This window comes from Electrophorus electricus, chromosome 7 (assembly GCF_013358815.1).
Source record: "Electrophorus electricus isolate fEleEle1 chromosome 7, fEleEle1.pri, whole genome shotgun sequence".
In the NCBI taxonomy this organism is placed as follows: domain Eukaryota; kingdom Metazoa; phylum Chordata; class Actinopteri; order Gymnotiformes; family Gymnotidae; genus Electrophorus; species Electrophorus electricus.
Genome location: NC_049541.1, coordinates 6362816 through 6433767, shown reverse-complemented (window position 1 = coordinate 6433767; position 70952 = coordinate 6362816). Strand labels below are relative to the sequence as shown.

General features: G+C 39.7%; 7 protein-coding genes across 10 annotated transcripts in view; 3 read left to right on the top strand and 4 right to left on the bottom strand.

The window, feature by feature from the left end:
- The window catches only part of fgf12a (fibroblast growth factor 12a), a 21108-nt gene extending 15184 nt beyond the window's left edge, over nt 1-5924 (bottom strand). The window contains exon 1 of one of the 2 annotated variants that reach the window (XM_027031935.2): nt 5753-5924. In XM_027031935.2, the coding sequence (XP_026887736.1) occupies nt 5753-5843 (91 nt within the window). In that variant the 5' untranslated portion in view covers nt 5844-5924. Of the gene's footprint in view, nt 1-204; nt 651-5752 lie in introns of those variants that run through there. The other variant, XM_027031927.2, reaches the window with a different exon arrangement.
- A 17157-nt stretch (nt 5925-23081) lies between these two features.
- Nucleotides 23082-29912, bottom strand: mb21d2 (Mab-21 domain containing 2). 3 transcript variants are annotated; one of them, XM_027031893.2, is made up of 3 exons: nt 28966-29564; nt 28605-28792; nt 23082-25834 (listed from the first exon to the last, which is right to left on the bottom strand). In XM_027031893.2, exon 3 carries the CDS (start codon nt 25830-25832, stop codon nt 24564-24566), a length of 1269 nt encoding a protein of 422 aa, XP_026887694.2. In that variant the 5' UTR covers nt 25833-25834; nt 28605-28792; nt 28966-29564; the 3' UTR covers nt 23082-24563. The 3 variants fall into 3 exon arrangements, with proteins under 3 accessions (XP_026887694.2, XP_026887685.2, XP_035383750.1); XM_027031884.2 differs by lacking the exon at nt 28605-28792 and having other exon boundaries at nt 29470-29912; XM_035527857.1 differs by having other exon boundaries at nt 28605-29564.
- An 8740-nt stretch (nt 29913-38652) lies between these two features.
- On the bottom strand, nt 38653-41309 carry crfb16 (cytokine receptor family member B16). The gene is made up of 6 exons (XM_027030161.2): nt 41203-41309; nt 40045-40232; nt 39863-39915; nt 39295-39442; nt 39055-39206; nt 38653-38839 (listed from the first exon to the last, which is right to left on the bottom strand). Exons 1-6 carry the CDS (start codon nt 41274-41276, stop codon nt 38675-38677), a joined length of 780 nt encoding a protein of 259 aa, XP_026885962.2. The 5' UTR covers nt 41277-41309; the 3' UTR covers nt 38653-38674.
- A 3360-nt stretch (nt 41310-44669) lies between these two features.
- On the top strand, nt 44670-46920 carry cldn15la (claudin 15-like a). Its single transcript, XM_027031947.2, has 5 exons — nt 44670-44886; nt 45549-45713; nt 45949-46030; nt 46324-46437; nt 46754-46920. The coding sequence occupies exons 1-5, from the start codon at nt 44670-44672 to the stop codon at nt 46830-46832; spliced, it is 657 nt and encodes a 218-aa protein (XP_026887748.2). The 3' UTR covers nt 46833-46920.
- Nucleotides 46921-49013: 2093 nt separating this feature from the next.
- saga (S-antigen; retina and pineal gland (arrestin) a) lies at nt 49014-53418 on the top strand. Its single transcript, XM_027031915.2, has 15 exons — nt 49014-49061; nt 49253-49313; nt 49427-49471; nt 49727-49926; nt 50762-50821; nt 51037-51104; nt 51201-51336; nt 51574-51658; nt 51789-51861; nt 51960-52097; nt 52596-52676; nt 52783-52797; nt 52895-52947; nt 53066-53075; nt 53239-53418. Exons 1-15 carry the CDS (start codon nt 49014-49016, stop codon nt 53336-53338), a joined length of 1173 nt encoding a protein of 390 aa, XP_026887716.2. The 3' UTR covers nt 53339-53418.
- Nucleotides 53419-55819: 2401 nt separating this feature from the next.
- Nucleotides 55820-57932, bottom strand: LOC113590130 (collagen alpha-1(X) chain-like). Its single transcript, XM_027030127.2, has 5 exons — nt 57909-57932; nt 57213-57552; nt 57023-57103; nt 56790-56870; nt 55820-56706 (listed from the first exon to the last, which is right to left on the bottom strand). The coding sequence occupies exons 1-5, from the start codon at nt 57930-57932 to the stop codon at nt 55820-55822; spliced, it is 1413 nt and encodes a 470-aa protein (XP_026885928.2).
- A 2845-nt stretch (nt 57933-60777) lies between these two features.
- LOC118241693 (vitamin K-dependent protein C-like) lies at nt 60778-65454 on the top strand. The gene is made up of 8 exons (XM_035528112.1): nt 60778-60850; nt 62241-62398; nt 62487-62511; nt 62617-62727; nt 63434-63574; nt 63725-63846; nt 64106-64223; nt 64904-65454. The coding sequence occupies exons 1-8, from the start codon at nt 60778-60780 to the stop codon at nt 65452-65454; spliced, it is 1299 nt and encodes a 432-aa protein (XP_035384005.1).
- Nucleotides 65455-70952: the final 5498 nt, after the last annotated feature.

The following is a 70952-nucleotide window of genomic DNA, read 5'->3' as shown; positions in this document are numbered from 1 at the left end:
ATCCAGTAAAGCATGGCAATAACTGCATCCTCTTTTAAAACAATACCCAGACGGTCAGTTTCGGGCAAAATAATACATTACGCATAAGCTATTTTTCCAGTTTCAACATTTGCAAACGTTTCCTGTGGACGATTTAGAAAATAAATAAGTGTTTAACAAAATGAGTTAAATAGTAGATAAAACGTACTATCAGAGCATGCGTACCACAATCGTAATCAGGTCCAGGTATTCCAGGTGAATGGTACCCTTTCAGATGAAGACAGCCCGCGTAATTCCGTTTCAGGATGAGACCTTCATCATCCGAACATCTTGCTCTTCACATATAAACCTGTTACGCGTTTTAAGATGGTCTCCTTTGATGTCCGACTGCAACGCTTCACAACTTTGTGAATTAGATTCTACAGAAACGAGAGCCGCTGGGGAACCCCGCTGCCCGTGCGAGCACTATGGGTATCTGTGCGACGCGCCCATGACTCCACTATATCCTCTGTGCGCTCTCTGACAATAACATATTGGACGAGCGCAGCAGCATGGCACTTCTGCGCTGGCCGAAGTCCCCGAACAACGAATAGTAGAAACAGTGTCGTTTAAGGATTATGCCTCCGGTTGCCACAGTTTTAACATAATTTACTCGCATAGTAAGGATGCCGATGTAATTGTTTCTCCGAGCTCATGCTGCCTCTTTCCCAGACAGACAAGCTGTGACTGGGTTTTACGACGCTAAGTCTCCCTACGCAATCATACGTGATTGAGTTTTGGATGAGGAATTCGCGGGGGCAGGAGAAAAGGATACACACACACACACACACACACACACACACACACACACACACACACACACAACACAACACATAAAACACACAGCCAGAGAGAGAGAGAGAGAGAGAGAGAGAAAGGTGGGGGGCTACAAGGGACGTAGAGCCTGACTGTCTGACGAATTGTCTTTAGTTCTAGTCCATCAGTGACATATGAGGCAGGCTAACACAAAATAACCATTAATAATACCATGACTGGATGTTCAAAAATGACCTAATTATATTAAAGTAAGAACATGTAACAAGCCTTGGACACAGCACTACGTCCACGGGATATGTCCACATTCAATCATTCAAATGCCTATCATCCAGCAAAAAGGAAAGAATTATTTTTTCTTTGAACTGATTAGTTGATTCATAAATATTGCATAAAATCATGCCAGCATTCAATCGATTTAATATAATACTGCCATAAGAAAACCTTGTTATACTATATGAGTCAGTTTTTTACATACAATTCTAAAATGATTGCTACCGGTCACAATAAGGGTATATTTCAGCATGAGTGAGTTATATAGGCCCTCTTGTAGATACACAGATTTTAAGATTTCTTCTCCTATGAAGTTTCATTTTCAGAGAGGAAAGATAAATAGATACCACATATCAGTGTCATGATCTCTTTTTTACACTATGTACCAGACCACTTAAATTCATACATTTGAAAATGCAGTAGTCTAGTGCAGACTCTTGAACAACAACACAGTGAAATCTGCTGTATAGTTTGCCATTATGAGAATCATGCCAACATTATTGCACTCTTAAAGTACCCAGTTCAGGTTAGAACAATCCCTTCAACATGTTTGAGAAGATTCTCATGATCTCACCATAAATGGTTCCCAAGCGGGGGCAAGTTTGAGATGCCCACAATGGCTGTAACTGGAGGCTGTTGCCATGGTTATTCCAGGCTTTGTCCATTCAGTGCTACCCAAAATTTCAGCAAACTTTACCATTCTCTTAGTGCATCAACATCCAGTGAATTCACAGTTGCAAAGAGTTCCACTTCTGTTCACAATGCAGTCACAGGAACCATCTTTGTGGTTTATCACTGACAACAAAATTACATTGCTTTTGTCATGAAACTTAGTACATGCACTTTGATGTATAGTTATTACATTGCTGTACTGATACAATAGGCTCAACTGCCAGGTGACTTCATTGCCTTCTTCCCCATTGAACCAGAATCAGTCGTCCCTTTTTAGGGAGGTTATATTTAAAAATAAGCCTTCATAGATGCAAAAGATGAGTGAGATGGGTGCTTTCGACATGTTTGAGCACATTTTTATAGTAGTGATAAAGAAATGCATTGTCAGAAAAACACTGCATTACTGATGAATTAACTGAAAAAAAAATGAAATGCCAGTACAATAATATAGTATCATTGTACATTAGTTGCTCAGCAGATACAAAATGCATTTTATCTATGGAACCTGGGTTTCCATATCTTGTAGAAATTGGTGAGTGAACTGAGGGGGTGTTCATGTGTTCATGCTCTCATACAGGGAACACGCAAGCCTTAAAACACCACAGACCCAGTAGGGGCAAACCACGTGGCCTGGATATGAACAGTCTCTGGGCTCTGTGTTCTGGAGCTGCATTAATACAGCTCTAGGAGAGAGTGCACTCCGAATTTAATACAAGGATCTACATATATCCTCGCATTCACAATCTTCCTCCCCTCTTGACTCCTTGCATCAATACAGTCTGTGCATGACGTCATCTAGGCCTCAGCAAGGCAGGAGACAACAAACATGATGACCTGGTACCAGGGAGAAAGTTTATTTCACTAACGTATTGAGAGAGCATTTCCAAATTAAAGGGAGAATGGCTACTTACGCCACCTTAATAAATTGTTTATTGTATTATATGATAAAAAGAATGTAAGATTTAAACATGTGTCAGGTGGGATATTTTGGGCATTTTCTGCCAAAAACAAGCAGGAGGAGTGTGACATTGTTGGCTCACTATAATTTCAGTTTAATCAATGGCTGGTGAAACTATTTAATAGCATTTAAAATATTTTAAGCAGGTCAAACTAATTACAGACATTTTAACCTGTAACAACTAGAGAACATACTGACATACTGCATATCTTCACATTCTTTTATGGATTTGGCAAGGGATCACCATCTTTATGAATTCACACTCAGAAAATGTGACTTTTGCTACTTCACACTATGATACTGAAAGAACAAAGATGACACTATACTTAAGTGATATCAAAATTTGGCTTGGAATGTTTTGTATTGATAATATAGGTGGAAATGATGAGACATAAGTATATGTGTACGTATATGTAATGCTATTATTTGAATTAAGGGACTACATTTAATTCAAAACCCTTCGATATAGTGGCAATGGAAACAGATCTTTATCATGTGATATAAAATGTAGGGCAAGGATCATGAAGAGGCTTCATGAAGAGGCTTCAAGAAGACCCATTTTTGGGCTAGACTGACATCTAGTGTTCAGATGAATGTACAACACCATACATCTTTCTTATGCGTACAATTAGGGTTAAAGATAATCCACTGAATAATAACTCTCTCTGTTCTGGAGAGCTGAGGCAACAGTTTTTGTGCACTCATCTTATCACAAAGAATTATGAATTCTCAATGGGCTAAAGACTGATCAGAAATAGAGTGCATTGAATAGTCTGCAGAAGGCTGCCAGAATTAGGTATTTGAACACTAGATGGAAGGAACTATTTGAACACTAAATGGAATGTGGTTCACGAGGTCACGTCACATATTTATGCCATGTAAGGACAATGGGTCATACAGAAAGTATCAAACCTTTTTATTTGCTTATCCTCTATGTTGTACTATGCCAGGATTTTTTGAACGGTCTATGCATAGTTCATTTATTTCTGAACTCTCCAAAGACACATTAAAAGGAGAAGTGACATCTTATTATGTGAGCGAGATCCTTGCATGGTGTCCCCTGAACATGCTCTTGAGAACTCTCCTGTCCTGGTTTAAAAACCCAGTTTAGTCTATGGGACTTATTCAGTCAAACCACTGTGCATACTACTAAAGGATTATGCCCAAAACATTTCATCAGCACTTCTCCTGATAATAAAACAGGCCCAGAGAAAAAAACAAAAAAAACAAAACAGTAGCCTGAATGATTTTATACTAAATGTATATAATGTATATGCAGCAGCACAATTTACCTTAAGTTTTATTCTAGGTTGCATTTTAGCCACAGTTAGTAAAATACTGCCTGAATTCCCCCAAACAATGTTCTTTATTTATTTATTTTATTTTTTTGAGTCATTCTGATCTCTTTTGTTCCTTTTTGGATTGCTTCAGTGTGGGAGGAACATCAGAGACAATGTACTATAGACTGCACCACAAAGGCAGTACAGACAAAAAGGGTGGCACAATCTGTCATCTGCATAACATCCACACATCACCCACGGAGACTGATTGACTTACACAACCATGGCCAATGCAAACTCATTATGCAGCTTTACAATGATCCTGTTCAATCCAGCAAACTGGATAATGGATCTGAATGCAAACGTTCCAGCTGGCAACAAATTAAATTTTGCTTGTAAATAAAACTGAAACATGAAAACAATCAGTGACTTGACAGGTTGTACAGAAGAACCATGCTTAACAAAATATAGTAATAAAAATGGCTTTAATCTAAATTTACAAAATAATGTTATCAATTCACTTAGGAAGCACAATACAGCATAGAAACAGACAATTAGGCCAGAGCTCAACTAAGAGAGCTCAACTAAGAGTTTAGATGTTTCCATCTAAACTACAAAACTGTCTCTGACACCACTGCAGTGAACTGGGCCCTGAACTAAATGCACAATTATTCACCTGTTAAAAAAATAATGGATAAACAACAAGGTGTTAGCTCTGCAGTAGCATGCCAAGCCCACTGAAGTCAAGGAGTAAACAGGGACAACACAACACACACACTGTTGGTGCATGTGTGGAGGACACAAAAAATGTCTCCTGGAAATGTGTGTTCAGTATGACCTTTCTAGTTTGTGCTGTGATTTATCTGCACTTGAGTGCAAATGTTTTGCATTAACTGCTTAAGAGGCAAGTCATTAAAAGAGCCAGCAATTATACACAACACTGATTAGTTTTTAATTTGGTTATGTTACCTTTTTTAAAGCATACCACATTATGTTTTGCTTGTGAAATTGACAAAAGTAAAGCCTTTTGTGTTACTTTTACATCCTTTGGGTGTGTTTATTTATTGCAAGGTTTTTTTTTTTTATGATTGAAAAATAGAAGGTCCAAATAAGGCCAGCCAGTACTAATAATTGTCTGAAATATTGACTGAGAGGGGGCCAGAACACTGAAAGAAGTGACTCCTCGGCAGGGACCCACGCACTAGCGATGCGCAATGAAGTTGCTGTCCAAGGTGCTGAATCACGTGAAGAAGTTGACTGTCCTGGAGGACACCAGAGACCTCCGAGGTCTATTGCGTGAGCCCGTTTTAGAACACCCGCTCACCTTAAAATAATCTCAGGAAGTGTCTGGCGGCTGCAGACTGGCAGGCAGCATTTGCTGCATATGCATCAATAGTTTCCTACATTCTCCCTGCATTCTTCGTTCCTGGTAACAATAAGAAATGTCCTTGAAATGGGGAGAGATTTCTTAACGACTGTTGCTGGCTAAAGCAGACGGTTGTGACTTTGGCCATGACCACGGTGGAAACATGTATTTGATGTGTGATAAGATGGAAGGAGTGGCAATAGTATGAACATTTACAAACAAGTAAGCGAAAAATGCCAGGAGTGCGACTCCCGCGCCGCTGCCGTCACTACGCAGCGATTCGGCGGTGAACACATCGGACAGAGCGAGCGCATAGTACCGCAGACTCGGTAGATGTGCTCACACGCGTCAGCGGCCAATGGGATCGTTTTTACACCTTTCAACGGCGAGCATGCACAGAGTATGTCTCACCGTTGGTGGTTGTGGTCGCCTCCGATCGTTGTCCACAGAGACACTGCAGCATATGCTCTCCTTTCTTCAGGAATAGCCTCAGAATCCTCATTGATTTGGGCTGGTGTGGGTCCTTCCTCAATCCACGCAAACGGACACAGTATCACAACAGAGGGTATCGGTGGCGTAAGCGCCTCGGCAGGTTCGCCGAACATATATACTTACAATATATACAGAACAGTTTCTGGGTTTCAGAGTATTAAAAACAGCGAAGGGACAAGGAGCCGCATGCAAATTGTACTCAAACAAGACATCTTGAGTGCACTGAGTTCCTCTTCTCTTCCTCCGTACCGGTCACTCGCCATAGTACAGTTCCACGAGCAAGCAGCGCAAGGACGTTAGGGTAATTTGCACATTCTGTTGCCCATGCTTCCGTCTTTACTAGCAGACGTAAAATCAGAGCCCCGCTGTGAACGTGCACGCGAAAGTTAAGGCGCAGGGGTAAGTGACAGGACGGCCCCTGATGAGGTAATGCGGGCGATGCATCTTGGCGACACAAGGCGACCAGCACGAAGTGTGAGGCAGCAAAGATGTTTGGATTATAACGCCAATTGTTTCGTATCCATAGGGAACAGAAACAGAGGACGTATACCCTACGTCAGATGCAGCCTACATTTAAAGACAAAGATGTTTAGTGCGTAGACAGTATGACTGAAGTTTTTTGTCTACAACTTAGTACATAGGCTACTTGACCGGTTTAATTTCGACTACATTCAGTGCATAGCCGGCTATTAAACTGCTAATGAACTGAAAAGTTCTGGAACTGAACGATGGGATTAGTTTTAAAATCGATCACGTTTCATGCTATTGTTTATGAAGCGATAACCTATAAACTATGCTACTTACTGTTGTAAAAACGGTCAGTATTGTCTCCTAAACCTTTTTTCTCTTTACCTCTGCTTTATATACAAACCTGATGCTAACGCTTGCCATCGTCAGAAACTGATGTGATGTCACTACTACTTTACAGAGACTAACATTGCAGTCCTGTAAATAGATGTTTTCATAATTAGTGTCGTCGATAGAGGATGCTATAAGCACACGTTTTAAACTCACAGCTTCCGCGAGCTGGATAGAGATGGAGGCTCTCAATAAAGACGTGGCTGTTGAAATATTTGCCATCCGTATGTTACTACAAGAGGCAATAACGTTACCATTAGAAACAGCTGCAACCACATTAGTAGCAACAACATCGACAAGAAAACACCCACTATCTGAACAACAGTCTATGGTAACAACTCCTTGCCACAATGTAAGGAAATAATGCCTTAACAGAATTCATTGACTTGACTCCTGTAATTATGCCATGACTTATTTAAATGCTTGAAGGAAACCAAAAGTATCCGAGTTACAACTCAGAGAGGGCTCATATTGTGTGTTCAAATTAACAAAACATTCAACACCCACTTTAGTAGAAACCCTTGCTAAAGACCTATACTCACTAGACACTGTATGTTATAGGTTTAATTTAAGACTGCAACCCATCTGCAGCCATGAACAGTTTTTCTATTACCCTCTACCCAATTCTTCAGTGGTCAGTTTCACCAAAGGACCAGATATTTTTTGGATGGCAGACCATTCCTAATACAGAAGCAATACTGATAGGGTATTGCCATACTAATGGGTGTTATGTTATGATGAGACTTAGGCACAGTAATATTACTGGAGTGTGTTTTTTCATGTGTCCATGTCACTGCGAGGTTGAGAGTGAATCTGACACAGGAAACAATGATCTGGTAGTCTGGTAGTCATCTGTGATCAGTAGTTAATAGTTGTTACTATTAGTAAATAGTTGCAAAATGGCTAACATAAACTGTACATGGCCACAGGATACCATCTTTAACTGTGTGCTTACAATGTGTTTATAGTAGGTAAATATTTGTAATATTTAGTGACTTCATATCTTAGTCTCAGCTGACAGCATAAACTGTAAAGACATGGCATGAGTTACTTACAGACTAAAGTCTAGTTACAGTTACTCTATTTGATAATGTCCTAGGCATGGCCATTTTTCAAGTCACATTTCCCTTAATTTATTAACACAACAAGCTACTACATGGCTTGATTAAAGGAAGAACATATGTGGAAGCATTAGAAGCATTTCCTAGAATAAAAAGTAAGAAGTCTATAAGAAATTGATTCATGAATTTTCTTTTTCCACTGTACACATACAAAGGCCAGCCCTGCAACAAGAAAGCTCAAGTAAACCCCAACAAGCACTGATTTCTGAGCATGTCTTATCTTCTGACACTGACTTATCAAACTGTTGAGGATAAGAGGAGAGACCAACACATATTACCAAATTAACACCCGTCTTCCAGTTAAGTGCTCTCATTCAGCCTTTGTGATTATTAAAAAAAAACCTGCCATGCTGTCCGATTCAGTATATTTTATCTTTAACTTGGTTGTCTGTGTAAGGTTGAGGAGGCAGAGTAGGATGCGGGGACGAGTTGCATCACACAGACACATACATTTATTAACACACAACCAAGACAATGTAGTTCACAGGCTATCATGGTTAAACATAGACAACACTAACGATTAGACAAGACCTTAAATACACACACAGTGACAACGGAGAACGAGAAACAGGTGTGAGACACGGGGACGGCGTAGCCCTACAAACGAACACCACACACACATACATACATACACACACACACACACACACATACACACACACACAGAGAGGCGTATCCTTCCTAAATCCTCCGTCAGCTATTTGTAAAGTTAGACATTCTAATATAAAATGAAGATGCAGACTTCAGAATTAGTTAAAGAGAATAGCTGGTCCACCTTTTATTGCACGTTAACGTTAACAAGCATTATTGAGGCACACTCTGGAGAATGTCTAACAACCAAACAAAGAACCCACATTTTTATACATTGGTCAAAATTGATTATGTATTCACCCCACCATTTTACATACTAGGGTTTGCATTCGCCCAAACCATACATTACATCCAAACCATACATTAGTCAACATATGCAAACTGCCATTCAACACCCACTCCAGTTGTAACCTGTTACCACCACATTCCAAGAGAAGACTTCTCTTAACCTTGTCCTAATGAAGATTGTTTTTCTGTACCATCCTGAGCCTGTTAAGACTCTTTTATTACTTCAGGCATCTGGGAGGAGTGGTCGTATCGTGAAAGTCTGCCACTGATATGCCGACAGGAAAACATCCATATATGCATGATTTAAAATCATGATGGCAAATACTCATTTGATGAAAGTTATTTTACTATAATTGTTTGACTATATATTGATTTACTATAATTGTTCATCAACAGATGTGCCACACTCACTACAAAAAGTTTACATTTAACAAATCTGTCTATAAAGTATCTGTAAATGTGTAACTCCAATATCTCCTTAATGCTTCCTAAGTAATGCACATCCACAAGAGACAATAATTTGCATATTTACATTGAACACTGGTAATTGAAGTGTACTAACTTTTTTAGAGTATGAAACACACATTCAGCTAATTTCATGTTTGGATGTTTCAGTTTTGATGTTCTTTACTCTATGTTAAATATTCGTGTGCTCTCCATTCACCTGTGTCTGTTTTTGGCTCCTTCTGTTACTTGTGCCATGTGCTTGTTTTCCTTAGTGCTCCTTTCCATCTCCACCCCTTGTCATACACCACAGCTGTATATAATGGGATTTTTTTTCTCATAGATGCCCGCAGAAGCACGACCCATTTACACTGACTGATGTTGTGTGTCTATGGGATTCAGCGGCACTTCAAAAAATGCCTTGTTTTAAATGCAGCAAAGTTAATTCGACAATATGCTTTTAACACATACTTTTGAGCAATGCCTGGATATGTGGCTTCCATTGGAGTCAATGAAATTGTTAAGAAAGATTTTTCTAATTAAAAATATATATATGCTTGGATATATGCATGGATTTTGTGTCACCCAGATGCTGCTGCTGTATTTAATGATTGGTGGAATTCTCAAAAGGGTTGAACCTCTTTTAAACGTAGCAATAAACATGACTAACAGAGTTCTGAAATGACACACTGGCATCAGAGGCATTCAAACTCATTTAGTATATGTTGGCAGGTGAAGTCACTGTGCAATAAGCTTCTGTTCATTTTCTCTACTATTTTTTATATCATTTCTAATTGTACATACTAAAAATGACATTGCAAATACAGTTATTGAGTTGGTTACTTGCTTTCATTTCACTTTCTAAAGGTTGTTTTAAGCTAGGTCATAGAAGGAAAGTCTAGCCAGCAAGCTAGCAGGTGCAAAATGGCAGATGTTGCTCATGTTGTTGAGCTGATTTTGGCCTCTGGTAGTCTTTTTTAGGAAGAGACACTCAGAATTAAACAGCACTACGAGTCAGTGCCCAACATTATTTTAGTTAAAAAGTCAAGAAACAAAACCCAATCATTTCTGCTCTCCTGCTATAACAAATTGAACTGGCTGACTGGAAGTACTTTGACTAAGAATATATTGTTGGCATGTCTCTTTTATGAAACCATCTCAGGGATGTTTTGTTTGGTCAAAAATTGGTTCTGGCAATTTTGCTTACTTTGACAGGGCATACAAAAGATGCAAAAAGCAAGGAACACTTAAGCTCATGTGCATGGTCAAGTTTACTTAGCAAGGCCAGAGTATAAAATGCAAATGATTCTCAATTCCTTCAGGTGGCAAAACACAGTGAAAAGTGAAGAAAAAAAAACAGGGTCCATCTGTGCTGCCTAACTAATGTCACGTCACTGCTTGGCTGTAAAGAACTGGCTTTCAGGGGCCATGATGTGGGCCACGAATCTGGTAACAAGGGGAATTCACTGAAATATTAGTCAAGTATGCTGATATCTTAGTCACTAACTTCCAGTAATCCTTTTTGCATGTTGCATTCCATTTAGAATTATTTCATTTCTGCCATTACAACCACTGTCCTTGATAAAATCAAAGATGAACTTAAAACTGCTTTGCATGGAAAGGAGGTGAGACAACTAACATTTAATGTCATGACATTTCATGTTATTTCATAATTTCATGTCTGAAATGTGTATAGATTCTGCAGGCTAAATTCAGGAGCAATTTAGGATTTGTTGGATTTTTTAAATGTTTTTCATGTCTGTCTTTTATGTTTTAAATCAACATGTGCAGGGCTACAATTACAAAGAAATACTAGTGGCTCACACATATGTCCTCTCTAAATGGACTTCAGGCAAAAGCTACAGAAATTCCCTCAAATGCAATGCTTATGCACTGCTATGCACACAAATGAAACCTGGTGTTATCCCAGGGTGTCATGGGCGTAGAACGTGGCTAATAAAAGAAAGAAAACAAATTGCAAAATTTGCTTAAAAGTTATAACAATTTCTTTAATGCAGGAAGACTGAAATATGACCTCTAATCCTATACTCAGATCATGGCCTTTAGGGCAGCAGAGGAAAACTGTGGGACTTCTTAGCATTTTTTAAAGACCTGGAGTTGGAAAAAGCAACTGAAAAGTTACAACAGCTGATGTCTTTAGCTGCAACAACTGGAGCTACATTAGCAAGCATAGAGAGGGGATTTATTGTCTTGTCACACTAAATGGGATTTGTTTTCTCTCAAGAGCCAGCAAGGTTGATCAAATGGTTTTGGGCCATTGTGCTGTGGCTGTATGACTACACTCATCAGGACTGTTTGAGCACCTTGCTTTACTGGCTGTTGAGAGGAAGTAAATCCCTCTTGATAAGACAGGACAATAAACTACACTGTGTGCACAATTATTAGGCAAGAGAGTATTTTGACCATATCTTTTATATGCATATTTTCCAACTCCAAGCTGTATAAACTTGAATGTTTATTGGATTTAAGCATATTAGGTGATATGTATTTGTATAATGAGGCAGGGTGTGGCCTAAGGTGACCAACACCCTATATCAACGTGTGTATAATTATTTGGTAGCTTCTTTTCCTCATGCAAAATCAATCAAAAAAGTGATTTAACTGATTCTGAAAAGTAAAAATTTGTAAAAATCTTTCAGAGGGATGCAGCACTAAGATATTGGGGCATGATCACAGAACCATCAAACGTTTTGCTGCAAATAGTCAACAGGGTCACAAGAAACATGTTAAGAAGCAAATTAACTGCCAAAGATTTGAGAAGAACCAGACGTGAAGGCACCATGAACTCATTACTCTACAGTGCTGTCATATTTCAGAAGTGCAACCTACCTGGAGTGCCCAGAAGTACAAGGTGTTCAGTACTCAGAGACATGGCCAAGGTAAGGAAGGCTGAAACCCGACCACCACTGAACAAGACACATAAGGTGAAAACAACAACACAGATTTTTAAAAGGTTTTATGGACTGATGAGAAGAGAGTGACTATAGACGGACCAGATGGATGGGCCCATGGCTGGATCAGTAACGGGCACAGAGCTCCACTTCGACTCAGAAGCCAGCAAGGTGGAGGTGGGTACTGCTATGGGCTGGTATTATTCAAGATGAGCTAGTTGGATCTTTCTGGGTTGAAGACGGACTTAAAGTCAACTCCCAAACATATTGCCTGTTTTTAGAAGACACTTTCTTTAAGCAGTTGTGCAGGAAAGCCTGCATCTTTCAAGAAGACCATGATTTTTATGAAGGACAATGCTCCATCGCATGCATTACTCCACTCCGTGACTGGCCAGTAAAGGCCTTACAGATGAAAGAATAATATCATGGCCCCTTTCCTCAGCTGACCTAAACCATATTGAGAACTCGTGAGCCCTTCTTATTTTCCTAAGGAAGACAAAACCTCATTTTTACTTTCTTAAACATTCAGGTCTAATTCAGGTCTAATGATGTAGGCCTAATCTGTGCATCTGAAGAGAACAGAGAACACAAAAATATCTGAAATAATGCCTGTAGTAATGGTCAAATTTTTTTTTACAACTGACCATTTTGCTGGCCTGTGCAAAAACATGGTATTATTATAAAACCAGGAGATAAATGTTCATACTCTGTAGCATTACATGTGATCACATATGAATGTATCATTTGTAGAGATTTCAAATTAGTAATTAGATTTCTGAGGGATTGCAAACACAGAAATGAAGAACAATCAACAGGGTAAATAAGAGGTGTGGGGAGAGGCAGGGAGGCAGGGGTATGAGAAGCAGCAGGGAACAGACAGGCGGAGCAGAGCGATTTGTGAGAGAGATTCTGCAGTGATAGTTGGTTGCCTGAAAGCACAATGATATTGCAGCTTTGAAATTTGGATTTGATATTTAATTGGCATTGGTGTCATGATGCATTCACTGATTTATGTAGTGTGTAAGCAGACATGACTGTAGTTGCGCGGAAAACACCGGTTTCTATCACTAGTTGATTCTGAGGCAGACGGAGCATAATTATAGTTTAATTGGATCATATATGCATCATAAATCCAAAACAAAACAAAAAAAAATCTGTCCTCAAATGTGCATGAGCCCAGAGACTTCTCATAGTGGTGTGTCCCTGTGGAAGAGAGGTGCAAAAGTGACCTTAGATAGGTATAGATAGAGGACATATAGGGCAGGATAGTATGAACACAAAACACTTCATCAGGAGAGGATCATTTCCTGCTATTCAGGCAAAGTTTCCTCTAACCTTCACACTGTCTCATATAACAAGAGTCCCAAGCACATTTATAGGACACATCACCTAAACACCAATGGAGGCTTTCAAAAAGAGAAACATGTTGCCTTATATCTCTGATGCAGAACTTGGAAAGCACTGTGTTGTATAAATAAGCCTATATGCTTATGACGCCCAAAAAGACACATGAAGCCAGGCACCACACACTTTGGAGAATTCATTTGCGGTCCTGAAGCCTGATGTTTTTACCCAGTATTTACTCAGTGGAGTTCAAACTGCGTGTATGCACAGTGAGACATTTGCTGTGTATAATACACTAATACACCAATGGGGTTAGAAGCACTCCAACTTTAAAACCTAATGTCACTTGTAGGAAGGAATACGAGAGGCAAAGAGTAATGATAATGCATGAGAATTCAGGGACTGGAGACATGTTTCGAGAATTCAGTGACAGATGGACAAAAGGTGGTGTAGGGCACATTGCTTTGTGAGAAACTGATGGATAAATAGAAAATGTGTAGGTTACCAGAGCATTTCCTCCAAGACACATGAAACCAGGCATCACAACATGCTGCAACAGAAGGTAGCCCAACACACTCGGAGGAAAACACCAACTGCCCTTACCAGCAAACACAAGTACAGACATTTACGATTGGCTACTGTCATAATGCGAGGGAGTAAAGCCATCTTTCCAAACCAGAGGGCATCGCCAATTTTGCTCCCTTGAACTCACTGCCACGTATGGCTGTGATGTCATTACAGATCAAACCAGAAAATTCACCATGATAGGGCAAATGCTTTTCTATTATACCACTCGGTGGCACTAGAGGTCAAGCCTAATGAAGCTATGGAAATGGTGAGTGCCAAGTGACTGCATACAGTAAAATGTCTGTCTGTCTACTTTTCTGCTGATAAAGAGCACATGATATGTCATGTACATTGTTCTATCATATCAAATGGGAACATAGGATAGCATGACAAGAGCACTGGTCGTGCTTGTGTCCTGTTCAACTTCCCAAACTGCATATCATATTTATTAGGCAGTTGTTTTAACCTATCCTGTGAACCTGAATATTGGCCTCTGAGAATATTGGCCTATATGATAAGCGAAAACAATGGCCAAACCACAGCAAGATTCAAGGATTTTCCAAGAGACAAAACTCTGCATGTGCACATGCTGATGTGTGACTTGCATGTCACCAGTACACTCATGTCGTCCAAAGACACATGAAGCCATATTTCAAACTACAGTGCATACTGCAGCTCTAGACACTCATAGGGGAGCATTAACTGCCCTTGTCAGCAAGTACAAGCCCACAGGCACCCACAATCAGCTACTGTCACAGTGAACAAAAGGGGGCATGGTAATGCTATCCTACCCACCTAGGGAGCAGCACAAATTTTGCTGTTGGCCATCAAAGGCTGTGGCATCATGGGGGCTCAAACCAGCAAATTCACAATGACAGGGGAACACCACTTGGAGGCCCTAAAGGTCAAGCCTAAAGCTAGGTTTATATTTGTTCACTGTCATTTGTGCGAGATCGTGCACACCATTCGCGCAACTGCTTCATTTCTAGTCATGTGTGCTAGCCCCACACATGATGTGGTGCGTGGTCATGTACATCTCAAATTTTGTAACTTGATGCTATGCATGTTCTATAAGGTAAAGGTTGGGTGGTTCTGTAGCATTGTATCTCTCTGGAGTGTTGGCCAAAACATTTAAGAGTTAGGATGCAATTCAACATTTTTATAGAATATCCCATACAGCATATTTGCACACTGGCTCAGGCTTACTTTGAAGGTACATGTGAGTGCACACACAAGAGATGCAAGTGTATATGGATATGTGGATATAAGTATATTTGCTGATCTTGATTATTGTGTATTTGTATGTTTAGTTATGTATTTATGTCTGTATGTGTGGTCTGGAATAGAAACAGAACATACATTCCACCAGTTATTTCCCTCATTAACAGTACTATCCATTTGTATGCAGTAACATGCACTTACAGTGAATCTAGTATTATAAAAGCATATAATTATTACTTGGGTTGCAGAACACAATCACCAAATGGGAATAATGTGGTCATTTCATATGTTCATACATATCAAACTCTATAACAATTACTTCTTACTTGGCCCCAAAACAACACTCACAGTGCTGAATAATACTTGTTGTACATTACAATTGTGGAATTAATCTATACTATTAGTACTGGTAATATTACTATTTAGAGTAATATTAGCCACGGTAAATTCAATGATTAAGACAATGACAATGGAACATTACTGATAACTTTACACTAAACAGAAATTGTCAACTCCCATAAGGGTCGGAGATGCAATTTAAACAATATGAACAAGGAAGAACAGTCACAAATGATATGTGCTTCAATGTCTAACCAGGAATCTACTGTTAGCAATCTCTGACATTGCATGCTTGATGACACGTGCCTTCAGGGATGGTCTTTCCGACATAGCCGCCCCCAAATTTAAGATTACATTTGCTCCATGGAAAGGGCAATCTAAGTAACCTACTGGTCATCCTCATCATTAGAGACCTATCAGGTGTGTGATGGTTCTGGCATACCCTCAATTTTTTATCTGTACCTTCTCACCTGACTATCAGCCCCAGAAAAGACTCTTCCATTACTCTTCCAATCTGCCAATTTGAACGTGGTAATTCTGGGTCAACTATCATCACAGCCTCTCCAACCTTGATATCAGTCACTGAACTTTGCCACTCCCCTTGAGTCTGCATCACAAGCAAGTAATGGTTCAAAAAAAGGAGGCCTGGAATCTGTTGGCTAACACCTGTTTGTTCCTCCATCTCCTCCTACCAATGCACTCAGATTAGGATACACTTCCTGGGGGCAGGGAACCATCTGACCACCCCATCATGAGGCAATTTGGGGTTATAGGCTCTAAATCACACCATCTACACACATACCCAAGCGGCTTCAAATTCAAGATTGCCTTGATATCTATAAGAAACATCCTGAGCACCTACTCCAGAACTGCATCTGAGCCAAGGACAGTATAGGGCGTGGTCTTAAGAGAGTGTATTTCTCACTCCAACACCCATCCAAAGAGTAGCTCTGCTGGGGGCTGAAGTGGAAGTTTGTCTGGTGGCTAGCTAATCTTTGTTGTTGATCAGGACTGGGCTGACTATAGGAACTCTTGAATTCAGTGTCACCCTCGTGGAAGTTAGTGCCTTGTTTGAAGTACAGCTCCGCTGATTGTCCGAAGCATGCTATAAACCTTCAGAGTGCCGTAAGGATTGCTTCACTGTCTATGGATGTCAGCTCTGATGGCGAGGCACCAATTCATCTTATTCTGCCATTCCACTTTTATTAACAATGGTGTGAAGTCTGTGTTGGAGGGAGAGGATCGACCATCTTCTGGCATGCTGGTCTTGACTTACAGCTGCCTCACTCAAAGCATGTTCGCTGGTGCCTCTCGCTCTCTCAGAACCGATACCTTTCATTGGAGTGCTGCAAACACTTTTCCTGGTCCAGGGTGGCACAAGCGCTCATCCTAATTTTGGATGAGCAGCTATGTTATCAGGTGAATGGCTTCCAATTCAATACGGTGCACAATGCCAAACTCGAGGTTCTCAGCCTGACTCAATCGGCCTCCTACTTTCAAGAGCTCACTACCTCTGTCGTACTCTGAGGATAGGCTAAGTATGCAAACCTGCTCTGAAGCTTCCCACGGGAGAAGGGAGGGCTAGTCTGAATGCAGGTGTAGAAGGAAATCTGGTCCATGAGTCCATCAATTAGGCTCTGTTAGGGCCTTAAGATACTCGTATAGAGTGAGCTCTTCAGCTGGGTTTCTTGCTGACTCTACATAGCACCGTGCCCTCTGGTCATTCAGTTCTTGAATCTCCACCACCAAACACCTCAAAGTGAAAGAATGCAGAGTGTAACCCTTGCAAGACCACATTGAAATCCATCCACAAGATAATCTCTCATATGAGTAAGCTTGTTAGACAGAAGCTTTGTAAGATGCTCAACAGTCAGGGCAGCACAGAGCTCCAGTCTCAGTATGGAGAGCTGCTTCTCTGGGGCTATACAAGACCTGGCCAATGGAAAAGCGAGATGTATGTTGCCGCTCCTCTATCCTGAATTTAGGTATGCCACGGCTCCATATGCCATTTCTGAGGCATCACTGAAAATGTGGATATGATGGAGTACCTCAGGACTGTCCACATGTCGAGGTGTTATACTTGCGTGCCAGTACTTGGAATTCTACATATTTCACGTGCTTGGGGCATTGTAAGTGACAGGCTTATGCTTGAAGCCTAACCTCTCAGTTCCACAGTGCCAGCTGAGGTTGAAGGTGGATTCACGTGGATCTGTCTTGTCTTGTAAGAGCTTAGCTAATCTGGCCTCTGGAGGCAGGTGACTGATTACATCAGGATAATTAGATGCCCATTGGCAAATGTTGAATCCTACCATATCAAGCAAATGTTGTGCTTTCTTAACTGGGCTCAAACTCTGGAGGCAGTAGTTGACATAGAAGCTTCTCTCCATAGAATCTCACATTTTGCCCCATTGTGACCAGGGATAAGGCTGCCTCTGAAGAGAAAGAATGGGCAACAGTCACCCTGAAGGCAGAACCTGCCATTCATAAATGACAGGGGCATCATCTCTCCTCATATTGCACCAGATAAACCTCAGGAGGGACTTGTCCTTTGGTAGAAATCAAACCTGGTGGAACATCCCTCTACTATCGCTGGTTGTAGTTACTTTTGCAGTGGTTTTGTGTTGGCACCAGAAAACTCCAACTTCTCTATTTCAGCACTGTATACAGCTGCCTTGTCTAGAGCTGTAGCCAGGCATCGTTCTAGGCATTGTGGTAGCAAGGGATGTACATTCTCAGGGACTAGCAAATGGAGGTCCCTTATGTGATTATGCTTTCTCGAGATATCTGTAGGATACAAATGGTTATGTTACATGAACAAAGAGATGCATGCAGAATCACTTTAGAGTCTTTAATAAACCAAATAGCGGAAGAAGAAAAAGTACAATGCTGAGTTGTAACCAGAGAGCAATACACAGTTCTCTATGCCGAAGGGGTGTCTGAGTCATAGTCAGCAGATACACATAAGATCTACATAAAAATAGATCCAAAACCAATAAGAAAGTATATAAACACAGGCAAACAAACTGAAAGGGCAAACCAGAATCAGAATCCAAAAATACACAACAGAAGATCATAATCTGAAAAACAAAAACGGTAAAAACGCTCAGTATGCACAAGAGAAAGTGGCGGCAATACTTCACTAAGACAAAATAATCCTGCTGAAATTATATAGGCTGGCAAAATAAGTAACAGGTGAGTCTTGTTAACAAGACTCACCTGTTACTTGTTCTCTTGGGAATTCTGAGGCATTGTCTGTAGTTTTCTACGTAACTGCGAATCGTGTTACAAACTACGTGGAGTTTAACTGTGAAAGCTGCATGTGACGGATATCGTCACTTAGGAAGGTTAAATGGGTGCTGTGACTGCTATGCTAGCGAGCTGGCTCTTTGATCCGGTGGTCAGAGCTCACATTTGCCTCCTGTCAGACCTGGATTTGAGTCCCGGGTAGGGTGGCTGCCTTCAGCCTTCTTTATACTTGGTTTCAGAAGTGGGATGGTAGCGAGGCTTTTGGGAGCGTGCCACTGGTTGATGAACCCACGCCTGGTGAGAGGGGATGGTGTAGCCCAGTGTGAGGACTCCTGATGAGGGGTATGGGTGTGGCCATGATGGAAAGCGGAGTTTTGTGCGGAGGGACACGTGAACAGTGTCATGCACATTGGTGCCGACATGGGTGTGTCCCACTGCGCTGTCAACATTCAATTACAGTTTTTACACTGTTTTCAATTACGACCCTGCTCACCAGCCCACCGTTGCCACTCCGGACGTTTTATTTTGTCTCCGCATGCAGCGAGAGAATATCTTGTTTAACCTACACTGTCTGTATTGTGTCTTAAAAGAATATATTAGACTAACTGGAATTGGATAGTTGGGTTGCACTACGCTACAATGCAACATCTTACTGTTGAAATTAACTAGTTATGTCCGAACAGCTGTAGCTACATAGTAAGGTTGAATATTAAATCGACATCGCCACTTTGAATGTGTCCACACCGCCGGTATTTAGTGTTTTTATGACCAAACCTATATATACAGTCTGACCTAAAAGCGATAATCACAGCTCATTTTCACATACCTAATATGGGCAGTCTGTCAAGGTGTACAGAATGGAGGGGAGCGTGAAATAACCATCGTTGGTTGCAAGGTAGCGTTAAAGAAGAAAAACGTGTTTCTATTTATGTTTTACATTAAAAATGCGTTTTATGTTGTATATAAAATTACGGATAGGTTAAATATTCAACATTTCGTGCGCTGAGAGTATAGGTAAAGGACATAGCTCGTGTTTGCATATATTTTCTATTAGACCAATAAGAAAGCATTCAGGAAAAGGAACTCCCATTTGAAGTTGATCCAGCCTGCAGGCATACATACTTAGGGTATAAAGGGACATGTGGTCACGTTAGGTTCGCGTGCTATCCGCGCAGGCCTTCGCCTATACGTTCTGCGAAAGAATAACTCAGGTTTAATAAAGCTAAGAAAAGTGAGTAATAAGTGAGTGCATACAGTTAAATCTCCCTTCTACTATCTCCTTTTGCAAACAAAGAGCACATGCTCCGTCATGTATATTTCTATCATATCAAATGGAAACAGAGGATAGGTAGCATGATGAGGATAACCGGACAAGATAACATAACTCGTTTTGCTTGTGTTCTATTCAACTTCTCAAACTGGATATCTTACTTATTACGCAGTTCTTTTAACCAACCTTGTGAACCTGAATTAAGCTTTAGCAATGCCTCTGAGAATACTGGCCTATACGAGTAACCAAAACAGCGTCCTAACTACGTCAGGATTCCGAGCTTTTCTAGCTGAGTAAAGAAGCTCTGCATGCGCGTATGCTGACACGCGGCCTGCACGTCACCGGTACGCTCCTGTCGCCCAAAAAGTGAAAAGCCAGCACTTTGTTCAATGCACCTGTCCCATGCTTAAGCTCGAGAAGAGTAATTCTCCCAGTAAACACCCTCAGATTTTTACCCCAAATTCGTGTTAAAATCATACATTGTTTGAATTAAGACAATATTGTGAATAAGAACTATACGCTGCAAGAGTTCTCTCATCTAGTGCTTTTTCAGTCTGCGGCCGCCACAACAAGGAATTGAAGCGACCGACACATGTCTGTTTCTTGGCACAGTTTTCTAACGCCAGTCAGATTTGCAGAACTAACTCATCTGTAAAAAAAAAAAAGAAAGAAAGAAAGTGAAATAAATCGTTCTGGCAGGGACTTCTGTAATGGCCACGCGGTTCAAGTCAAATAGTGAGCCTGTTTTGTTCCACTGCTGCAATGAGCATAAAGCCAAACCCCACCGAGTCTGAGCCGGTCGGTTCCGCAGTCCACACTCAAAACGACTCACCAGCGCAGCAATTACTCAGAGTCCAGCAAGCAAACTCTCCGGGCGTAAAGAGATTAAAAACATCTCTTTTAAGTTCCTTACCGGCTTTATCCATGTCGCGCTAGCTTTTGGTAGTTCAGAGAAGGAACTGATGGGGGTGATGTGGTTCAGAGCTGTTTCGGGATGCGTCTGAGCTCCTCGGACGGGGCAAAAAAACCGGATACAGGGACGCACTGTAATCGATCAAGCCCGTTATAGCACTGGTATTGTGACAGCGCTATTGGTGTACAAGCTTCTGCCTAGGTTTTTATTCCACACCAGGGGCGGGCGGGGGGGGGGGGGGGGGGGGGTGCGAGCGAGCGAGCGAGCGAGCGAGAGAGAGAGAGATAGAGAATCGTCTGGTGAAGGTGTAAGTTTTACCTGGTTATGAACTGCTTTCCTAGGGTACTGCCGTGATGATGCAGCGGTTGTGTTATGAGGTAACGACGTCTGTAAGGTGAGGGGGAGTTGACGCAGTCTGATTGATCAATTAAGTAATGTTTAATTTTTGTTTTTTAACTTTGTGTGTGCTGATATGTGTGCCCTTCTTAGTGCTGTTGCTCATACTAATAACCTGTGATATAACTGTAAGTTGTGAAGACTTCACCATACCTTCTGACAATGAAAGCTTTTGTGGTGTAAACACCCTGCCATCCTGCCAGCAGTGGGTAACTGAAGGGTAATGTCCAGCCCACCCAATAATGTACCAACATCTCCAGTTGTGTTTGGGTAAAAATAATAAATAAATTAAAGGGGGTGTTATCCAGCACCCTCATTGATCAAAGTCTGGAGTGGCGATGTCAGCAGTATGCAGGGACACTGGAATAATGGATTATGTTACCTAAGCGGTCAAAAAAAGAACTAGATACTGCTATAAGATAGCCATTGCTGTGCTTTGGGCTGAAATTAGAAGCCCAAGGCCATTTCAACTGGACAAAGATATTGCATTTTATACACCTCTTTGATAATCACCTTAGTGACTTGTGCCAAGGTTGACTGAACATTATACACATGCATGTAGAAGTGATTTGGCATATTTTGGGGTGGGGTTCAGTGCTTAGAGCTTGAGTAATACATTTGGAAAGAAGCATCTTTGAGAAAAGCTTTCAATATTCTACTGTTTGATTAGGGACTCTCACCAGATAGGAAAGGAAACCTTGGATATGCAAAACTGATATGAACCCCCTAGACTATTTTAGCTGCAAAACGTCTGCAGTATAAAATACATGGAATTCACAAGGTTTCTTCCAAGATTCAAATATATCTGTTTGTATTTTACACCGATGAAGGTTGAACCAACTTTTTGCAAGTTATGTTGATGATAGGCCTATTTCACTAAATAAAAAGTGTTGAAATATGTGTGCACTCATGTGCGTGTTGGTTTGTGTAACTGCATTTCTTAGGCCAACAAAATCTTGACTATTTAAGAAAACATGAGAAAACCTTAAGTCTTGAAAATGTATAATGCTTTTGATTACATTTGCTTTTTTTAAAGTCACAAAACATTAATTTTCTGTTACTTAACTTAGGGTTTGGGTCAGGTCTAGGTTAAGGCTGCGAAAATCATTATTACATATATAAGTAGTATTATATATAATGCACAGGATATGCAACATATATATTATCACATCCTGATGATAAAATCAAATATGTGTGTGACTGTGCTTGTGTGAGATTAGATAGTAAAATAGGAATTTCAGAAATTCCTTGCCTCCACATCTACCTGCTTATTTTCTTTTCAGGTTGAGCTGCCACATGGACAAGCATGAGAACCAGAGGAAAATGCGGCTGAATGGAACAGAACCTCCAGATTCATGCTGTCACTTTTGTCTTTTTTTCAACTACACTTTCAGCATCTATGCACCATGCATTGTGGTCATATAAATTGTCGGTTCTTGGTAGTTTGCATGGGAAATGTGACAGGATTGAATTCTAAGTGAACACTATATTTTGAAAAAGGATTGTCTGTGGGGGTTTTTCAGGTTTGGAAGTGTAGGTCAGCAGTTAGAGGGCTGCTGTTACAGTTATGTGGGATGGAATATTCTGGGAAGTTATATCACCAAAAGCGCTTACTCAGCAAGTCTGAGGAACACACTTTGTGTGTGTAAGCATGTATGTGTATAACTGCGTACATGCAAAAGGTTAAATCTCAAACATATTTGTGTGTACTGCAGCAAACACAGAGCAACAACTGCAGTATGACATGCTCTGATAAGCAAGTTTATTACCTTTTTATCTTACACCAATGAACACGGAAACCTACAGAAAACCTTTGTTTTGTCCATGCCAGGACATCGTAATTTTTAGTTCCATAGCAAAGACATGAGTGATATGGACAAAATTATCTTATTAATAAATAATAGGAGGAGAAATAAAGTGAACCACAAAATGGAAGTTCAGGAAAAATTAATGACTCCAAATGAACAACTTCACAGTCCATGCTCAGAAGGCAATAGTAAAGATACTGGAGTAGAGATACTGGATATTTGGTCCCATACAAGGATGACAAGTGTAAATATTGTGAATATTGTACAGATAATTTAATGGTGAGTATTCAAAGCAGTGAAATAACATGTACGATGCAGTTGCAAAATGCTATTATTATGCAATTACATTGGTGTAATGATATCCTTATGTGAAGCAGGAGCAAAAGTTGGATTAGGTTTGCCTTATTAAGTATCATTTTAGTGTTGCAGAAAAGTGCACATCATAGCTGTTATTGTGCAAGGCAAAGATTGTTTTGTCAACAACACTTCAAAAACAGCCATACACAATTGTTTATTTACAGGCGATACACTACTTGTGAAGTGAATTTTTCACTTGAAGATATGATGTAGTGATTTTTCCTACATACTAATCAAGTTATGGTTTGCAAGATAAGTGTTAAAAATTGTTTTGATATGCAGGCTTATAATGGGTTTACAATGGCTAGTGATATAGCTATAAGCAGCATTTTCAAATAGTGAAATGTAATTCATTCATTACTGACAGCAGCAGTGCTTTGGGGATAATATACCAGTTTTTGTCATATACAAGACAAGTTTCCAAAGCTGAAAGAGAATTGTAACTGGGTGTAATTCTACATTTCAATAATTGCACTTAAGAATATTGTATCTGAGTGTTATTCATTAGCCAGATATAAAAGGATTTGGCTTTCTTTGACATATTAGGTCATTGCTTTACAATAGTAAGAGCTTTTTTGTACATTGTTCAAAGACAAAAAACAAATTTTGACACAATGAAAGCATATGAAGGAAACCATCTGACTCTTGTATTCACTAGTTTACAGTGTACTTCCGGTTCATCTGAAATCACTGTTATATAGGAATTATATTGTATTTCCAGATACTGCAGCAATTCATTTCTTACACATTGGGAAAAAAATTGTCATCATGTATAATGCACTGGGCTGTGCACAGCATTTCTGAATTTCCAAACATAGCTAACCAAAATTGCTTAGTGTTCCCTATGCCCAAAAGGCTTCATGACATTGGTTTCTACATTTTCAGTCTGTGTTTCTCCCAGATGACATTCCACATGCTGGAACACAGAGTCTCAGTAACTCTGAGCAGTGAGTAGTTAAGGGCACATAGGTCCTGTTTCAAAGCGGTGCAGCACACCTCAACAGGCGCCTAGAAGCATCTGAACCTCAGGCAAACAGCATGGGACACCTTGCTTCTTAGAAGAACTTGTCATCGATGCGGAAGTGTGGCCGGGACACGTCATCCGGGTTGATGAACACAGAGATGGACTTGCCTGGGTTCTCGGTTACCAGCTGCTGCAGCTTCTTGGCAAGTCGGTCATCAGGCTGCTGGTGGTCTGTGGAGGAGGGGACTGCCTGCGGCGAGGGCAGGCCAGAGGAGCTGCCGCGTTGATGCATGTCCTGTGTCAGGCGGTTGGCCGCCTTGGCCTGCTCAATGGCGGAGCGTAGGTGCTCGACCGGATCAGCACGCACCAGGGCGAGTTTGCGAGCATGAAACATGGCCGTCTCATCACACAGGTGCTCCAGCATGTTGCACTGTGGGATGAAATAGTTGGGACAGGTCTTGTTGACGAGGCAGTGCTGCAGGTCATCGATCAGGCCCAGCAAGAAGTGGGTGGCAAAATCATCTTGTGCGAGGTAGCTCGGCGGCAAGCGATCACAGGCCCAGAGCATGATACTGCGTAAGTGGTAAGGGCTCATGGCTGTGGGCTGGCCCAGCGACTTCACAATTATGGACTTGCAGGCTTGATATGCTTGCATGAGACCCGGGGCAATGCACTTTTTCAGCTGCACCTCGCTACGAGCAAAGGAAAGCCGCCACTCATTCTCCCTCTGTCCGGAGGCTGAGCAGGCAGGGAGCAGGTAGAAGCCACTGATCACCTCCTCCTCCGTAATCTTGCCATCCCAGAAGTGATTCTCCATCAGCCAGCTCTGGGCAACAGCTGGCCAACCTTTAAAAGACACCACGGGCACTATGTCATAGAGCATGCGACTGCTACCCACACCCAGGATCATGGAGAGCAGGGTGCTGTGACGCTCCACCCTCTCCACCCTCGGTGTGCCCCGCTGCGGCTTGCGCTGCACTTCGGCCAGCACGAGTTCCACAGCGTCCTGGAACCAGTCAGCCACCAGGGTGGGAGAGAAGAAGTAGTTAGTGGTGCCGCTGAGGTGGTCGGCCAGTGTGCAGCAGTCCCTCCAGCGGGTGATGGTGCCTTCGTCAAACAGACGCAGACTGAGCCAGGAATGTCCCAGTGCTGAGTGACGCATGTCCAGTGTGACAGGCTGGTTGCGGTCGTGCAGCTTCAGTGCAGGAACCAGCAGGGTAAAGGCCATGTCATACTCACTACCTCGATTATACACACCCAGCTCATCCAGATCCATGTCCACCACGCCATCCCGAACTCCACCCGACAAAAGTAAGTACTCGTTAGCGACTGGCAACTTCTGGTCAAGCTTCTGGACCATACCTGAAAGAGGATAGATTGGGAACAGAAAAGAGAAAAGTACACTGTAATCTCATTTTGTTATTGTCAAAATAAAGTCAGATAAAAACTTAACAATTTTGAGTTAAATGTACTTTTTGGATAATTTTGTACATTCCAATGAGATCTTTGAGGATCCTGTTTAAAAGACATGGCAACTCCATCCTGACATAGTTCATTCATCACAGCTACTTAATTATAATTGCAATGGTGGCCCAAGTGCCGCAGGGTGCGGAACAGGACGCACAGACTCCCTCGATTTAGTGAGACGTTTAATGACATAGAACATTGATGCCACTTGCGGCACTCACACATAACAACGAACAGTGTAGACAGGAACAACGACGTATCACGCTAACAATGGCTACACACACACAATAACACTAACGATGACAGTAACAGTAACAGTGACCAACGATGACACACACAGGTGGTGGTTTAAATAGACAGACAAACACTTAACATCAACCCCTGTATAGGTGTGTGCCATCACAGAGGTTGTGGCTACAAACAACTGTGAACTTCAGCTGCATGCAGCAGGCTGTACCACGTGACTCGTGGGGGGGTGGCGTTCCGTGCAATAATGAGATAGGATAACTATTATTTATAATTTCATACATACATTTAAGTTAAAACATAAAATGTTTAAATTATTTTTACATATAGGATTAGTTTATTTACTAAAATTATTGAAGCAATACAGTATCATACCTTAAGTACATTAAGCTTTTTGTCCATTTACTTTCGCTTTCATTGTTTTTAGGACAATTAGTTAACTCAACTTTTTTAAGTTAAGTAAACAACAGTTTAACATTGTTATACCAAACATCAAAACTTCCTGTCACATGATTTATGTCCTGCCACTGCCCTGTAAGTAGGACAACACTCTCTGGCATCTGTTTCCATTGGATCAATAGCAAGACCTTAAAGAACACCGGTGCTGGTAAAAGGCAGTTGATCGATAAGGGAGGAATCTAGAATCCTCTATGGTAGGCTACAGGAGAGAGAAAGTGTATGGCAGTTTTCAGGTAAAAAGTGTAGATTCTTAGAGCTAAAGTATTAAGATGTTAATTCTGCACGTAGATATAGTGGGGAGCTTGAAGCAATTACACTTGCCTAATGCATTTTAAGCAGCCTTGTCTGTCACTACATAGGGGCACTTGCCATTCCACTGGCCATGGACATGTATTCCAATATTTATGGATGCTTTTTAGATGAGACAAGGGCTCAGTCCAGTGTCCTTGGAGTTCACTAACAGAGCATCAGTCCATTAATAGACCCTCCTGTTCTATTTCCTCAGCTTCAGTTTCTCTCATCTCTGTCTTCCAACTCTGCTGCCAAAAGGAGAGACGGTGATGTTTTTTCTTTATTGCACTTGAGTGGTAATGAGGACGGATATGTTGTTAATGCTTGGCTTGATTTCAAGTCAGGGTCCACAGCCCTCAGTTAGAATCAGTGGTAATACTTTCCAAGAAGAAAAAGTAATTGGCAAGCAAAGTACTAAACATTATGTAATAGACACATAAACACACAAACACACCCCCCCCATACACACACAAAAAGACCTGATCCAGAGTAGGCTAGAGCAAAACCAGTGGCAGCAGCTAAAGCTCCCTCTTCAGGGCAATAGTAAAGATGCAGCCTCAAGTGCCCAGTATAGGACAGCTGTGTCATAAGACAATCCGACCATTTCTCTGGTGAAAGTTAAAATGCATAATATGTCAAAAAGCTAGGTATGTAATTCATTAAGAACTTTCAAAGACTGTTACACTGATATGGTCAATCTTAGAAATGAAGAGATTATGAGGGGAAGGTAGTACCCAACTATTACAGACCACCATAGCGGCAGAGACAGTCTCTGGTAGAGCTTGGTTCTTGTGGCAGGATGTGGCCAGTGGTAGGCCAAGCCCTTGGCAATTTCCCCTTTATACACAGTTAGAAAAGAAATGTCTTTCAATTAAAGTGAGAATCTCTCCCCTTTCTTCATCAAATGTTCCCACAACGCTATGCCCTTAGACACTGAGCTCACTCTGTTTTTGGTAAAAAAAAAATACTGATTATTCAGACAGCACTGCACCCCCTCTGACCCCTTCCTTCAGTCTTTCTGTCGAACGGAGACTGAAAGTTTCAAACTCTCCAGCGTTACTTTTGTTTACGCTCTCTAATTTGCATACATGGACACTGCTGGCCAATAAGCATTCCTGCTGTCTGAATTGTGCCCTGGTAAATGGCTGGGGAGGTTGGGAGTGTGAAAACAGCGTCTGTCTGTGTCTTGTGCCTGTGTGTGCCTCAGAGAGCGGTAGAGATAGAGAGAGAGCTGTAGATCACACACGCCTCAGTGGTCACAGGGTTCCCACAGATGGCTTGGTGCTGTCATACCCCCTTCCGCTTGGGCTGTGACCAAAAACCAGGGCTATTGAGTTGCCACCGAAAATAGCCACTCCACTAAAGCTGTCAATGACCACTAAGAAACCCTCCATCATTTGTTCAGTGCTGTTCCTAACAATAGTTTTATTGATATATTGAAAAGGTTTTAAAATGGCATTTTCACCATGGATAGGTTGTGAACAGGACTATAAATTTAGCAAAAATCCTGTTGGCAAAGCATCCCATGCAACAGCTTATACCTTCTTCAGTACAAGAATACAAAACACATCAACCTCTTACATTCATTTCTGCACTAACATGGTAAACCCCACCTTCCCCAGTGACAGCCACTTCATCCTTTGTATCTAACCAATGCTGCAGCACTAACCTTTGCCTTGTTGACGCCTTATTATTCATTCTGCTCCCCTCGTGCTCTCCAAGTGTAGTAAACCCTCCGATCCAATCAAATTAGCGACAGCAGTCTCAGTCGGGTAGCTCGGGGCAGAACCATAAATCGCACCCATGTCTAACAGAATCCTGATGAAACTGAACCAGAGGTCTTGCCAAAGATCAACGCTTAAAGAAGTAATCAAATACGGCATTTACTCAGTAAACGTGTTTTAATAGCATTTCATCTTCTCAGTGTTGTATATTATTTAAATTTTTTATCCAGTAAATCGGATGACTCGAATTATCAGATGAATCCGTCTAATCCATTTAGCAAGATAATAGTATTTTATAAATAATACCTTTGCGAGTTCTCTGTCCATGGTACTGACCTTTGTCAACGTCTCGAATAACATAAGTCGAGCCTTGACTTTTTCATTCAGAGAAAGATAGTGAAGAAGAGAATTCAACATGTGGAAATAATCACTTCGAGTCTCTCGAAAATCGGATTAAGAGAAAGCATTCCCCGACTGTAGATTTATTTTGCGTATGTGTCCGGGAAGAGGGTCAAAGAAAAAAATCGCTTACGACCAAAATGGATTCTGTGATTTGTCTAGAGATAAAATAAAATAATTTTTTTAAAAAATTAAAAAGCATGGAATTAAACGTGCTACGCACGGTTACTTTGCACTTTGGGTGGAGGACAGATTAACTACACATGTATCTTATCATGTAAATTAAGTTAAGGATAAATAAAACAGAAAACCCTAATCTATTAAGGGACATTGTATGACGATATGTAGAAGCTGCATCTAATTCAAAAGACTCGATTGGTTTTTTTATGCTTTGGTTAAACCTTTTCTTACCGAGCATTGAAAATATGAAATCCTTAGCTGTGTGAATTTCCAGAGCCCGTTGGTCATCGTATTCTCGCTGATCGTGTTTGCTGAATTCTTGGATGAGTCTGTTCACCTCTTCTATCCTCGCCCCGGACCTGAAATCAAGCGTAGGACAGGACGGGAGTCTGTTATTGTTGATGCTGCCGGGCGTAGCTGTAGGACTGCTTCCAAGACTGTTGACGGATCCGGCCCGACTGGTTAGGGCAGGGGCCGCCATCTTCATGATACAGAGAAACAGCAGGCGTTGCTACGTCCTCCACTACCGCTCTGTCTTCGCGTGAGCGCTTCTCATGCTTTCCGCTCCTTTTTATAAACTACGTGCGGAATGAATTGCTGGCGCTCTGATTCGTGATGTCATGTAATCCACGAGCAGTCCTGAACCGCTCACCACAGCAGACGTCAGGATGAAATCTGGAGAAATAAAATGATTTCTACAGCACTGAAAATCTCACTCTCACAGTTTAAGGCAATAATATCTTAACAGCAATAATAATAACAACGTGATCTATAATAATAATAATAATAACAATAATAATAATAATAATAATAATAGTAGTAGTAGTAGTAGTCGTAGTAGTAGTAGTAGTAGTTGTTGTTGTTGTTAATTATATTCAACTACTATTAGTCTATTTGCCTTACAACTGCTAGTACATTATTAGTTTCTAAGCCTACTAGCCTACTGCTTAATTCATTTTATAGGTTCTTGCCTATAGTGTTTTTTAAAAGTCACAAAGTATCTTTGTAAGGTCCCTTTCTACTTAGTAGTAGCCTTCTCTTTCTACTACTAGCCAACTACTATTACTATTAGTAGCCTAGTAATAATAACCACTAGTAGTAGGAGTAGCAGTAGTAGAATATGGATGGTAGATTGACGAATGCGTAAAAATGACACGGTTGTAATATTCTTGAAGTCGTGCGACTTATGTTGACATGCTAACGAAACGTATGAAGTAAAAATCATAGGTGCATTGTGGCCATTCCACAGGCCACAATGATACGGGTCACCTGATATGGGTCAACATATTAATCACTTGATTTGGGTCAGGGGATCTGCTGGTGATTAAATCCCTTCACTCGGAATGCCCCGCAACATCAGCAGAAGACAGTATGCATGCCGCGTTTTTTGTTTTTCTTGTTTCTCTAAATGCTGTCAACTTAGCGACTTTTTCGCTAGGCTTAGGACAAGTCACTGTTTGCTCCACTTGTACTTTAATTTAAACAAATTGATTTGATCGTGTTGGCCGTTATGACTCTGTGCGCTGTGTGAGAGAACAGAAACATATTACATTTAGCCTGCTTATAAATCATAGCACGTCCTTTGTCTTTAAAAAATGAGTGTGGTGAATTTATGACAATTTTAGCAGTGAAGCGTAGTAGCTTAGAAATGACTAGGAAGTGACTGCTGCTTAACAAGTATGCCTGTATGTTTATGGATTTCAGTCACTAAGCTTATTTCATACTTGCCCCGTTGTCTGACAACAAACTGAAAAACAATATGTAAATGAGAACATCTTTATTGGAAATTGGCTGTATTAAAATACAGTATAAGTAAGCACAGAGAGTAGGAGAGAAGCAACCAAAAGTAAAGAGTTGGCACCATCCCATACTAGGCGTCACAAATATGTTAATTAGGCACAATAGCGTCACAAATATGTTAATTAGACACAATCTAGTGGCATTTAGCTAAACAGCTTTCTATAACCAATATTTAGCTTACCTCAGGGTAACATTAGTGAGCTAAATCAGGGGTGCTCTGTGTCCTCTTTTTGGGACCTAAGAATGTCAGGATTTCTAAAATGTCTGGGATTTGGCTTTCATGTTGACATTTACTTTCTACAGTCACCATACACTGTTATTGCATTGCTTTGTAGGTCCTAGTTTCTCACACCCCACCATTGGTCAGTCATGCACACTGCCTCACACAGACTACTTCTGTGTGTGTGTGTGTGTGTGTGTGTGTGTTTACCTTCAAGAAGTTTATCTTCTGTATGATCTTTGTATGGCACCTTATCAAGGCCTAAAAATGCCCAAACACAGGGCTGATAGTGATGGTCTAGGGTTGGCCTCTATTTTTTATTTTTTATTTTTGCTATATCTCTTTTGTACAGAGTGCATGTGATGAAATAGATTGATATAAATTTGTCTATTTACGCTCACTCCCCACCACTTACAAATATGATTTAAGAATCCCCAGTAAAGACCTTCATGTTAATGTCCATGCATTTTTTTCTGAAAAAGAGAATACTACACTCTTTGCAGATATATAATTTATATTTGTTGAAGTTTAGTATGTTGTGGTTCCCAGACCACACTAATGCCATTTCTGTTTACCAGCTGTACCTTCATCAATACTTTCATCTTGCAGTAAGGGTCTATTATGTCCCAAATGGAGCTAGCCAAAGAAAAGGAGTTGAACCAAAGACATAATTTTTTTTTGTCTACATCTATATTACTTTCACTCTTTTCCAAGCGATGCTTTCTATGAGCCCAATAATGCCAGAAAGGTTCATACATCATCACTACGATTTGGAAGCCTGTATTATATAAGATGTACAACTTGCATGATTCGTTCTAGGTGGACTGAAGAGTTTTGGTTTCGGTATTATTGGAGTCCTGCATATGCTTTTTACTGGAAGGCCATGTTATTTTTAATCCAGGACATTAATCTGTGTGTGTGTGTGTGTGTGTGTGTGTGTGTGTGTGTGTATGTGTGTAAGAACAAGACATGGTTGTCTAAGCAGAGTTGCAGGTATGTTCAGCTGGGAGTGACAAACAGGATAAAAATCCACTATGAAAGCCAATGAATAGTTCCATAATGGTGGTGGCTGCAGTGTGCATACATAATGATGCATAGAGCAAATTGTTTAGTTTCCAAAGCACAGCAGGGAACATGAATCTGCATGTGGGTATTCTTTGTTTTAAAACACGTGTATTAATTTATGTGTATGTATGGAGAGAGAGCAAGAGAGAGAGTAATGTTTATGTACATAGGTGAAGTGCCATAATAAATAAATGTTTATAATTAAAGTATTATACATTTTAATACAATGGAATACAATAGAGAGCTTTCTCTAGTTTCTGAAAGTCCTTGTTGCCGTGGATACAGCTTGCCTTCTTTTAGATTGGAGAATGTTAGACCACACAGCTCTCCCTGGGAGATCCCTGTTTGGAGCAAGTGTCTCATTACCCTGCATGCTGCAGGTATTATATCATTTCCAAACTCTAAACCCAGATTTCATACCACTATAAGAAGGAAATCTTAAGGTGGAAAACCATTGATTTTCTTGCACCTTTAGATAGCTCATACTGGCTTCCCCTTCCTCCCTTGATCTGAATAAGAATGTAGACTTCACTGTCATGTGTCTACATTACCTGAAAACTCATACTACTTATATGACCCAATTTGCAGACTTTTCTTCCAAGGTTGTGGACTTTTTTCCCATATTTTTGTTTTATTTAATAGTGCTGATTCTCAAGTACCCTTTTGTTTTTATTTAGTGGATACTTTATATTGAGAATTTTGTAATATTGCTGGGGACTGTGATTTTGCCTCTGAAATTGTCATGTTGGACATAAAAACAAACTGCCTTATGAGAAGAGGATTGGTGAAAGTCAGAACCTTGTAAATATATGATTAATAGGAACTTCTCAAAATATATGCTTTACTGTTGTTTTCTAGTCCATAATCAAAAGCAATACAACTAGGAGCTATTTGTCATCATAGTCAGAAAGCCTATTTTTAAAGGCTACCTTTAATGAGTCCAGATTCCATTCATACTTCAACTCACTCCACAAACAATAGCAAACTCCAGTCCTCTCCAAGAAAAAGGAAGAGGTGCAATGGTACTCTGGTGTCCCCCACAGCCTCCTCTGCCTAGCATTTTGTAAGATATCATCCAGTCTCTTGACTACAAACTGGATAAACGTACTTGCCACATTAATTCTCACAGAGACATGTAGGAATGCTGTGTATTCTGCTTCACTGAAACCTGGTTGAGGTTACCAAGCAGGAAAAAATGCCTGAATGCATTCTATGTAGTATTCCCTGTAGGGATTTCAACTACTGCAACCTTAAAATGTTACTGCCTAAATACTACCAGTATGTATCCTACCTGAGAAAAAAAGACTGGATCGTTGTTATACCACAATCAAATGTGCATAGAAATCTGTCCCTCTCACTCACTTTCTAAATCTGTCCACTTGTATGTGCTCCTGCTACTGGCATATAAACAGTTACTGAAATAGCCCCCATCAGCAGTGAGGAAAGCTTAGTGCTGGAACTCAAAGTACAAATCTGAACTCCAAGACTGCCTGGAAAACACAGACTGGTCCATTTTTAAAACGGCATCTGAGAATGTTGATGATTATGCCTACACTGTGACTGATTATGTTTGATTGTTGTGTCCCCTCTCAGATTGTCAGAACATACAACAATCAGAAGCCCTGGATAAACAGTGACATTTGCATGTGCCTGAGAGAACATACATTTGCCTCTTTTTCGTGCAAGAATGAACGCTATACACAATCCAGATATGATCTATGGACATCTATTACAGAAGATAAAAGACAGTACAGGCAAAAGCTGACCAATCACTGGCATATGTGGCAAGGACTACAAATGATCACTGACTACAGTTCTTGTCCTACTCCTCTGATCAACACAGCTGGTGGATGAGCTCAATCACTTCTATGCTCAATATGAGGAAATTTTGTGAAAACTACAAAGTTCAGATACAGTGGTGCTTTGGTTACAAGTGCGAATGTGTGTAAATCAGTGAATACATGTAAAACTCCTGACCCAGATGGAATTACACCTTGTGTCTTAAAGACACATGTACATTATCTGTCAGGGGTCAGTATCTACAGCCACAGCAACCATCATGCCTTTACTAAAGAAAATGCCTATCTCCTGTTTGAGTGACTACTGACCCATTGCACTTGCATCTGTTTTGAAAAACTCTTGGCCAGAGGAGGATGCCCCCCCCCCCCCCCCCTTTTGAGTCTTGGTTCCTCTCAGGGTTTCTTCCTCATGCTCTAGGGAGTTTTTCCTTGCCACTGTCACCCTTGGCCTGCTCACTGCGGGCTTGGACTTGGACATTTGTAAAGCTGCTTTGTAGCAACATCTGTTGTAAAAAGCGCTATAGAAATAAATTTTGATTGATTAATAAAATGCCTGGAAAAGTTAGTCATGTCATGTGTCAATAGTTACATCCCCTACTACACTTTATTCACATCAGTTTGCTTATTACTGGAACTGCTCAGCAGATGATACCTACTCACTCTCTCTGCATGGTACCCTGACACATCTGGAAATTAAATTGTCAGGATGATTTTTATTGAGTTTAGCTCAAGCTTTAACAAACTTGTTACATCTAAATTACAGCTAAAGCTAAGCAACTTGGGGCTATGCATCTGCAACTGGGTGATGGACTTTCTGACTAACAGACCCCATTGATTAAGGACAGGGAACTGAGTCTTAGGTACATTGACTCTGAGCAAGGGAGCACCATAGGTATGCTACTGTATCCCCCTGCTATAAAGCCTGTTTACCCATGACTCTGGTGGTAAAGCTATAATAAAGCCAAAATCATTAAGTTTTGTGGATGAGACTCATAAAGTTAATGATGAGTGTGCCTACAAAAAGTCTGCCTGGTGCCACAACAAAATCTGGCTATACATTAACACTACAAAAGCTCATAATAGACTTCAGAAAGTGGAGTGTGGTTCACTCTCCTGTCAGCATCAATAACTCTCCTGTGGAAATCAATAGCTTCAGATTTCTAGGTGTTCAGCAGAGAGACTCGCTATCCTGGTCTCGACACAACATTAACATCCTCAGAAAGGCACATCAACATCTGTTTCTTTTGAGAAAAATAAAGAGCTTCAGTTGAACACTCCTATTACCACTGCATCATAGAAGGTATACATGCAACAAGGCAGAATCAGCTTGATGCTTGCAGATAAAAGTTAGCAAGAATGTACGGACAAAAAGAATGTAGTCAGACAACAGCCCAAAGTCAAAACCGGAATAGTGGGATTATCAAAGTGACAGAACATCAGGAGCAGAAAAGAGAAAAAGCCAGAAACACAATATGAATAGCAAACAAATCCACTGAGGGCAAGATTCAAAAACAAGGGACACAAAACCAGTCAGTACACAAAAACCAATATACCCAATGGAAATGCTTGGTATGCTATGGTAAACAGGGGTAATACATTGCAAGGCATGTAGGAAGCACAGTCTTATATAGTATAAATGTGGAGCACATGGACCCAATCTGTAATCTGGGGAAGATGACTGAGAACGCTGTCTGATGGCTGTGATTGCTGGGTGTAGAGGTCCACCTGACTTCCCTGGGGATTCTATCAAGTGAAGCATAGACCTGGAATGTTTTGCTTATTAGTTAAGGCTATGGAGTCTGAGGGCCTGTGTAACAATACATCTCAGTATGCCTTGTCAACATGACTACCTACAGTCTCAGAGACCTACAAAAAAACATCAAAACTGCATTCAAAATTCACTTGCATCGGTCTTCCCTCACTACAACATAGCAATACCTTCCACAATCAATACCTTCCACATTTAATCACTGTATTCTACAGTGATACAATTTCATAAATTACCACACAGTTATATACTATAAACCGTGGTTATATAATACTACTATTATGTATTTAATGTTCCTTCTTATTTATATTTTTATGTGTATTTTTAATATGTCCATATCTGTGCAATATCTCTCTCCCATTCCCCATTTATTCATTCTAGTTTATTTGTCAGCATCTTATGTTGTCTGTGAGGGTATGGTACTGTAGCACAAGCATTACATCATAATAGAATACAGTGTATCAAATTGCGTATGATATTAAAGACCTTGATTTGATTTGATGTGTTTATAAGGTTTATTGCAATCTCAGTAAATAATTCTCAGTATGTAATCCTCTTTCTTGTTTGTTTTCATTCATTTTGGTCAACACTACTCTCCATGTTTTGTGTTTACAGTTCACACATCATGTCCTAAAATTTATTCATGAATTTCCACATTTCTACTCTTTAATGAGGACATTAGACTGACAAAAATCAGTAACATAGAATCAAAGTAGGAGATTCCAGTGCCTGGATACGGGAGGCTCTCACGGTTGGCATACTAAACTCCTTGCCTCAACGACCCTGTCATTGTTTTCAAGACCATGACCACAACCGGTGAACTAGACCTTTTTTCAGTGGATCATTCCTGGATAAATTCCACAGCCTTTTGATCTTAAAAGCATTTTTTTGTTGTGCTGTTAATTTATATACCCCAAATTTGGGGACCTCAATATTCCTTGTGCTGGACCAGGGGTGGGCAATTAATTTTCCCATGGGGCCACGTGAGAAATTGAAATGGTTTTAGAGGGCCTGTATACAGTATATACTGTATACAGTATATATACTATCCCTTCATAAAAAAACAGTAAATGAAACATTACAATAACATGAAAATGTGGAGCACAGAATTATAGCACAATTTAATTTAATTTTTTTGAAAATGAGCATCTTCTGCAGCGTTTAAAAAAACTAGCATCACAACTTTACACAAAAAAATCTAGTTTTTCAAAGACCAGCATCACATTAACTTTATACAAAAATGTTCAATGAGAGAAATCTAGCCTGTTCTGGGCTTGAACAAGTGTATTTAAGTCAGGTTGAATATCTGAGGTGGATATGCAAAGGACAGCACACAAGCAATGATCACTGAGAGAGGATCTGTATCTGGATTTGTTGAACTTCATCACTGAGAATGTTTGTTCACATAAGTAGGTAGATCCAAAGAGAACTAACATCCTCCGAGCATGCCTCCTTACGTGTGGAAAGTTTTCCTCTTTGAGAGAAGAATAAAACTCCAGCAGTGATACTGCCTTAAAATGCTCTGCCAATAGATTGTCAGACTGCAGATCAATAAGTTCAAGCTGGACATCACTGGGTGCATTATCCACATGGCATGTAAAGGGAGAAGAAATCAGAGAATGGCTTACTGTTTCCTGCAATTTTGTGTGATATTACAAAGCTGGTCCTGACGGTTGCATCCTTGAATGAGTGGAGCTTTGTAAAAAAAAATCCTTGCTGCCTTTGCAGTTTCGCTAGTAAATCATCAGATGCCCGTGCCCGTTCTGCCTCCGGCAAGTTCTTGTATTTCTCTGCGTGTTTAGTCTCTGCGTGTTTAGTCACAGCTATCTGCTCTCCACAAACTAAGTACACAGCTTTACCTTTGACTTCAGTAAATAAATATTTAGAAGTCCATTCCTTGTTAAAAACTCTGCATTCTGCGTCAATCTTTCTTTTTTTAACGTTAGCCGACATATTTAAGTGATAACAGCTAACCTCGGCTAAGAGCTAACTCCTAGCTATCCAACTCATTTATTGAGACGTTCGAGTTGAAGGTGCATAAGTGCACTGAGCGGAAGACGCAAATTTAAAAAACAAAAACAAAACAGTTGCCTTCAAAATAAAAGCAGTGTAGTTGTATTTCGTCAAAGTCCTTGATTTCGTGCAGCTATCACAGTGTAATAGGTGTCGTAGTTACACATTTACTTTTGACTTCAAATTTTCCAACGATCTCACGCGGGCCGGTCAGAGATAGTTAGATGCCCAGGTCTGTGCTGGACTCATCTTTGCAGCACATGGTGCCTTTGTTGCAGATGTTCTGTTTCCTTGTCACCATGCATCCAAACAGGTTTCTTGTTATGCCTGGACTGCATATGATGAAGCCCACCTAGATGAGGCTTCACATCACACTCAGGCATAAAAAATAGAAGAAACTATGATTTATACTTTTTGAATAGCAAAGTAAAATGAATAATGTGTGTGAGCATCGTGACACTGAATATTATGAGAATTAGTGCTGAAAGAAACTGTCCTTGGAAAGGTTTCCAGGAGCTGTATCCACAAAGACTGTATTGTACTGCACTTGTCATTCTCAAGGTTAATGATCTCCTAGTGATTATACACATCCATTCAGCCTCCATTTAGTATTGTATGAATCATATCTCCTAGCTGCAGACTAGATGGTTCCTTGCTTCAACCACTCTGACAATGCTTTCATGCAGTGCAGAACCACCACTTGGATGGATTCACGGTACCCTTTTCTATTGTAAACTATGGTCCAAGGGCTTCTGAGCTTTGTTCCAGATTTCAGGAACTGAGTATTGCTTCGGCTGGTATGTTTGCAGTACAGGTTGCCTTCATCTCAGATTTTCTGTCCTGCACCTCTAATGGGTGCAGCACTAAGTCTGAGTGGGTGGACTCCAGCAATATCTCAGAGAATAAGGTTGGTGTGGTGCCAGGCCATTCCTCAATCTGAAGAGAATAAGAGCAGTATTGTGTCTTTTCTGTGTATGCATAGTGCATTACATTGATTATCATACATATACTTATGTAGTTTTAAAAAAAATATCTATTATATAAAAGGACTTTCTAGTAAAACTAACAGCATATTTTTATACTCAAACATTCCAATATTCCTGTGCAAGCAAATGTTTTTTAAAAAATATAATAGTTGTAGGTATACTCACCAGTGCTTTAGGCAATACCTCTTTATGACACATGCCTTGTCTTAGCCATGCACCACAGTGAGGTGCCATCCAACCCAGTGCCAATGCCATGGCGATGATTACAGCTATGGTGGCGCTCACAATCAAAGGCATAAGCCAGTGGGAAAGTGGCCCTGGTTCAAAATCAACACTTGTTAAACAATGTGGTGGTGATTAGGATTATATGACTGGCACGAGCACTATGTTCTAGTTGGGACTCACTGAAGATGTAGACGCAGCGAGTCTTGCTAATGCTGGTCTTGTTGATGGTTTCCAGGAATGCTTCTGCTTTCAGACAATGTCTGCCTCTGTTTTGCTTGGTATCAAAAAATAAGAGGTATGGTCGAGCTTTGATCACTTGAGTAGAAACCTGGGAAGATAAAAGCTTGGTTGGCTTGCAGGATGCACAGCAGATGTAGACCACAAAGACGGCTTGGATGTTTGTTAATGTAATCAGCATCTGTTAAGAGGTATTCATTTACACCAGAAGTTCCCAGTCCAATCCTTGGGTTTCATTGACAGTTCACATACTTATTCTGCACCTGTTCCCAACACACTTTGGCCAGGTAATAAAGACTTCTGCAGAGTCTGATTATGTGGTTCATGGGTATGAAAAGCTGGAACAGAACTAAAACCTGGAATGGTTGAGCTTCCCTGAGGACTGAACTGGGGACCTCTACCTTATAAACTTTACAAAGTTAGGTTAAGTCATGCTCACATTGTGCTCATCGCCCTCCCTCCACACACTGAGGTTTATGGTGGTGTATGGGAATATCTCACTGAAGCCCACCTGGATCATGCTTCCTGTCACATCCACAGTCATGTTTGGAACTTCTAGCAGAGCTAAGCAGCAGAAGAAACAAAAGGTCCAACTGAGCACCTTTTATTTCAACAATGAGCAATGTGATGTCAGCATCATCACACTGAAAATCGTAAGAATCAGTCCACTCAGAAAATTCTAGAATGCCTCACTGTCTTTCCGGTTGAAGGTCATCGGTAGGCGTCCCCATGAGGTCTGTCCATCGCACAGTGCTTGCACGCTAATGCTATAATCTGAGTCAGAGCCTAGATCAAGCGTCAAGTCACATTCAGTCTTAATGATCTTCTGGCAGTTGTATGCATCCACCCAGCTTCCATTTAGCATGTGTATTTCAAACTCTCTTTAGGAAACACAGAGGAAGTGATTGAGTAACAGCTACAGTCATCATGATTACATGAGTTAACTAAAAATGTGACAAGCCATATAACAGGAATAAACAATATTGTAAATCTAAAGGCCTTGTCTTTTCACATAATATCTCTTTAAAATATTTAAAGTGTATTCAAGTGTTTAACAGTTGTTTAGCATTTGGGTCAAATGTAGAAAAATATTGAATAGCTCTCTACTGGATATTCCATCTTTACATGAATGAAAATTTGAATGTGGGTGGAATTAATACTTTATTTTATGTGACTCATGGCTGAAAGAACTGTAATAACCATACACAGTAATGATGATAATGTAATGGTATTTCTCTTGATAATGCAGAATAATTTTTTTACCATTTGATTTCTATCTTCCTTCAAGTTGCTTCTACTTTTTTTATCAAATAATAAATGAAGAGAATACATGTATAATAGGATCTTTGGCACAAATTCCTCAGAGAACTTTTTGTGAACAACTACATTCCAGTTGAGATTTTGCCACCTTTATCCTGCTTCTAATGATAATATAGAAATTGAAGTCCACCAGAGGTGAGAGAATAAAAGCTGTGACATATGGCTAACAAAGAACAGAACTGAGCTGGCAAGGATTTAATGGTGTGCATAATTGTCCAACCTTTCAGTCATCTGATTGTGGAAATGAGATGTGGAAATTAAAAAAGTGCCAACATAAAAGAAGTTCTCCAAAGATAGCATCTGTTTTTCCTTTTCTCTGAATTTCTATACTATGTCCTTAAAGGTACCCTTCAGGTAATGTTAATTATATGTAAAAAATAAAATTTGTGCTTATACCTAACTCAGTACAGTTGTGAAATAGCATATGAAATGTTTATCTGTTTCTTTTGTATGATGAACTGATTCACTAATGAGTCTTCTACAGACTGATCCGGATGTTACTTTAGCAACCGTCAACAAACATGCTCTCACCCCTGAAACATTACAGAGTAGTAAAGAGTCTCGCAGTCTGCCTCCAGGGGTCTCCACTTCAGTAGGTGCCTCATGTTCACAGACTGTATGGAGATGTTTTGTGGTGTAGGCAGCAGAGCCACACCTAGGGACATGTTTAGACGTTTAGGTTTATTTCTACTTTTTCTTTGTCCCTCCACCATTTTCTCCATTTTGTGTGATTTTCATAAAATTATTCATTAAATTAGTCAATTACTTGTATACTTACGCACCAGGCAAAGCAAGCAGCTGCTTGGGGTCCCAGGCCAGTGGGGGGCTCCCAAGAGCTGACAAACTTTAAACTACAGCAGTGGCAATGTGCAAAGTTTGCAATGACAATATAAAACCTGAATTCCCTAAGTGGGCCCCATGAATTTTTGGCCTATGGCCCTAGCATACTTTAGAATCGCCACTGCTCATGCACACGAAGCAATTATAGCAGAGCATGCACAGACTCTACGACATTACGCAGCCTATGTGACATGCACTACATTCCACGCATACCTGACTTGGTCAGTCACACTGACTGTTTTTCAATGACGCTACAAGTAGATATGCACTATATTATATATTACTTTTTACAATTATTACAAATAATTGATTTGCTTTTCTAAAATCAAAGTACAACTTAAGATAGCATGGAATAGAAGAGAACACATGCCAAGCCTGGTGGAAATCATTGCTGCAGCAATGCTACAAATAACTATACAGAAAGCAGGACATTAAATACTATGCGAACTGCCGAATACATACAAGTGACAGTCCACAACACACTGTAGATACAAAATACAGTGTTGATAGGGAATACAGTGGATTTCTTTAAGAGCTATACATCTCCCTTATTTTCAATTCCATATTTAAGTAACGAGAGCATAGTTCCAGCTTGTTGCATCAGTTAACCAGGGGGTTAAGCCAGCGAGCACTCGTTTACAGCTTTAGTACTTACAGCTGATAGTGATGCTGAGGAAGAGGAGTGTCTGGCTCTCGGCGAGGCATATCGTCCGGAGCATAACCTGCTATTGAGCTCTTCCTGTACATAAGAGATCCCACAGCAAATCTCAAGGACCTGCTCCTACTCTCTCCCATTCGCCTGAGAAGGTTCCATTGAATATCTCATTCCGTGACAAAAGTCCCGTCATCTGAAAAAGTAGCAAAAATATTCTGCCCTTACAGATAAAAAAAAAGAAAAAAAAAGAATGTATTTGGTATGTCTCTAAAAGTGTTTTTCCAATATTTTTAGGAGAAAAAGAGAGAAACGTGTCGAACAATCCATGAGTGACTTTAGCTCTTGCGCTCTCTCTGTGTTAGCTATGCGAAATTAAGAAGTGCATAAAGGTGTGTAAACGTATGACTGGTTGAGTGGAATTTCTTGATTAAATAATTAGGAATTTAACCTGTACAACAAGTTTCTTAGTCCTGCCCACTCTTTGTTTCTGTAGTGTTTTCTAGATGTCTAAACACAAAGCAGATTTAACAAGTATAATAGGAAATGTGAGCAAAAAAACTTTATTTTATTGTGGTAAAAAGCTTCAGTTTGTCCTCTCTGTGTGTTTATTTGGATTTTTAGAGATTGCTTGCAGAGTATGTATCTGAGAATCTGAGATGCAATAAGAATGTGTAGAGGACTTTCTCAGTGGAAGGACGTTCCTTATTTTCTAAGGAAAATGAACAATTGTCTTTTAACATGTTAATCGAGACACTAGAGAAGAATCAAGAGTGTTAAGTGCATCTTATTGTCAGAGACTATGCCAGAAGTAAAGGAAACACAAGGCAATGACCGTTAAAGTTTGTCTTTAAAGTTCTTACATGTAAATTATAGGCCTAGCCTTCATAGAATCATAGAATACGTCTTACTTTGACCTGTCTAAACAAATGTAATAGTTCCTCAACACAGTACTATCTTAAAACAAATAACTTTCATTTTAATCCACATGTCTTTAAAACAAGTCCTGACACCAAGAGCACTCCAATAGGGAGAGCCACGTAAATAAACCTCCTCCCTCGGTTTCTGTTCGTTGTCAAAACATAAGGTGCAGTGGTGGCCAGCATGTACAGACTGTCTACATTCATTTGGTAGTATCCGTTATGACACTTATTCTCCAACAGATGGCGAGCGAGAGAGGGAGAGAGAGGGAGAGAGAGAGCCTAGCTTAGCTTGTGTAGACAGTCCGGACTTTGAGCCTCGAAAGTAATCAACCATTAGCTAAGTTGTAAAATCATAAAGCTATAAGGTCTGGAAACTCTTACTTATTCCTATGTCTTTTTTAACCGTTTCACCATGAAACCGAAACAGTGAGCTCATTTGCATTTCAGAAACTACATAGCCAAGATATTGTGACTCTTGCTCTTAATATTATTTGATCACATTATAAAACAATAACAATTAAATAAAAATCACATTTTTGCATTATATACACTTTTTTATGTTTCTAAAATCTTTCTGAGTTGTCAGTAAATTAATCAATCAGCTGCAATAATTAGATATGATCTATTAAAAGGCTCAACAGAATTGTTCATGATTATCCGTCTAAACAAACAATAGTTTACAGCATTAATGCTTTAGTGGTCTACTAAAGTCTCTACTAGGACATATGTCAAACATATCAACAGTCAGGCTTTTGCCAGCCTGGAAGGGGAAAAGAAGAGTATATATAGGCTGGGTAACTGAATCCATGAAATATCACAGATTTACTGCAACATTTAGTAAGGGCATCTTGGTTTATTTTCTGATGTATGCCAATAGTTCCAATGATACTCATTTAGAATTACAAAGTGTTTAAGGACATAGGCATCAGCATCAGCTAAGCTTTAATAATTAACAAAGCAAAGCTTCAGGACAATCAAAAATGGCAAAGGCTGATATGAGAAATTAAGGAATGGAGTTAGGTGTGCATATCTATTTTGCTGTCATTGATTAAGTTAATGAGAATTGTCTGACACACTGAAAAGATGAGCACAGCCACATTCTGGTCTTGATGTGTTCTTCATCGTGAATCTTATTAATTTTCTCTTGTCTCTCAAGGATAGCTTGAGCTACACAAACCTTTAAGGCATCAGTCATCACTGATATAGACAAACATGGTTATGGGTGTCATTAGGTTGTAGAAGGCAGTGTCTGTCAACAGCTTCACACCCATAATCGATAGTATCGTCATCAAGAGCAAAGTTGGGGCCCTGGGTGTGGCTTTGAGCTTTATGATCCTCTGAAAGGTTAAAGTCCTGCTGTCTAACTGGAGGAATATATTATATGAGTTGCACTGGAAGGACTATTGAGAATATTCTTCTCATCTCTGTTCCAACACTTTACTTTGAGGAGATTGAATTTAACCACACTGCATTGCCTTCATAAAGTAGTTCAGTATTTTGGATTCTTTTTTTTTTTTAATTTGCTGTGGGCTGTTTTTTTTTTTTTTTTACTTTCATCTGTGAGAGAATTGTAATTAAAGAAGATGTCAGCAGCATTGGAGATCACCGGGTTCTTGCTGGGCACAGCCTCCTGGCTGGTCACGGGCACTGCTCTGGCAAACGACTACTGGAAGGTGTCCTCATTCTTTGGCAGCGTAATCATCTCAAACCGCCAATATGAGAACCTCTGGCACTCATGTGCTGAGGACAGCTCTGGGATTGCCGAATGCCGAGACTTCGAATCCTTGCTGGCCTTGCCACGTGAGCGCCATTTTCTGTTTTACAAAACTGGGTCACTGGTCCTGCTTGTGAATATAATTTTACGTTGTTCAGTAGATTTTTAAAAGATCATTTCATATATTTTGTAGAATGTCTGTAATGAAGGATATTGGCAGTTTTTTTCAACTTGTGATAATGAGAGCTTTAATTAAGCATCAAAGGTCCAGGTTCAACCTTGGAAATTAGGTCTGGTCCTGGCCGCCATTTTATTCTGAAATTATATGACAGGAATGCGGCAAAGTAGACTGAGCTTGCTTTTTAATGCTGTTTTTTTTTAAGAATCTTTTTACAAACATCCATGGCCATGCCATTTTAGAGACATTTTTAATGTTGAAGAATTTTAAACATTTTTAAAACTGAAGAATTAATAGGTGTATATGTCAAACTTAAAAATAATGAAAAGCCCAAAAAATCTTTAATCAAACCCACATACTAAAAATTACTTACCAATATATACAGCAAAGTAGGTTATTTAAAATGAAATAAACCTTTCACCAATTCTAGCATATTTATTCACTGATGTAATGCTATTATACTCAAAGGAACTAATCAGAGTTCATAACTGAAAAATCCCCTATCCTTCAGTTTTTTTTGCAGTTGGTGTTTTAATGCTACATTTCTGTGGGCTTTCCTATGACATTCAGGCTTTATGCTAGCATGTCGAGCTCTGATGATCATCTCCCTCCTCCTTGGCCTGTTCTCCATGGTGATATCCATCCTCGGACTCAAGTGCATTAAAATTGGTAGTGTGAGGGAAGATACAAAGTCCAAAATTGCCGTAACTGGTGGTATTCTCTTCATCCTGGCAAGTGAGTCCTAAACCACATTAAGCTTTTTTACCTGTTTAGCTCCCATTCATTATACACTTTTCAGTTGTGTTCTAGAATAACTTTGGTGAGCCCAAAGTAAACAAAAAAAAAAAAGTGAAATGTAAAAAAAATGTGAATATTGTGTTGTCATACTGAGTATGCAGCAATGCCATATCCTGTCTTTAAAGTTTGTATTGTACCCTTTATTGATTAAGTTTGGTTTTGTGCTGTATAGGTCTTTGCTCGATGACCGCCATCTCTTGGTATGCTGCACGTGTTGTTCAAGACTTCAACAACCCCCTTTATGGAGGCATTAAGTGAGCCTTTGCACACATCTTCTACCTCTCTCTTCCTCTTTCTTTATGTCTTCCCCCTCCCATTCCCATCCCTAGTTCTTTAACTTCTGTCTGCCTCTTCTGCACATCAACACCCCCTCTCTCCTGTCTCTCAGCTTGCTCTCTCAATGTCTTCCTTTTTCCTTCTTTTTCTGTGATATATCTGTCTTTTTCTCTGTGCCACACATCATGTGTGTGTGTGTGTGTGTGTGTGTGTGTGTGTGTGTGTGTGTGTGTGTGTGTGTGTGTGTGTGTGTGTGTGTGTGTCTTTTCAGGTTTGAGCTAGGTGCTGGTCTCTACATGGGCTGGGCCGGAACCGGCTTGTCTATTATTGGAGGCTCACTGCTCTGCTGTTCCTGCAATCAATGGTCCAAAGGCCAATCCAAAGGGTGAGCTTCTCTTTACAAGCACCCCTCGGCCTCTCTCCTCAGGCACACTTCTCTACACAGCCTCACCTTTTTTTTCCCACAATCTGCACCTTCCTGCTTTACTTTTCCTTTTCTTTTTCTGTTTTGCAAAGGCTTTTTCACATTTGGTCTCTAGCTTGCATAGTCATCAGCATCTTTTAGAAGTCTCGCATTCACGTCTTCCTATTGCTCCTGTTTCTTCCTATTTCATTTTTATAAAGGCATTTGACTACTGTTGCACTGTTTTGTGTTTCTCTAAATTTTCCATCTTGTTTTGTACTTGTGGGTTTTTTAACAGAGCATACTATCCACCTAGTCAGGCACAGAAGATCCACAAACCTGTGTCAGAATTGGAGACGGCGAGAGCCTACGTTTAAACTTCAAGATTTTATGAAATATATGAGATGTCCTTTACTGTTGTTACTCAGTTTTGTGTTTTAATCCACATATTTTTTTTCTACGTTTTTTAGAATATTGAGTTCATGATACAATCTGTTAATTATACACAAATACTTCTATAGTTTTAATTAATAATGTAATTGTATTACTGATATTACTGTGATTACTTTGTATGGTCATTTGTTCTGAGAGAGGTGAGGCCTTTTTGGGTAAGCAGGGTTTACCTCGAGTCCAGTGTCTAATAAAGCTGTTTATAATGGACCAATTCACTGAAATAGACATTCATTTAACTCTGCCTAAATCAAAAGTATGATAATTGGATGCTTTAGTGACACCAGCATCTTCACAAAGGGAACATCTGAAGAACTGACAAATAAAAAATGAGTGGTGAATCAAGAGCCTTTTGCAGTGATGACTCATAACACACTGAGAGTATATATCTAGTCAGCAGTAAGGTATAGGTGTTTAAACTTATTTACACTTGATTGACATCATTTGATACTAAAGAGAGGCATACATGTGTATTTTGTTCTAACTGAAGATGTAATAGCATGATTTGTCAGAGTGGTAATATGACAATTGTTAACATTATGAGTTGACAGTGTTTGTTTGTTTATCTGTCACTTCCTTGTTTCACTCACAATCACCAAACACTGTCAACTCATAATGTTAACAATTGTCATATTACCACTCTGATGCTTAATACACATAACAGTATGCTACACCAAAGCACTTTAAGGCATACTTAAAAGTACACACTACCAATTTTGTTTCACAATCATAAAGAAGGCAAACCTGATTGTATTTCCATTTTTGCTGGTGAGGTTATGTGCTGGTGATGGGGACATAATCCTCTGTGAGACAATGATTACACAGTCTGTGTTAATGAAATTAATCCTCCCCAGCTCTTTATGGCTCAACTCTGCTGACTCCAAGAATTCTGGATTATTATTTTAACAGCAGGGGTTAATTTAGGAATGAGAAGGTCAGAGAGCCCTGTTGTCCCCTATGTGATATGCAAGAGTCAATACTAAGACCTGTCAAGGTGTGTGTGTGTTGGGGGGCATTAGAGACCTATATTTAACACTTGTCTAAGAACGTATTAATATTGTAAAACTGGTCAGATTGCCTATCTATCTATCTATCTATCTATCTATCTATCTATCTATCTATCTATCTATCTATCTATCTATCTATCTATCTATCTATCTATCTATCTATCTATCTATCTATCTATCTATCTATCTATCTATCTATCTATCTATCACACAGGCACACACACATTTGTGTGTAGTCTGTGTATGTACTTTCTCATTGTTGTCTGGATACAATCATTCATTACAAACACTTCCCACATCAGAGCCGAGTGTTTATATTAGCTGTGAGAGGATCAATTTGTAGCACGTTTGGGTTAACCACACCACAGTTATTGGCATGTGACACAGACCCTAGTGTCCTGCTCCTGGTGCCCACTGCTCAGTAATCTCACCCAGTGCTGACCAAGGGAAACCAACCCAATCCGCTCAGCTATCGGGCAGCAGCTACAGGAAGCATCACACTAATTGGGTTTGTGTGTATTTGTGTACGTGTGTATGACGGGGGAGGGGACTGAAGCTAACTTTGGCTAACCTAATTAGCTGAGCAGTAACTCCAGACTTGTTGAGTACTTATAGCAGCCTTTCACTGCTGGCCAACAGTTTGCTTCTCTGTGTGTGTGTTTCTCTTTCAGTCTTTACCTCAGACATCAGTGCGATCACCTGTACAAGGTACACAGGGCAGGGGACACTGCTCCACGAGAATAATGCAATTCTGCTGAACTTAGGCTTTGAACATTTGGATAATGGGTTAAAAATGACATGTTACAAGGTGCTTCCTCCTGCAAACAACCTGCATGCCAGTGTGCTCTTATGTTATAGAAGAAAACTTAAGCACATGCTTTTTTATCTATTACTATCACATGATTGGGTTTTCTTTGTTGTCGTTGTTGTTGTTGTTTTTTGCAGGTATATACTTAGATACACAGATGTATGTAGAGCATTTCAAGCAATTTTAGTTACATGTTATTGCATTGTTTAAAAATACTAACCTACTCTGTCTTTTCTATTCATCAAAAAAATCCAGAGTTGTTCTTTGGCTGACTGAACAAAACAATTGTCACAATGAGCCCCAAGAGTGTTGTCTATAAGAAAATGTGCAAAGACAAGTCAGTAAGTGAATGGGTATATATATATATATATATATATATATATATATATATATATATATATATATATATATATATATATACACACACACACACACACACACACACACACACACACACACACACACACACACACACACAAGTGCATATTATGGCTTACAAAATAAGAAAATTGTTGCATGTTTGTGAACACAGGTGGGTGTGTATATGGGGAAACGTGATTTCATTGATCGTGTTGACTCAGTAGAACCAGTGGGTGAGTTAAATAATTGTAAACCGTACATAGGACATGTGTTGCATATGATCTGTTTATTTGTTTGTGTAATCAGCCTTTCACTGCAAAGCTTAATGTATGTTTCTTTATAACAGATGGCGTTATTCTAATAGACCCAGTACTCCTGAAAGGCAAAAAAGGTGGTGCACTCCTAATTTCATTTGTAGAATCACTTTTAATCCAACATTGCATTCCTAATTGGGGCCATGCAAATGATTGCTGTTTTAGACCATTGAAAATTTGCATCTACACCCAATTCACACGCTGTTAGCAAAGGCACACACTTCTTTAGGTGATGTGAGAAAACCCATACTTTTTAATTTATACATCCACATATATATATCTTGTTGAATGAAGAGAAACTAGTAATTCAATGTTTTAATGGCTCCCCCCAGTGTATGTCACCTTGGCTTGCACATTCCGGTATGGAAAAGACGACATGGACATTTTGGGAATCACTTTCCGACGGGACATTTACTTATGCACTCGGCAAGTGTACCCTGCACTACAGGACAAAGAACAATGCACCCTCACAAAGGTGCAGGAAAAACTGCTGCAGAAACTAGGAGAAAATGGATACCCATTTTTCTTTGAAGTGAGTAGGCACAAAAGTACTCCATCTGTTAAGATTAAAGTTAAAGTCCTGCACAGAACTTTGAGCGGGATGCTATTATAACAATATGCTACACTGGTAATGAAAGTAAAATGGTATGCATAAAAAACACTTTATTAGTTTAGCATGCATTCGGCTTTAAAAAAAAATTAGAGAACCTAAATGAGGAACTCCAAGAGGAACCAAGACTCAAAACAGGAAACCTGATGTGGCACCAGTGACTAACACTAACAATGAAAAACACTAACCAGTTTTGTGTCCATTCAGCTAAAAATGATTTGGAGATATTTAGAAAACCTGAAAGATTTCTATTCACCAGAGGAACTAATACTCAAAACAGGAATGCTGCAGTGCATCCTGTGGTTGGCACTAACTACTGGCAGGGTAATATTTAGATTATGAAGGTGAATGACTAGGGATGCAAATTATACTAATCAGCAGGGCTGTAGCAGACAACATTACTCTTCTCAGGTCTGGGTGATTTGATTCCGGAGCACTTTTAATGTGCATTTTGAATTGTTTAGATTTACCCAATGACATCCAATCAGGTCCCATAAACTGGTGGTGCATTTTAATGCATTTTAATAAGTGTAAACATAGTCTAATAAGAATCAAATTTACATGGCAATTTTACAGTGTATGTGACATCTTCTACAATACAATGCAAATGTTAGTGTTGTTTTATAATAACGATACTTATTTTTTAAATGCTGTTTAAAGAACAGCAGTTTTTAAAATCTCACCTGAAATTGTGTCCATTCAGTCACATGAATAATCTCTGTAAGTATAATCTTGTACTTTGTCTACTTTGTTGTAGTTCCCTGATAATCTGCCATGCTCTGTGTACCTCCAGCCTGCTCCTACTGATGTTGGGAAGGTGAGGCCTTTTCTCTTTGAACTTCCAGCACAGCAATATCCCCAGCATTCAATTAGCACCTGCACTGCAGTGTCCAGCTGAATATAAAAGTTGTTTAATTAATAATGAGCATTTGGCTTCTCATAGTGTTAGGTCAGTTTCCTGGGAAAGGAATGTCTGACTACAGAAATCACAAGTGCATGTCTATTCTTATAATCCATGCTGACATCCCACAGCACTGTGCCATCGAGTTCGAAGTGAAGGTCTTCAGTGCTGAAAGTCAGGATGCTAAAGTCCACAAACGGTCAGTCCAAATGTTCTAGTGAGTTTGGATTTCTGCATGAGTTGTGAGGGAACCATATGACCCCTAAGAACCCAAACCCTTTAAAAACATCTGCAGGAGTACTGTGCGACTGATGATTCGTAAGGTGCAGTACGCCCCGGAGAATCTTGGTCCTGCACCCTCTGTGTCCTTCACTCGCAACTTTCTCATGTCTGACAAGCCAATGCATGTGGAGGCAAGTCTGGAGAAGCAGGTGGGTCATGTGACCATCGTGGCTTTACACACAAAGCCAGTTCACAAACAGAGAGTGTTCACAAGGCTGGTAAGACTGGAAATTTTGGCACCTCGATTTTAGGAGAGTATTAAGAAGTGGCGTGCACTTATTCATGTCACTGTGGAATGGAAAGGAAGGAATATAATGGAATTTAATGGAAGGTGTTGCCAGAATGGGAATTTATTGTCAAATGAACAAACCTCAAATTTCTTGCAGACTTATTATCATGGGGAACCAATCAAAGTATTGGTAAAGATCAACAATGAGTCCAACAGAACAGTGAAAAATATTATTCTTTCTGGTGAGAGAGAAACTGAGCACATTGAAGTTTTCAGATGCAGAAAATCAATTGGAAATTTTATTCACATCATGTACATAACTGGGACATAAATAAAATGACAGTCATTTCCTCCTGATTGTGTGGTTTTCAGTGGATCAAACTGCCAATGTTGTGCTGTACTCTAATGACAGCTACATGAAGACAGTGGCCACAGAGGATTCTGGGTAATCATTTGCAATTAATCAAGGAAAACATAAGGATGTCTTATATGCACTAAATGACAGGAATTCTAATTAATCTCAAACTTTTCTGTTGGGTCCAGAGACTCTTTGGGACAAGGTGGAAAAATGGAGAAGGTGTACACACTGCTCCCTCTGCTGGCCAATAACAAGGAAAGGCGGGGCATTGTGCTTGATGGAAAGCTAAAGCATGAAGATACCAATCTAGCCTCTACTAGCCTGTGAGTATAATGGTTGAGGTGTTTGTAGTCAAGTTAAAGAATGATAAAAACATACTCAAGTAATGAGTTACTTATAGAATTGCAATGCAACTTAATGCAAATATTATATATAATTAGGGCCTATAGTAAATTTGTTTTTAAAGTATGTTAGACACGGTTGTTCTTTTTCGGTAATAAAATAAAATCATAAAGCTTGAAAGTGAGAGGTAATGCTAATAGCAAAGCAGCCCAGTTGATGCCACCAACAGAATATTATTTAACTGAAATTAATTACAAAAAAAAACTAATGTGAACGATCAAAATGTGACTTTATAAAGGTGTATTTGTGAAGATACCTTTCTTTACTATAAGTAGATGTACTCTGCTTTGAAAATACTGAGAAATATAGTAACTAAAAACATTAAGTAACTAACTACTTACTACCCATGATTATGGGTGTTTGCTCATAAAGATGGGGCTTTAGAAAAATGACATTAACACTCCTATAATTCAACACAGAATTAAAAAGGGGGTCTTAAAGGAGGTTCTGGGGATCTTGGTGAGCTACAGAATCACGGTGAAACTCATCGTGGGAACAGGGTCAGTACGAGCTTTTACAATATCCATCAAAAATTTGCATCTACTCCACACATGAAGTCCATTCTTGGATTATTTATCTTTGTTTCTTTATTTACATTCTACGTAGGCTGATAGGATTCAGGTGAGCATCATATTAGTAACTTTGGTGTCTTAGTTGAACTTTATAAGTGCTATAAGGTATTTCAATTGGCCTGTTCTTTTGTTGTGTATTTCTTCAGTGAGATTGGACTGGAACTGCCGTTTCAGCTCATGCACCCAAACCCTGATTCAGGTAATTCAGGTCCGTACCAGTTTATACGAACGTTCTTATTCCTCTACACATTTGCTTTGCATGACATCATGTATTCGGCTAAAACACATTCATTTTCCCGCTGGCATGCTGCTTGAAGTGAAAGAAAGGTCAGTCTACCGTCTTGATATTTTGTGCAAATGACTCGCACGTAATCGCACGTAAACCGCAGTCCTTTTGCTGTCCGTGTTAACGTGGTACTCATTGTCGTTCCCGCCTCACGTACATATTTACACCCATGGTTCTCCCTTTGTTTCTTCTGTGGCACCGCAGTGAGGACGATGAGGAAGTGGTGTTTGAGGAGTTCAAGCGCTCCAACGTGAAGGGTATGGGAGAAGATAACGAAGGGAACGTTTCTGCGGGCGAGCAATAAAAAAGCAATTGCGCGATCGAGGCAGCGAAAATGTTTCCAGCGTCTGTCTGGCCAAGCTTTGAAGTCAGACGGTGGTAGAGACTTCCTGTAGGATTGTTAGCTTATATATTAGAGAGAGTTCTACTCTCTGAACGTCTGAAACGCGTGTAGGGTGAAATGATTAACACAAAGCAAAATAGTTTAATACTGTTCACTGTCAGGAACAAACTGTGTAAACCCCATGTAATCCCATTTGATTAGGCTATTTCTCAACATTAGCATGAAACGAAGTTTAAAGTAGCTAAGATATAGTAGCGGAGTTATAGAAACTTATTTTAAAGTAGTTGTTTATTTCAATATTATAATAAAGCAATAGTTTGCCTAGTTACGATTTTAGTAGAGATTTGTGGTGAGATTAATTTTGTTTCGGGGGAAATTTGGATTTTCTCTTGCTGTAGATTATGATCATGACCGCAATGTAAAAATACTTGAACTCATTGTCGTAATGAACGCGCCTGTCCTGATATCTTTAAAGTGAGCGTTCCGTCGTCCGTGTACGTGCTGTGACAGGTACATGGGGAGGGGACAACTCTAACCACTTGGGAATTCTATTGGGGGATGAGTTTAGGGAGGTCAGGCGCACTGGGGCCCGTAGCGACTTGGCCTCTCTTAATTCTAGTTGGGCCCCTTCCGTCTGTTTTTATGTTTCGCATTTGTAATTCACGAACGGATCCTTTATTCTAATGACGTCCTCCGCCGGCCAGTGATTCTACACACACATGATTGAGCAACGGACAAAGGGTTTGTAAATTGATCATTCAAACGTGACGTATTTAGTATTTATAACGCTAAAATATTAAACTATTAATAATAATAATAAACAAGCAAATTATATACATATAGGGGTAATGAGAGGTCAACTAGGATCTTATGGGGGCACATAAGACCCATAAGACCCTAGTTACACCACTATCCATATTTTATTTATTTTAGATAAAAAGAGAACTAAAAATGGATAAATGCATTAAAAAGACAAAACATCACATATAGCAAAGATTAATCTCTCAAACAATTGTTTTGGAATTAAAGAAACTAATAATATTTCTATTGTCTCCAGTAGCAAACAGTAAATCGTTCTACAGTTCTAATTATTTTTGTTGTATTTAGAATTAAATGAATATAGTTTCAAGAAATAAGACATGTTAACAAAAAATGGACGGGACTAATTATTCTGTAAGAAATTACTGGGCCCATGATAACTGTGTGAAATCCAAACCAATTCAAAAGATAGTAGATAGTGAGATAAGCCTTCCTGTTGTTGTAGCATAACACAAGATATCATTTACTTTCCCATTGGCCATATCAGTTAGTTAATAGTTTGGCATAGCTTCAACTAATTCATTAGTGCTCAGTCTACTATAATATCACATTACTATTGGCCTCTCAGGTAACACACACACATATAAAGCACAGTAAACTTTTCCCAACACCCATTCAGAAAGTCTTTTCACAGTACTTTCTAAACTCATAAAAAGGTCTGTACTTTTGTCAAGCTAGTATAGTTATGCAGACTACATAGTACACTAGATCATTCACTGCAATAATTAGTAAGTCAGTATTTAGCTTTACCTAGCATATTCATTCTGTTTAAGAACAGAACATGTTCAACATTCAACCCCTTTAGAACTTTGTAGTATATCTGACCTGAATCCCACCTACAGAGCATGGACAAATGTTTGGATTCGGAGATGGGCTCATGTTGTCATGTTTTGCATAGGATCAGATAATATTATCCAAAAGGACTCATGATTCTATTTGGCAATATTTTAAGTGGATCAGCATCACTAATTGTATAAAATATACAAGGCAAATAACTTGAAATTTCTGGTGCATATGATCACCCTTCCTTTGTGTTATTGTGCATGCTCAAAACAATGTAGGCCGAATTTCCAAGCAGTGGTATTGCCTGGATTCACTGTACCATATCTCTGCTATCAGCCATGCCCTGTTTGAGCAGAAACACTGTTTGAATGCAAGTATAAACATCTCTCACAAATTACTGAATGCATGTTCTCTATTATCCCTTGTACCAGAATACAACTAATGCTTCTTCACAAAGCTAATTTCTGCTAAATATTTAGCTAGGTATAGGGTTGAGAAATATGTAAATTATTTTACTAAATAAGAAGTATGATATTAGATATGTTAGCCCTGCATTTTCTAACTTTTGCAAAATAATGTGACCATTCACCAATAATCCAGTAAAAGAGTACCAGACCCTACTCTGGTTGGAACCCAAGACCAGCATAACACTGAACTAGCATAACAAAAGTACACAAAGCAGCTGAGAGATATTAGTATGCATACAATTACAGCTGTATTGTTTGTGTGTGTGTGTGTGTGTGTGTGTGTGTGTGTTTGTGTGTGTGCGTGTCTTTATATGTGTGAAATACATATGAAAATATTTACTATATAGGTATGAACCCCAGAATGTGTTCATGGTCAGTTCCAGTTGTACTTTCCATTATTAATGATAGGGTTATCCATCTCTCGGAATAGTGGCATATCGCAGCTGTCTGGATAAAGCAAGAAGCCTGAGAAGATGCTACTGTACTCAGTGCCAGTATACATACCATTATTGTTTTGATCCTTTACCTGAAGCCACACTTGGTCACCCATATATAAGTGCAGGACAACCTGCTGAGAAGCTGTTTCTAAGGTGACTATCTCTGTGCTCTTCACCACTGGTATGAAGTTGAGGAAAAGTCCCACTTTGAGTGGTTTGCTGTAAGCTACTAACTGGTAGCTGAAAACATATGTGCCATTCACATGGGCCCTGTACACACCTGAACTGGGATTGTAGTGAAACTGGATGTTGTAAATGACTGCAGTGAAGGGAACAGGTTGATCTGGTGCTGGGTACATGTTAGTCAGTTTTGCTGAGAAAGCTGACTGGATGGCAGGAGAGCAGGGGCCAGGGATACCTGTCAATCCCAGTTCTCCTTTCACACCTTTTACACCACCCATGCCTACTGGCCCCTGAGGACCAGTGTCACCCTTTTCACCCTTTGGCCCTGAAATCCCTGGCTGTCCAGGTATGCCTTTAGCCCCATCCTTGCAGTTGCACACACCCTGTTCGCCCTGATCCCCTTTTGTCCCAGGAATACCCAGGCCTCCAGGTTGACCTATTTCTCCCATATCTCCCTTCTGACCTTTTGCACCAGGAATTCCCGTGGACCCTGGTAGGCCTCTTGACCCAACAATTCCTGGCAGACCCACATTTCCTGGGGGTCCATGAACGAAATCGCATGATGCAGCACATACCCCGGGTTCTCCAGCAGGCCCTTGGTACCCTGGCCTCCCGTCTGTACCCACATCCCCTTTATTTCCTGGAACACAAGTTTCAGCCAAACAGTGAAAGCATCCACTGTCATGCTATAGTAAATATGTTGGCTACTGGAGGCATACTTACCCTTGATCCCACGTTCCCCCTTCATTCCAATGAAACCCGGTGGCCCTTGCTCTCCTTTTGTGCCTTCACTGCCTTTCTGGCCTTTAGGAAGTTAGAGCACAAGAGAGATGCACAGAGCAAGCCTGACCAGCTCTGTACGTACCATGACATTTTACAATAAATCACATAATATGACAACAGTAGTGAAGAATTGACTATGGTTTTTGAAATAGGAGTGAAATGGCAGTATTTACCTTTCACTCCTGGAAAACCTTTCAAACCTGGAGCTCCTCTGGCACCATTTAGGCCTCTCACGCCTGGGCTGCCAGGCGGACCTGGTGTGAGATATCAAAGACAATACATACCAGAGAGTCAGTGCCACATGGTAGAACTAGAGGATGGATAAAAGACTCCGGAAAAGAATCACATGCATTTGGCAGTAACCTGGTAGGCCTCTGTCACCCATGTCACCCTTAGGTCCAGTGCTGCTTGCATTACAGAGGGTGCAGATGCAGAAAGAGGGCACCTGATCAGCTGTCAGTGTCACTGACACATTCTGATTCATGTAGCAGTACGACAGGTCTAGTGAGTTGGCACCAGCCATTCGGGTTTCTGGACCGGAAACAGGGAACCCGTTTGGTTGATTGCTGTGTGGTAGAGGATAATCCTCTGAGACATTAAAGAACATGTCGTTGATAGAAAAGACGGGTCTATCCCCCTTTCCAACAAACATCCCTGATGTGAGGGCCAAGGCAGCAAGCAGGCCCACAAATGTCCTCAGCAGCTTGGAAAAAAGAAAGTGAATAAATGTGAGCAGAGCAGAATCTCCAGGGAAAGCTAACATCTGTTGTTCTGGAGTTATCAATAAAAATAAAAATAGTAATTATTTAGAATGTAAAATATTAACAAATTATTCACTTTGTGTGTAATTCCAAATTAGGTTACAAGTTTACTTGCAATTTATATTTTATGCTTAAATGAAGCATAATCAGTATTATTTAAAAAGAGTAGTTAAAGGTTTGTGCTCTTTTAAACACATACATTTATATTGTTATACATTGTTATAAAATTATATCTTTACATCTTATACCGAATTAAGCATGCCAAAATCTCTCACAATAGGATTAATGGAATACTTACAGTTTGAAAGGTGACTCGATCCATGATCCTGATGGAATGCTTGAAAACTAACAAGTGCGACCAGTGTGCTGATCAATTTATAAGCTTTGTCGGCCTTTTGCAACCCGACTCTCTCCCTGTTGGAGGTAGACAAAACAGATGCTGGACAAGATGCGATATCCTGTTGTACCAAATACATAATAACTAGGGCTTCTACGTCCAAGAGCTAGTAGGCGTTTAACATCATGTTCTGCACAATGATAACTAAAATAATAGTTGGTCAGTGAAAGCTTTCCCATGTTCCCTGCCCTGCCCCACTCAACTCTTTGGTTTCAGGGATGAGGTTGATGTAAAGATAACTGCAAACTGATCTCTTTGAGACTATTGTTGTAAAATCAAGTGTTGATGACCTCAATTTCATCTTGAAGAGGGCTTATAAATGAGCTCATTATACATATTTCAGTCATGTACACATATTGATTTTGATTTGACAATTACTAGCATAATTTAAAAAAACAAATCAAATGCAGGGTTCATCATTATTGATTGATGATTGATGCTTTCATGAGAAATAAATAATTTAGCCCTTGCAATGCATGGCCATTTACTGTTTTTCCACATTCTACAAAATAAAAACAATTATATAAAGTTTTAATTGCAAGTTTTATTTTTAAATGCACACATGAGTGAAGTAAGGTAAGTCTGAGTAAAGCATATTTGGAATTTTTTTTATGTAACATTAATGTAAAACTAAAATCACAATACAAAAGGGGAAATGGCTGATACATATTTTTGCCACCTGCTTTAGTGATGAATTGTGCACTTCAGCCCTTGAGGAGGAGTCATCAGCCTTGTATGTAATGGAAGGAAAAGATAGCGGTGCCTTCTGGAGAGATCTTAAGCCCTTGAGCAATGCCTCCAGAAGCATTTCACAGGGCCAGCAGGTTAGGACAGAGAGGCTCCTGGGGAAACCACACCTCACTCCCTCTAGTTGGCTATGGAACCTAAGTCCTCTCTATTCATTCGCGTTCACAATGAATCAAATAGTTTATTGGAAACTCTTTTTGGCAAAACAAGGTTTGGTAACAAAGAGCAAGATAAAAGATGAATAACTACCCCTAATATCTGTCCCCATTTCCACACCTCTAGACACAAATGTGTCCTTGGTTGGCACAGTTCTGCACACCTCTTTGAAAAGGTTCCCTTATTCATGTAGCACAGGCATCAACTGTAAGGGAAGCACCCCATTACCAAATGCCCTGCATACCGATTTCATGTCAAATGTGTGGGTATGGATTACTGGTTCTCCTGGTCCTCCTCAGTTAATAGTTCTGTTATAATTCAGACCATGACATCATCATTTTTAACCATAGTCCCTGTATTATTCAGATGTATTGTTTCTTCAGACATATTTATTGTCCTATCTGTGTATGGGAAATAGCAGTAGGAAAGTGCCAGATTCTGTTCTGTCATGACAAATCCTCTGTATGCAAAAATACCATGAAACAAAGGGGGAAAAAGATCAGAGAACACTTCTTCGAATTTCAAACAATGCAATAAGGCATTTGACTAAGAAAATTGTAGCAACTTTGTTTTTCTGCATAGCCATGGCATAGACTAGTTGCTTCAACAAAAAGAGTAGTGGGTAGTGGTAGCTCAATGGTTAAGGTACTTGACTTGTAATCGGAAGTTTGCCAGTTAAAGTTGCCGCTGTTGGGCCCCTGAATAAGGCCCTTAACTCTCAAGTGCTTAAAGTTGTGCCATGATTGTTAGTTGCTTTGGATAAAAGTGTCAGCTAAATGCTGTAAGAGTATTATGTTTTGCAAGCCAAAATATTACAAAATCTCTACATTTATAAAAAGCTTAATATCATTTTTAAATATTAACTAGTGATTATAGGTGTACTATCGATTTACAATATTGCTTTGCTGTAAAACTGCATTGTGTCTAATTTCACTGACATTGCAGTTTCTCAATTTTAAAGATTATTTTAATCAGTTGACATGCATGTACATATACTTGGGCATGACCAAATTCAAAGAGATAGAAATTTCAATTATAAAACAATACAACCTCAAATAGTTTGCTGTGTATAAATTGGATGGCATGATCAGTGAGGCATTTTTATGAAATCTTAAAAAAAAAAAAAAAACATGACATCTTAATCATGTTTCTTCTATATCTGCTGAAAAGAAAAAAATAGAAAATGCAATCAAATGTTTGGTATAGTTATAAACTATCAAATCTAGTGGAGCAGAGTGGTATATACTGTAAGTGTATTTGGGCTTACCGGAAGTCAGTGGGCAGGAACCAACTGAACTACCACTAAACAGATATTAGTCAGTCATTAACACAATTTAAACACCATATCCATCTTTCCCCTAATCTCTCTTTATTTTTCAACAAGTAAGTCTGAAATTAGACAATCTAAACTTTAGCTTTTTCTGGGACTTTCTATCTCTTGCAGCTATACAGCTTTCATTTGAATCAAATGCTTGTGATTCAAATGCTTCTCATTTCAATCACGGTTATTTGTACAGCAGAGTATGTTGTTGTCTGCTGTAAATAAGGGACAAAGAAAAGAGCGCAAAAATCCAAGGCACTCAAGTATTTCTGATGCATGTGTCTCCATATATAGTTTTCATCTGAGGAGGAACCAGACTGTGTATTGGTGACAGCTGCTGTCTGGTAAGAAACCATTGCCTTCACTCTGTCGAATTGGATAGTGCTAAGAACTAAAGGTAAAGATAATAACTGTAGGATCCTAACACCCCAGTCACCCCAGTTCTGTCATGGGTGTGTATGTGCCATGTGTTTTGCTTTATCAGCATAATTATATAAGTGCAATAATGGGGATGTGGACCTTGTTATATCTGCAGTGCATGTGACTATGGCGGGGAAAGCCTTCCTCTGCTTTTCTGTGGTGATTCTCCTCTGGGCTGCTACAGCTCTCAGTATGTCAGGTATGACCTGAAAATATAGAAAATCTAAAATAAATTTTAAAGGTTTCATTCATTAACTGTGTTGTTTAGCAGTTTCCAGAACTTTTAAGCACCTGAAAAAAACACGGAGATATAACTGAATAACTAAAAAGTATTGATCTGTTTATTTTGAAGTTGTGAAAGTTCCAGAATGAGCCCAGGATATGTGCACTTGGCTAAAGCTTTAGAAGATTATGTGCATGTCCAGAATCTATTTGCACCTCAGACAATCAAAAAATGTAATATGCCGTTTACTTCAATTTACTGTGCTTTAGTGAATTAAATAGTAATTTTTCAATGTTCCTCTTCTCAGTTTTTTAAAATATAAGAAGTAAACTTAACCATATAATTAATGAAAATAAAGCCAAGAAAAGTTCAATTAATTAGATTCTACATGTATTTCCATTTGTTCCTGTCTCAAAAATCTAATTCTACTCAGAATCAACAAACAGTTCTTCCTCTTAAGCTAAAACGTATAGTGAGAAGAGCAATAAAACATGCAGAGATGAGCCTTAGAAAAAGTCACAGCAGCAGTGGTATATCTCGGGGTCACTGAGTCTCAGAATAAATCAAACGATGCCCCCTCCCCCACCGATCTCACAATCAGGAAAAAATCAGGAAAAAATGTGTGGCGCTAATTGTCACCAGAAAAACAAACCAGGTGCTATGATCAGGTGACACTAAACCACACCATTGGCTTATAACTAAGAGCACACAATGTGGTTCAAGGTTTTGTAGTATGTTTTGCCAAAGTGATCCAGGGGTTCTTGTTATCATTCACAAACTTGCATGAAAATTTTATCCTGGTTGCTTGTGCCAGGAAATTTGACATAACTGTGGAAACACCTTCAAATAAGACCATGACACGTAGCTGTGACAGTTACCTAAGGAACTTTGCAGTGAACAGTGGATACATGAAGAGCTAGTTTGAAAAAAAAATAATGCCCAGTGTGAAAGCACATGAGGATATACTGTAGCATTCTCTAATGTCCTGAAAACTGGCCTGACTCTTTATACAGTTCTAAGTGGAGGCATTATGGATAGGTAACAAATGGAGCCCCAGATAGACTAGACAGTTGATGCTGATTAATCAGAAACAAGGTAGTGTCTCATCTTGCCAAACTGTGAAATTACAATGTAGAAGGCATCCATAACACTGAACAGAGAAACAGTGAAAACATTGAATATAGAACAGTGTAAACACAAAGCCTCTAAACACTAAACCTAAATGTACCTCAAAATCAACACCCAAATTTCCAGAAAAAATGTCCAGGTTTTCTACATTTGGGGCACGAATTCAGTTTAAGAATTTGATTTATCATCCAAGACCTGCAATTCTCTAGCGACACAGTTGTTCTTTTTTTTGTGTTAGTCTTCTACAGCAGCCCAAAGGCACATATGCTCTTGCGCTCCAGAAGAGCTAATGGATTTATCGAAGAAGTCATACCTCCCTCCAAAGAGCGAGAGTGTGTGGAGGAACGATGTGACTTTGAGGAGGCGAGGGAGATCTTTCAGACCAGAGAGGCCACGGTTCGTCATTTTTGATCTTAATAGTTCTTACACTTCAGAACACGTGGTCCCAGCTGTCAGGTTCAATAACTGATTCTCTCCTCTCCAGTTAGAGTTCTGGACTGTGTATCAAGGTAAGTGTATTTGTCTTCTTTCCAGTGTCCAGTGTCAAACAAGGTACATTTTGGCACCAATCTTCAAAATACTATGCAATATTAATACTATTCATTATGTTTTAGATGGTAACCAATGCATCTCAAACCCCTGCAAGAATGGCATTTGTGTGGACAAGTTCCATTCTTATGTTTGCCTCTGCAACCCTGGGTTTGAAGGAAAATACTGTCACCTACGTGAGCTCACATTTCAGTTTCATCTAATTTTTCTGTATAGTAAAGTTTAAGATTTAAACAAACCCACACACAAGAAAAACTAAACTGGTGCTACATATTCAAAACATTCTGCTATATCTCTCAGACCAAACACACCGAGATGCACATTATTACATCTGTTATAATAAACTGCATTATCCAAACTGTATGGCTTTTTGAAAATGGAGATTAGTTAAATCAGTATTTCTCAATCTGGATGCTCGGGTACCCTTGAATGGCTTATTATAGAATGCTCCTTGTTCTGATACATCCATTTTAACATCCAGAAGAACTAATTGATTAGCCAAGGAGTTAAGTCAGATGTGGTATTCCAGAGCCAGGTTTCAGAAAAGTTGCCTTAAATGATTGCAATTGCAAATATGATTCACTTTTTTGTTTTATGATGTACCTGTTGTGCTCTATAGTGTTCATAATCTGTTTTTCTCAAAATGAACATCTGTATATGCCAAAACCGATGGTGTCCATGAATGTTTCTCTGTTCTAGATGATAAGTCACGTGAAAAGATTCTGATTCTGAACTAAACTGTAATTCATTTTTCAACACAATGTAATGTTTTTGAATGTAGCTCTTGGTAAAAAAAAAAAAGGCAAATGCTAGGGGTGAGTATTATAGTATATATATTTTATTATATAAAATTTCTGATGGTCACTTGGGCTTGGCCCTCAGGTAGTACGGCTTCTAACTGCTCAGTGAACAATGGAGGCTGTCATCACGAATGCTATGAGAGGAATGACCGATATGAGCGCCACTGCACCTGTATCCAAGGTTACCAACTCCATGAGAACTCCAGAGAGTGCCTGCCCAAGAGTGAGGAAATAGCCATTTTCCCTCACTACTGTTTTATATAAACTCATATACACTGTATGCATATGGAAAGCCTTCATCTTAGGGTTTGACAGTGTATGCTCCTCAGTTTTGAAAGACGGAACATGGACTACATGTGTCTCTGCTTTTCAGGTGTTCATTCATGTGGACAGATTTTGATTGGCAAGTCTTCCTTCAGCACTAAGCCATTCCATGGCCTAAAACCATGGCTAGTGGGTGGTGAAGTTGGCCGGAAGGGAGAGAGCCCCTGGCAGGTATGACTTTTACATGGATACATATTGTTATGATTTATGTATGACTTGAAATGATTACATTAATGTAATTCACATAAAGCATCACAGAATGTGAACTAATACAGCATACTGCATTATGTCATCATAAAGCCATAATAAGGTGATAATATTAGTAAAAAGATGAACTCTTAAAAAGACCTGCTAGAAATAAAACTCTGGTTTAGCCCAATTGTTTATTCTACTTTATCATGTGGCGAATCTCACTCTGTGCACTTTTTAGGCTCTTGTATTGAATTATAAAGGAGTATTTCACTGTGGTGGTGTCTTGATTGATGAACGATGGGTTCTCACTGCCGCTCACTGTCTTGAGGGAAGTCTGCGCTTCAGCGTCAGACTAGGTTTGTCTTGCTCTTCTTCTAAAACCGAAGGAGTGGATTTAAATCAGGACCAGCATAGACTTTAAATCAGGAAAATTGGTTTTAAAGTCAGAAGCAGTATCACTTTTAAACCCAGAGGAGTGGTTTTAAAATCAGAAGCATTATTACTTTTAAATTCAGAGGAGTGGTTTTTAAATCAGAAGCAGTAATACTTTTAAATCTAGAGCAATGTTTTTTTTACATCAGGAGCAGTACATCCTTTAAATTGGGATGTGTGATTTTTATATCAGGACCAGTGTTGCCTTTCAATCAGGAATGTTTTTAGAGTTGACATCCCTTCGACTTCCTCCTGCTGGCATCCTGCAAATTGATAACAGACAATGCACTCTTTAGCTAGCAGGTCACCAAGGCGCTATCCAAAACCAAATATTACACACTACAGATTACTGTGTTGCTCATTTTATGAGCCTGTGTTGTTAAAGAAAGACTGTATTGTATGAGAAAGAAAGGGTTTAGGAATATTTTGGACATTGTTGAATCAATATGTTGCATTTCATATGTAACCTTTGTGATTTTAAATGACTGTAAGAAAATTAGAAAGCCATACTATTTTCACATACCGACAAGTATGGTCATCTGTAAAGTGTAGAGCGATATGTAATAATGCCAAGATTGTTCATGGCTGTTCTCCATCTATATAGGTGATTATTTCCGTTTTAAGCATGAAGGAACTGAAGAGACCATTCCTGTAACAAACGCCATCCCCCACCCAAATTACAACCCCATGACTGCAGACAATGACATAGCCCTTCTACACCTGAACTCACCAGTGAAAATTACCACCTATATCCTGCCCGCATGCCTCCCGAGCCGCAGCCTGGCTGAGCGCATGCTGCACCTCAACGGAACCCAAACTGTGGTGACAGGCTGGGGGAGGGAAAATGAGACGGCCAACCGCTACAGTGCCGCCCTCAACTACATCACCATCCCCTTGGTGGACCCCACCGAGTGCGCTCGCCACATGACTAACAACATCACGCAGAATGTGCTGTGTGCTGGGACGCTCAAAGTGATGAAGGATGCTTGTTACGGAGACAGCGGGGGCCCGATGATGACGCAGTACCACAACACATGGTTTCTCATTGGCCTGGTGTCATGGGGGGAAAAATGTGGTCACGCAGACAAACTGGGCATTTATACCAAAGTCTCAAATTATTTGGAATGGATAGAAAGCATAATGTCAGGCTCCTGACTGAGTAACACCATTTCCAAACCTGTTCTGCCTATCATTCATCTGGAGGATTTCCTCAAGTAAATCATAAAGTGATTTCTAAAGTTTCTCCTCCTTTCACCATTGTAAGCTCCCAAAACTTAAAAGCAAATTTAGATTTAGCTTTACCATATGCACTCTGAATTGTGTATGATAGCTTTGTGAATGAATAGACGTTTTACCAAAAAACTATACCCTTTTTTTCATTTGTTCTTTAGCTAGTTATTAAAGATGGGTTAAAAAATATTATTTTGGAAGCAGGGACATGGCTGAATGTCATCTGTGGGACAGATACATGGTAAACAAGTGGGTAATTAAAATTGGTTACACCTGTGCATCATTAATGAAAGCCTACTTATATGTTGTCTCTTCTCCCATTAGGCTACCAGATACATAGTGAGAGACCACATACAGCCTCCTGCTGGAAAGCAAACCACCCTTGCTTAAATGTGTATTTAGAAAATGTCAGATTGAATCCTCTCCTAGCTGTTTTCTTTTGTTGCTGTTATTTGTTTAAAATAAAAAGGAGCTCTGTGTCATATTACTGCCTCCTGCATCCTTTCTCCAATCCCAATGCAGTGGAAATGCTACAGCGGTGCCAAAACCTTGGACACGGATGCATGTATGCCATAAGAGAGTGCTTCCCACTTTGCAAATTCATCAAGACCCTCACCAGCCTACAATAAATTCAAAACCAGACACTCATCGGACTATAACAAGTAGCTTTTACACTGTGAGGCTTTCAGAAAGGAGCAAGTGGAGGACTGCCAGACTCTCTAGAGTTTTCTACTGTCTGCCAGAACTCTAGCTGTGGCCCAGATCTGCCTCACCAAGGTGACTCCACTGGATGACCCTAAGGTATTCATGGAGCTCTTTGAGCTTACAGCAGCTGCTAGATGCTTATTGCAAGAGAGCTGGGCAATGCACCCTCTTCTCCTGCTCTTAGATGAAGCCCACTTTGCAGCTAGCAGCTGGACTATGATGCTTTAATGAAAGCCATTCTGCAGAGGGTTGGCTGGATTACAGAACAGCCCTGACAACAGTTCTGGATAAGTGACTGGAGTTTTAACTCAGGTTAATTTGCTCAAGAACGCCAAGCTCACACAGACAAGAGGGGCACCCAACTGCATGAATTTACACCTTGAGACTAAATCTTTGTATCACTCTCCATGTCAAGCTCTAAATTACTTGCCAAGTGGCAAGGTCACATGACAAGTAGGGTTGGTTGACTTTGAGGTAAGACAAACAGATAGGGATGATCCACTCCAATGTACCTCAAACTCCTGAAAGCATAGAGAGAGGTGGTTTCTGTTGCCTTGGCGACAGTGGGTCCTGAGAGAGTTGGGTCCGGAGGTTCTAAAAGAGCCACAATCCTACTGCAGTCCTCTGTGGTAATAATCTCACCCTGTCACAGATAGCAGAGGTTGTCCCATTGCAGACAGAGTTTGTGGACATGTTTACACCCCTACCTGGTGGCACTGACTTCACAGAACACCACATTGAGATGCCCTAGGAATGGTTGTCTCGAGATGCATTTATTGATTACCAGAACAAAAAAGAAAGAAGTTAACAAATAACTCAATATGAAGGTAATCAAGCAATCATACAGTGACTGAAACATTGAAATAGTGCTTGTTATCACGCCCAATGGGACTATTTAAAGTTAACGGGGTGGCTAACGGTGATGCCTATCCAATGTCATGCATTGATAAGCTGCTCAACTGGTTGGTATTTGCTCAGTTTATTCAACACTGGATTTAACAAAAGGATACTGGTAGATCCTCCTGACACCAGCATCCTGTGAAATAATTTCCTTCTTGACTCCATTTGGTTTGCACCAATGAGTCACTCTTCCATACAGCTTTTTCAGGATCCAAGCTATATTCCAGCAACTCATGGACAGAATTCTCAGGCCACACTTCATGTATTCTGCTGACTGCTTAGATGATATCATCATCTATAGGTGACTGGCAGTGGAGTGTTGTCCTGAAGTCATCAAAACAAGCCGACCTTACTGCAAACCAAAGCCATGGGACGGATGGAGGTAGAGTATTTGGGTTTCCACTTGGGTCACGTACAGGTATATCAGATACATCTTCAAATTGTCAAGGCTGCTTTGACAAGTACAACTGCAAATTGACAAGGCTTCAATCACTGACTGAGATCCAAGACCAAAAAGGAGATAAAAGTTTCTGGGGCTCAAGATTGTCATTTGTTTGTATGTACTTATTTGGATGTCACCAACCCACTGATTAATCTCACTAAAAAGGGAGTGCCAAAACTAGTGCGGTAGACAGAGCAGTACCACCGGGCTAAAACAGTGCTTCTTTGAGGGCCCACTGTTGCATTCACCAGACTTTTCTATCCCCTTTGTCTTGTAGATGGACATATTTGGTTGGGGTCATTTTCTCAGCCCCATTAAAAAGTACAGCCCCATTGAAAAAGCATCTTGTTATCAAGTGACTGGTTCTCACCCTTCGATACTACCTGTTTAGACATCCTTTCACTTTCTATTCAAACCATGCCCAACTTTACTGGCCTCAAGAAGTATGCCAATGCAGATCATCAGCTCTCTGGCTGGTTGGTGGGGGTATGTGGTAGCAGGTGCAAGGCCAAGTGTTATCTGAAGGGCAATGAGATGAACCTGTGGGTCAGTAAAATCATATACTATCAAACACAATTAAAATACAAAATGTATGTTTCTCAATAGTTTTACATTGATTGTAAAACTATTCATAATTATTATAGTATTTTTACAGTGAATTTAACATGTTATGAATGTGGTTTGAAGATGAAAGTGTCTGATATTCAGTTCTTGCATGTTTTTATATATCTTACACAATAGAACATATTACTGCACCATTTCTATATGAAACATGAGTTTATATATTCAAATGCTATATATATATATATATATATATATATATATATATATATATATACAGCATTTGAATATATAAACTCATGTTTCATATAGAAATGTATATATATATATATATATATATATATATATATATATATATATATATATATATATATATATACTATATATACACTTTCATATACTATATGTACACTTTCTGATGACCTGATTCAGCACAACAGTGAAAGTGGCAAAAAATGTTACATTTTACCATCTTACCAGGTGTCACGATCAGTCCCTCCCGTGTTCCATGTTTTCCCTGTCTTGTGTTTTTTTAGTTCCGTTCCATAGTTTCGTTTTCTCCGCCCCTCGTTTGATTTTCTACACCTGTCCCTCGTTTAGTTAATTGTATTTAAACCCTGCCTTGAGGCCTGTTGCTTGCCTGCGCATTTGAATTAATTTTTGAATGTGTCTGAATGTTTGTTTCGTATGGTTGTGTTGGTTTGTATTCCGTGTTTCCTATCCCTGGATTTTCCCTAGCCTTAGTTATAGCCTGCTTCCCCGTTTGCCTTCGTGTGTGTTTATTTTGTTTACTCATGTATCCCCGTGCTCTCCGCGTCGGCTCTATGACCCTGGACTGCTTTAACTCTGATTTTGGATTTGTCCCAATTAAATCTTGCTCTTCTCCGCACATGCACCTGCCTCCTTACCGCTCACCATTACACCAGGTTTAACAGTTTCTTCCATTTATGCTCCTTTCATTTCTCCCAAACAGTATTTCCTTAATTCAATCCAACTATGACCCAACAATAATTAGATTCTGCAATGACAGGAAATCATAAGAACTCCTCTTGTACTTATCAGACTTTTAATCGTCATGTAGCATTACTGTTTCTTGAGGCTGCTTCATTTTTTTATTTGGCAATCGGGCATGCTTTGCAGTGAATGGGTATGCGTGTGTGTGTGTGTGTGTGTGTGTGTGTGTGTGTGTGTGTGTGTGTGTGTGTGTGTGTGTGTGTGTCGCTGCTAGAATAAACAGAGACCTGAGTAAACCCAGGGTCTGACTCTGGATCAACATATATGGTCGTACTGATGTTTTCTCTGGCACCCATTTTTCTCCCAGGGTTCACATTCACATGGGTGGGGTGAGCAGACTGTGGCAGAAGTGGACATACTGTACAGTTTTTCCAGAAAGAAAAAAAAACAACATAAGACATAAATAACCATCATTGACTTGTCCAAATAATTCACTAGCGGAAGCAGCTGAGGTCTTCTAAATCAAGGCCTTCCGATGCCTCAACCGCATAACTGAGAAAGTCAGTCAGATAAAAAGGTGGGGATTAGTTATAAATGGATTGGCAGCTATTACATATTTTGATAATATTAACCTTCCTGACACAGGCACCATACATATCTAAACATATAGGGTAGTTTTCCTATAGGCATATATGTCTAACAGAGTATGAATTTAATATGGATTATATGTGTATGCAGGACATATATCTTACAGTACTTTTGTTTAATATGAAATTGTATTGATATGTGGGACATAGATGTCTCACAGTAACTTATATGATTTGGGTAAAGCATGAGTCATATGTGATTTTTAAAAATCCTTTCCACATAGAATATTACTGCCTCCTGCATCCTTACTCCAGTCCCAACCCAGTGGAAAATTACAGTCGTGCCAAAACCCAGGACAAAGACAAACGTATGCCATGATAGATACAAACATTACATGAGTGTGTAATAAATGCTCTGTATTTAATTCACATAGCAATCACAACAACAAAGATACACATAAATATTATTAGACTACGGTATGCTCATATCTTGAAGCTAGACTGAAGCAATCACATCTGGTTATGCAGGCTATGTACTAAAGAAGTTATCTGTGCACAGCCAACTGGTGTTACCATTTTGAAATATGATTTGGAGTTGATGACAAGAGAAGTTACTGATTACTAAGTACAAAAACAATGAAGAAAAGACACCTGAGATTCCCAATATGCAATTTATTCAGTGTGCTTTCACCATTATTCTATGATTTAGCTAATGTGAATAAACAGGCTGGGTCTACAGTGCAATAAAGACATAATGCTTTTTGTAGTTTGTTATGGTACAACCATGAAAAATAATAAATAATTGGGAAGCATGTGTGGCATTTTAGATTTATTCTGGGATTTCCCTCTAATTTCATTTCAAAAATGTGAGTTACTCGTTCTCCTGATCCTTGTCAGTTAATAGTTCTGTTATAATTCAAACCATGATATTGTCATTCATAACCTTAGCTTCTGTACTATTCAGATGTATTGTTTGGTTAGATATGTTTATCGTCCTGTGTGGTATTGTGTGTACGGTAAATCGCAGGTGTCATGGCATGGCCCCCTGCTCTTAGACTCCTCCCTCTGTTAGAGTGACGTGTGTTTGTGTGTGTCTGCGTGGCTCCATCGCAATGTCCCTACCTTGTTAATTGGTCGTGTGTCACACCTGTCACTAGTTATCATCCTTGTTAATATTAAAACCTTGTTTGGCAGTTGTGATTTGTCGGTATTTGACGCAGTGTGTTCCACACGTTGTACTTATCGCAATTGTTTGTCAGTTTTGTCTAGTGTTG

Coding starts and splice junctions, on each gene's coding strand:
- mb21d2 (XM_027031884.2), bottom strand. CDS start 29,725: ATGAAGATGGCGGCCCCTGCCCTAACCAGTCGGGCCGGATCCGTCAAC. Junction 25,835..29,469: donor TTTCATATTTTCAATGCTCG/GTAAGAAAAGGT, acceptor ATCCTCTTTCAG/GTATGGTCCAGAAGCTTGAC.
- crfb16 (XM_027030161.2), bottom strand. CDS start 41,276: ATGAGGCACCTACTGAAGTGGAGACCCCTGGAGGCAGACTGCGAGACT. Junction 40,233..41,202: donor TACTCTGTAATGTTTCAGGG/GTGAGAGCATGT, acceptor TGTTTCCTAAAG/AGAGTTTGAAATACACATGC. Junction 38,840..39,054: donor AGGTATTGCCTAAAGCACTG/GTGAGTATACCT, acceptor TATTCTCTTCAG/ATTGAGGAATGGCCTGGCAC.
- cldn15la (XM_027031947.2), top strand. CDS start 44,670: ATGTCAGCAGCATTGGAGATCACCGGGTTCTTGCTGGGCACAGCCTCC. Junction 44,887..45,548: donor ATCCTTGCTGGCCTTGCCAC/GTGAGCGCCATT, acceptor TATGACATTCAG/GCTTTATGCTAGCATGTCGA. Junction 46,031..46,323: donor CCCCTTTATGGAGGCATTAA/GTGAGCCTTTGC, acceptor GTGTCTTTTCAG/GTTTGAGCTAGGTGCTGGTC.
- saga (XM_027031915.2), top strand. CDS start 49,014: ATGAGCCCCAAGAGTGTTGTCTATAAGAAAATGTGCAAAGACAAGTCA. Junction 49,314..49,426: donor TGACTCAGTAGAACCAGTGG/GTGAGTTAAATA, acceptor TCTTTATAACAG/ATGGCGTTATTCTAATAGAC. Junction 51,105..51,200: donor GATGCTAAAGTCCACAAACG/GTCAGTCCAAAT, acceptor AAACATCTGCAG/GAGTACTGTGCGACTGATGA.
- LOC113590130 (XM_027030127.2), bottom strand. CDS start 57,932: ATGGATCGAGTCACCTTTCAAACT. Junction 57,104..57,212: donor GGGTGACAGAGGCCTACCAG/GTTACTGCCAAA, acceptor ATCTCACACCAG/GTCCGCCTGGCAGCCCAGGC. Junction 56,871..57,022: donor AGGTTTTCCAGGAGTGAAAG/GTAAATACTGCC, acceptor AACTTCCTAAAG/GCCAGAAAGGCAGTGAAGGC.
- LOC118241693 (XM_035528112.1), top strand. CDS start 60,778: ATGGCGGGGAAAGCCTTCCTCTGCTTTTCTGTGGTGATTCTCCTCTGG. Junction 63,847..64,105: donor AGGGAGAGAGCCCCTGGCAG/GTATGACTTTTA, acceptor TGCACTTTTTAG/GCTCTTGTATTGAATTATAA. Junction 64,224..64,903: donor GCGCTTCAGCGTCAGACTAG/GTTTGTCTTGCT, acceptor CCATCTATATAG/GTGATTATTTCCGTTTTAAG.